Source organism: Tiliqua scincoides, chromosome 8 (assembly GCF_035046505.1).
Source record: "Tiliqua scincoides isolate rTilSci1 chromosome 8, rTilSci1.hap2, whole genome shotgun sequence".
Lineage (NCBI taxonomy): Eukaryota > Metazoa > Chordata > Lepidosauria > Squamata > Scincidae > Tiliqua > Tiliqua scincoides.
Window position 1 is genome coordinate 19,528,607 of NC_089828.1, and position 59,562 is coordinate 19,588,168.

A 59,562-nucleotide genomic window follows, 5' to 3' on the forward strand; every position below is an offset into this window, starting at 1 on the left:
TGCAGAGGAGAGGAGTGGTGGGCTAGAGTGACAGAGACGCCTGCTATCCTAACCAATCATGTACCCATCCTGGTTGCATTGCTACATGCCATTATTGGACTCGGAGCTTGGCATCAGAGTAAACAAAGATGGTGGACACCAAGGAAAGAGATGGTAAGCACAGCTTAGCATGGCTGCCAGAGTCCTCAAGGCTGTAGCCATGGTAAGCAGCCACAAGATGGTGGTAGCAGCTTAGAGAATTTCTTGGTGGCCAAACCAGTGACCACCATCTTTTTTTTACCAGGACCTTCAGTGGATCTGTTAGAGATAATTGGGCAAAACACAGAGATAGCAGAAGCACAAACCGGCAACTGCAGTGTGCGGTGCTCAGAGCACAGGGAAAGACGCCAAAAAAAGGAAGCAAGACCCAAGGAAGTACCAACACCAGAGTCTATTTACAGGCAGTATTTACAAGTAGAAGGCAGTTCCAGAAATCAGCAAGCAGAGGCACTCCAGCAAACAGTCCAAATAGTCAGCAAATCAGGTATCAGTCCAGCAGAGATTCATGCAGCAACTCACTCCTACAACTCACACAGTGGAGTGTGCTTGTTGGACATTTATACTCCTGTCAGCCAATGGGAAAGGCCATGACCTCATCGCTGAGGAATGTCATTGCATCATCCTGGGTGGGGATTGCAACAGCTTTTCCCATCTCTCCTTGTTCTGTGCAATGACTCAGCACTTTGCCCTGATTGGTCCTTGCCCCATTGTCTGACAGGTATGCTTACATTTGCTTAAACACAGCAGCAGTCTGGTAGGCCTGCCTTTTCCAGCCACCAAATTGCCTTACTGTATGGGGCACATACTGTAACACCCCTCCCAATTTGTGACTGGATTAAGGTCACAATCTACATTACACATACAGAGGTGCATTACATTGATTTTTGTATGGTCACATGTTCCATAGAGATCATACTCAGCTTGTGTATCATTGAATAATGTTTTGTGGTACTCAAGGGCTTAGTAAAAATGTCTGCCTCCATCTCATGGGATGGGCAGTATTTGAGGCTGACCAGTCCTCTTTCGACTATGTCCCTTACATTGGCATAGCATATTGCCACATGTTTGGTCCTTGTCTTTACTCTTTCAGACAGGGCCATGGCTATGCATGCTTGGCTGTCATCATAGACCACTATTGGTTGGTCATTAGCCTGCCCTAGATCCTCGGTTAGTTGCTTATACCACTCTATGTCTTTGCATAGCTCTGAAAATGCCCCAAACTCAGCTTCAGAGCTAGACAGTGCTACAAACGTTTGCCTGATACATTTCCACGCCACAAGTACTCCTGCTAACTTAACAGTATATCCTGTGGTGGATTTTCTAGTGGGGATGTCGGCTCTCCAATCCGCATCACAGTGCTGTTAGAACTGGTGAACCTGATGGGTTGAGGGCAAGGCCATAATTTAGGGTCGCCTTCAGATATCACATAACCTTCTTCACTGCTTCCCAGTGGGCTTGGCGCAGCTGCGCCACCTGCCTGCTCAATATACCCACTGCATTTGCAATATCTGGCCTAGACCAAACAGCCAGGTACTGAAGGCTTCCTATGGCAGACTCATAAATGCTTTTGTTGCATTCAGGGTTTGTCTCATATTCTGCCTTCTGGAATTCCACCACCATTGGGGTCTTAGCGGTTTTACACTCCAACATGCCAAACTTCTCTAGCAGTTTCAGTATCTTGGGCCTCTGATGCCACAGATAGCCTCCTTGCTGTGTTCTTTCAATACACACACCCAAATAGTTTTGCACTGGCCCCAGATCTTTAAGCTCAAAGCTTTTGCTTATCTTGCTTATCTCCCGCATAACACTCCCCTCCTTCTCCCCGCAACACAAGTTTTCAAGTTTTATTATTATTTACTGGTTATAAACTGAGAGTCCACTGGATTAAAATGTAAGTTTAATGTTTATGGTAAGTAAATATATTTAAAAATATAAGTGCTGCTTAAATGTTGTGGCTCTCAAACATCTGAAGTTTATCATACGTATCAAGTTTATCATACTCTTAAGTAAGTTTGGTCTCCCCTGGCCTATGAGAAATCTTGGACCCATAGTTGGATGGAGTGGCAGCAGACTGGGAGAGGCAGATGAGGACTTTGCAGAGGGTCTTTCCTATTGCCAGGTGGCCACATTGCTTAGGTATTCATCACCGATGCTCTCCCGCAAATAGGGCACTGTTGTGAACAAAAAAAAGTTCATAAGCACTTTCCTTCAAGTAAGTACAGGGGTCCAGCAATGGGGAGTGGAGAAGGGGAGCTGCTTAACTGGGAGGGGGGCATTTGCCCTACGTGTCTGCTCTGAATGCAAGATGTGAGGGCACCATGATGCAGGTCTTGTGTGCTTCCTGAAGCATCTGGTGGGCCACTGTGAGATACAGGAGGCTGGATTAGATGGGTTATTGACCTGATCCAACTTGGCTCTTCTTATGACATCTCTGATGCTACTGGCACCATTTGCATTGTCGCCCGTTCTACCCCTTGGTTCATTTCAGGATGCTTTATGCATTACTTTGAGCTCCGTTATTTCACTGCATGAAGATGTCCTGAACTACATCTTTCATTTGAAGGAAGCTGGAAGGCAGGTTAATTCTTGTATTAGAGTGACATCTACAGCCTACAATGAGATATCCCCACTAGTAATGCCTTCCATCTGTGCAAACATGCAAGGCAGGATGGTGTTGCTCTTGCAGCCAAAGCTTGAAATAGAAAAAGCTGGGTAGAATAAGAGATATGTCTGGTTTTAAAGGAATTTAAGAGATGGCTGTTGGATTTGAACCCTGTAGGTGAGTTTCCTGAAGGCATTTTATTGAGCAGGGCTCATTTTTTCCCAGGGCCTATCTGAGCTGCAGATTCAGTCTAACCACCCATAGCTTCATCGCTTCTGGTGGCTGAGGACTACCTGAATGTACAACTTAGAAAGGCAAAAAATAAAAGAGGAGCAAAGGAAAAACATGCAAGGGATAGAAAACAATTCCATGTCACTTTTGAAAATATTTTATTGTCATTGTTTTATTGTTCCTCCGATGGTAAAAAGGAACTGATTTTACACTGGGCAGGCAAAATCTAGCTATTTTTGGACTGCTTCCTGCCCTCCACCCTTGCAGTCAATCAACTGGAGCAGGGTGTCAACCTCGTTTCAAACAGCAAGCTAAATAGCCATCATGGTGCAATAGCCTACTATTCTGTTTAGAGTAGTCTTGAGGTTAAACCAGCTGCTGATCAGGACAATACATTTTTTTTTTAAGATCCCAGAAACAAAACCTGCATTTCAACCTTCTACAGCAGCCACTGCCACTGCATTTGGCAGCTGTCCAGGACCCATGAAAAAGATCAGCAGCATCACTTAAAGGCACTTGCGGTGCTAAGGAGGAAGCAAGCCCAGCAGCTGGCAATTGCACAGTACAGTTCAATGCAATGCTACAAACCTGACTTAGATAGTAGTAACACATTGCATTTTCATGGTCCTTTCTCCATGTGTAGTATCCTTGATACTTTTACAACAACCCGGTAAACAACCCGGTAAAAGGTTCACCACTATTATTATTCCCCATTTTGAACTGCAGCTGAGATGCTTGCTGAAGGTCACATTGTAAGATCAGGGCAGGAAGGGGTTGCAGCTCAATGGCTGAGAACAGGGGTTTTCAAACTGGGGCGTTGCAACGCCCCAGCCGGAGGGCCCTGGCCTCTGCCCCCTTAAGGGGCGGGGGCAGTGAGGAGGCAGGGAGGAGGCAGTGACGCAATCCCCAGGATCGCGCCGCTCAGGGGGCTGCAGGGGCTTGGCTGTATTTACCAGAGCCTGCTGCAGCTTTCCAGGGATGCAGGAAGCCCTTCCCAACCTTCCGCAGGGCTCCCCAAAGCTTCAAAAGTGAAAGTGGAGCAATCGTGCTCCACTTCTGGTTTAGCAGAGGCAGGGCGCGATTGTTCCGCTTTCACTTTCAAAGCTTCAGGGAGTCCTGCAGAAGGTTGCGCAGGGTTCCCCGCACCCCCAGGAGGCTGCAGGAGGCTCTGGTAAATACAGCCAAGCCCCTGCAGCTCCCTGAGCCTTCCCCCTGCCCCCCGCTGCCTCCCCCACCTCAAGGGCTTAGAGAAGGTTTTTAAACTCCCAGAGAGTTTGAAAACTGCTGGCTGAGAAGATGCTTTATGTGCCAACGCCAGGGAGGGGTGAGAAATACCCATCTGAAACACTGGTGAGCAGCTGCCAGCAACTGTTGGCAATATTGAGCTAGGTGGATCAATGGTCTGATCCAGTGGCATCGCTAATGGGGTGCAGGGAGTGCAGGCTGCACCAGGTTACGCACATGGAGGGGGTGACACCAGTACTGGCCAAAATTTTTAAAATCTTGGTACTTTTGAATCATATGATCATGTTATATATCAATGTGTAATTTTATGCAGAATGCAATGAAACAAATGGTGTAGAAGTATCTCTATTCTCTCAAAAGTTAAAGCCCAAAAAATCAGCAGGGGTGGGGCGACGGTACATCACCACACCCACTGCCCAGGGCATTGCCCCACCTACTGCATGGGAGGAAGTCTATCATAGAGGTGACCTCCTGCCCCGGTTGACACAAACTCCAGTGACACCAGTGGTCCAACCAGAGGCAGCTTCCTCTGTAACAAGTAGCAGAGATGCAATTCAAGCCAGGAGCCTCCTGATTGAGAGCCGACAGCCCAACCCTATCCAATTTTCCAGGGATAGTGCAGTTGTGCCAGTGGGGTGTGCACTGCCTCTTGTGGTGGAGGGGCAGTCACTGGGGCCTTCTACAGGTATGGGAACATGTGTTCCCTTACCACAGGGCTGCTTTGTGGCTACACTGGAGCTGAAAAGTTGGATAGGATTGGGCCCCGAGTCTCTTACATCACAATCCTACCTTTGTGTACCCAGATATACATCCCATTGTGTTCAATGGGGCTTACTCCCAGGAAAATGTGTACAGGATTGAAGCCTCAGCCCCTACTCCAATACCCAGCAGTCAGTGTGCAGAGACAACATGCTGGAAAAGACCCTCTCTGCAAAGCAGAGAAGCAGGAAGACAACCGCAAAGATGTCAAGAGAAGCAGCCACTTGGCCAGCAAGGCCATGAGCAGAAGTGGTAGAACAAAAGTGTTTCAGGCAATGCTTTGGAAAAGGATCCCCCTTCCTTTTGCTGCAGACAGAAGTTCAGCCTGTGGGGGCAACTACCGGAGGAGGCAGAGATTCACTGAAAGAAAACAGATGGTAGTGAGAATTCTCACCCAGCTGGCCGCAAGAGGGTGCTGTTGAACCAAGAATGTGGTGGGGGGGGAGGAAGAGTCCTATTTAATTGGGTTAATAGTTTCATCAGATCCAGCATCCTGGTGGCCCTTCACATGCTTTATGGAAACCCACAAGGCTTTGGTGCATATTTTTGTGCCACCCTGACAGCATGTGAGTGTTGATGGGTAGGATATACACTTAATAAGCCAATGCAATAAAACTGGTCTCACTCCCAGTGCTGGTCCCACAGTAACTCTTACCCATTAACTGGCAAAGTGGCAGCTTTGCCCAGTGGTAATTATCAGTGTGTGTGTGTGTGGGGGGGGGAAATAGCATTTGACATTCCATCTTCGGCATTGGGAGATCTTGGGCCAACATTGGGCACCGAGTCTGTGCCCCTCGAGATCCATTTGTGAGTACCTCATGCTTGCTGTGGAACTAGCTAGAGACGGGCCAGCTGGTTCAGATGATTCACCTCTAGATCAGTGGTTCTCACACATTTAGCACTGGGACTCACTTTTAAGAATGAGAATCTGTCAGGACCCACCGGAAGTGATGTCATGACCGGAAGTGATGTCATCAAGCAGGATAATTTTTAACAGTCCTAGGCTGCAATCCTACCCACACTTACCCAGGAGTAAGTCCCATTTACTGTCGTTATTAAAAGAATATACCTAGTAGCTTATTAAAAGTACAGGTCGGTAACATTTCCCCACATGCAGTCACATAACATGGTAGCATCAAGTCTAATATAGTAAAAATAAAATATTGAAATGAATGGGGACCCACCAGAAATTGGCTCACGACCCACCTAGTGGGTCCCAACCCACAGTTTGAGAAACCCTGCTCTAGATGATTTGAAAACGATCCGATCTCTCCCCAAAAGTTTGATTATTTCCCAAAGCCACTTTGAGGCTTGGTAAATGCCTTTGCCAGCAATCTCAACCTTCAAACACCTTCCCCTGCCAGCCCTCCATCCCCCAATACTTTATTTGCTCCTGTGATAGTTGGGGGGGGGGGCTCCCTTCTTCCTTCATTGCTGCTCTGGATTTCACATGGTACTATTAAAGTAAGCCACACACAGCTTTTTCTTCCTTCCCTCCAAACAGGACGAAAAGGCCAATGGTGATTATACTCTTTGCAAGATGGGAATTGTTTCTTTTTCCTGTTTGGAGACAGAGTCAAAAAAGGGTGGGGGGGACTCTGGCAGCGCAGTTTTAATCTTGCTTTGCTGAGTCCAGAGCAATGGGGGGGTGGGAGAAAGGAGCCTTCTCTTCACTGCTGGGGTGAGTAAATGGTGCATTGAGGGATGGGAAAGCCAGTGAGAAGACACCTCTAAGACTAATCCCATTATTTTAGTCCAATGACATGTCAAACTTGGTCGCCATTGACAAGACACTTTTTGCACACACCATAGTGTCGTCATCCGTGTCCTCGGAACTGCTGATCACAATGCTGGCATTCTCTGCAAGAAGATGAAAGGCAGTCAATATCACAAACTTCTATGGGAACAGAGGGTCCTGCCTATTTTACAGGCCTGTTCAACTGTCTTGCAGACAGAAGGAGTCTGATAAGAGCAGGCCCACCCAGCACACTCGCTGATATGCAGGTATCGCCCATGCTTTGCATCTGTTTATTCTGCTTTTAAAATAGACAGTGGATGATGCAATCTGTATTTATATAATACTAGGCTAATCTATACTGAACAAGGCTGAAGACAAACCCTATTGATACTGCAGTCTTCTCCCATTTACCAGTGTTGATTGTTCAAGACTGGGCTGGGATCATAAGCAGCCCTGCCCATATCTGCACCTTTAGTACAAGTTCTCCAAGCCAGGCTCCCTGGCGCAGTTGCTGGCACTAGTGGATGAAGCCTAAGTCAGAGGGCCCATGACTTTGGACCCATGTGCCTATCATTGCACAACACCCAAATGGATCCTTACAGCTGTGCATGATGCATACCCGGACAAATATGCCCTGATGCTAATTGATCTCTGTCCCTGAAATACAAGAGGATGTTATTCTCATATGCAAGACATTCCATTGTACGTTATCTACTGGCAAACAAGGAACATTCATGGCCATGCATTTCTACAACAGCACCTAATGGCTCTGCAGTAGTGAATCAGTATGCACATCCCTGGGTGTGCTAATGCAGCCATGAAGCAATGGTGGGGGGGGGGGAGAAGAGTGCGCAATGATAAGCACATGGAACCGATGTGAATTCATCTCAAGGAGCTTTGTCAAGCCATGAATTTCCTGTCCCTCCTGCAACCTCATGGAATCTCTTCTAGATTTCCCAGCTTTCTTAGCAACCTCCTAATCTAAATTAGTCCCCCGTTAACATATCCTGACACACAACTCAAAAATGTTTGTTGATACATCTTCAGACAGTAAGAGTCTGAGAATGTGTATGCGCCACTAGGGAGCATGACCCCACAGGCCCTTTGTAGAACACAGAATATTTGCAAAGGCAAACCAACCCCAGTTATGCAACCGGAATTTAGCTTTGATGAATGTGTGCAGGTTACAGTTGCAACTGGTAACTGCAACTATGGAGACAAAAAGAACACTACCCTACAGGGCATACAGTTTCCTCCTTCTTGTGCCAACTGGGATGAGAAACGAAACTTAAATATTTGTTTTTCCTTTCTTCTGCTCTGAAGCTGGCAGACTTTAACAGGCAACTGAAGCCAGCTGCAAGCAAATTGAGAGTATTGTTGAAATGCAGAACTTCAGCAAGAGTGCTGGGATTTGAATCTGTTCCCTGATGTCCTCTTAACAGGAAAAATTACATAGGTAGCTGCCGCATACTGAATCAGCCCGTTGGTCCATTTTAGATCAATATTGTTTCCACTGATTAGCAACACTGTCCGGGGTTCCACATGGGAGTCCTTCCCAGTCCTAACTGCAGATGGTAGGAACTGAACCAGGAACCTTCCACGTGTAAAACATGTGCTCTACCACTGATCTATGGCCACATCCCTAATGTGGAATATTCCACCATTCTAAATTCCCAAACAGATTAAAAACTAAAAATATGGATACACTCTTACAGATCATTTGTCAACACAAAAAATATATTTAAGTTGAATTGATTCTAAACTAGATGACCAACTTAGGGTCCAGTCCTAAAGGGCCATAGCGCTGGTGCTGTGTTCCAGCACTGGCACTGGGTGTTGTAAATATGCCATAAAGCACGTTTAGGACACTCTCAGAGTAGGGAGTGCTGGTACTAGGCACTGCCAGTCTGTGCTGGGCCCAGCACCAGATGGATGACATGGTGCGGCCGCCCAGAGATAAGTGGGACCGCCAGGCGGCAGTGCGGCCTTTTGGAGTGGGGGGAGCCATTCCAGGGTGGGGGGGTGGGATTAGCAGAGGCCTCCTCCGCCGAATCCTATCCAACATATGAGCACTGGGAGAGTTAGAACAAACAAAAGAAAATATTTCTTTACTCAGAGTGTGGTTGGTCTATGGAACTCCTTGCCACAGGATGTGGTGATGGCGTCTGGCCTGGACACCTTCAAAAGGGGATTGGACAAGTTTCTGGAGGAAAAATCCATTACGGGTTACAAGCCATGATGCGCATGTGCAACCCCCTGGTTTTAGAAATGGGCTATGTCAGAATGCCAGATGCAAGGGAGGGCACCAGGATGAGGTCTCTTGTTATCTGGTGTGCTCCCTGGGGCATTTGGTGGGCCGCTGTGAGATACAGGAAGCTGGACTAGATGTGCCTATGGCCTGATCCAGTGGGGCTGTTCTTATGTTCTTATGACATGGCGTTCTCAAGTCTGTGCCGACAAAATAGACAGCACAGACATGAAAAGTCCCATTGCAGGGCTTGAGGCTTCCCTTGAGGAGACCTCCGGCAGCTTCCCAGTGCCCGCAGGATACAGAAGTTGCCATTTTGGTACCGCTGTTCCTCCGAGTGCCGGGAAAGATAGGATTGGGTTGTAAATGTGTTTAATTGGTCAGCAGCCCTAATGCAACCATATCAAACTCACATGCGTCAGCACATGACTCATCAACATTTCTGGATTCAACATCCAAAATGAGAATATGCACAATATAATAATACGCAAAGCACAGAAAATGGCCTATAATGCAAGACCTGACAGCTCTGTCAGAACAAAGACCACTTCACTTGTTGCTTTAAAAACAAAAGAAGTAAATCAGGTTCTAGTGCTCATTGTTACAAAGCATCCTGCATAGGTTAGCACAGCCCCAATGCAAATGCTTGCCGCTTGCCACTGGTGAATATGTTTTTCTTGTATTCTGGCAATATCCCACCCTCTTTGATGGAGCTGGGAGGAGGGCAGAGGATCTCTCAGATGTCACACTGATTTTGAGGGGGGGGGGAAACACCTCTGAAAGCAGCAAACTGTTTTGCTTTTGCTTTCCGAGCCTTTTCAAAGTCAGTGAGGGTTTGAGGAATTCCCCTGTCCTTCCCTTGGCTAGAAAAACAAGGAAAATTTCCTAAATTTTTCACCGAGTTTGAAAATGGCTCGGTAAACAGTGAGACATTTGATTACTTTCAGAATCATTTCAAACTCAGACATACTAATCCTACTTTTCCTCCTTAAACTCTTAAATTTGGCTTGCAAAGGCTTGTAAAGTAATTACACATCTTGCTGTTTCTGGAGGCTCAGCGTGAGTCAGAGAGATTCCCCCAGCCTTCTCCAAACTCCAGAATGTCCCTCACGCATGCCGAGCCTCAGGGAGACCCATTTCCAATCCTCTTGCAAGTCAGTGAATCCCCTAACCTTCACTTGTACTGAAGCTCAGAAAGCAGCCAGACATCCAACGATCTTGCATGTTTCTCCAAGGCCCAGCACCTGGTCTGGAAGTTTCCCCTGTCCTTCTTCCAAGTCAGGCAAACAGCGAGTCTGACTCGCCTCCAGAGTGGGGTGAATGCGGGGGGGTGCACATGTGGGGGGTGGGCACCTGGACCTGATCAGTGGATAAGTGAATCCATGGATATGGGATCCACACATATCGGGGGCCCCTGTACAGTTATTTCAATGTGGTTAGTTTCACTGCATTCTGCATGATGTTCCACATCCAGTGATATATAACATGATGGTATTATTAAAAAATACCAAGATTTGCACAATGATGGCCAGTAGAAGTGTCACCCACTCTGAGAGCATCACCCAGTGTGGCCTGCATCATGCTGCAACATACAGTAGCTTTTAAGACCACATTTATTCCATTCCTACCTGATTCACAGATCTCCACGGGGGAATTCTCCAAGACCTCAACCGGGTTGACGGTTCCTCTGCGCTCACTCTCTGGGGTTGATTCATGAGGCTCAGACTGAGAATCTGTTGCTGCATCTTGGAGGTGACTGCTGGAGGGCTCCCCAGCATCACAGTCCTGGTCTTCAAACTTCATGATTTTTGCCGAGACCTGAACAGACTTTGCAGCCTGGCTTGACTGTCGTTTCACTGGAGAAATCATTGAAGAGACCTACAACGCAAGAACAAACTTTTGAAACAAACTGGGCAGGAGGTCTGGTCTAGAGGGTAGAGCCTCCATTTGCCTGAAGATAACATCCACAAGGTCGCCAGTTCGAGGCCACCCACCGTGCGACCTTGAAGCAGCTGGCAAGCTGAGCTGAGCTATTTCCATCTGTTCTGAGTGTGGGAGGATGGAGACCAGGATGGAGGCCAGATCAGAACGAAACATCTGAATTGCTGTGGCTCTTGAAAGACAGAGCTTTCTTTCAATTGTAAAAATCCCTCCGGGGATTTAAATTAGCCTGCCTATGTAAACCACCTTGAATAAAGTCTTGAATAAAGACCAAGAAAGGTGGTATATAAATACCTGTATTATTATTATTATTATTATTATTATTATTATTATTATTATTATTATTATTATATCACAGAGGGAGACTTACATCAATAAAGATTCTTATAGCAAAACAGAAGACCCTTCAGAAGCACCATAAGTCTGAATGTTTGACCCATGGGCATACCAGTAAAAGGACTGGAATTAGATCTGGACTCAAATAAAACTGATTAGAACACTGAACCAATGGCTTTGCTGTGGAGAGGTGACTGTCTATCCAACACATACACAGCCTTCCTTCAGGGATTGGGCTACGGGGGTAGGGAAAGACTTTCACAGATTGGCCTGTTGGCACTGTGCCACCTTCCCCTGCCCCTTCTCAGAGCAAGACTGTGCACAGCTGATTCGCTACTCCCTGTGTCTGTCAGGAAGCCACTTCTCTTTCCCTATCAGATCCAATTGCAAAGTTTAAACAAATAGTAGGGGGAAAAGGTTTTTTAAAAAAATTAAATAGACAGCATCAGACCAATGTTAGTGTGGATGAACATTCTGGGCATTTGGAAAACAAAACAAGGCGGTTCACGCAAAGTAGGGCACCCCACTTTCAATTCACTGGACTGTATGTGTGTTAGTTGAGAAGCCAAGTCTGGTACTGGGAGCAGAGCATTCCCACAGCCTGAAAGCCCACTGCTCCTCTTTCAAGGTGTGTCTCTGTCCTCACCCATAAAGTGTTTCAGTACATGAATTCTTCTATTAAGGAACTGAGAGCACAGAAGAAGCCAGAACAGATTGTGGAAGAAGAAACAACTGAAGGGCAGAAAAAATGAACCCCGAGATCACCTCAGATAGTAAATTGGCAGGGACGCCCAGAGACCACCTCTGCCCTCTTCCTTCTCCTACTCCCAACATTCAAAAAAGGAAGAGGGGAGTGGGGCAGAACAGAAGGAGAGCTGTGAGATACAGCACTGCTTGATGCTCTAGTCTAGTGGTTCTCACACTTTCAGCACTGGGACCCACTTCTTTAGAATAAGAACCTGTCAGGGCCCACCAGAAGTGATGTCATGACTAGAAGTGACATCATCAAGCAGGAAAAATTTTTCAACAATCCTAGGCTGCAATCCTGCCCACACTTACCCAGGAGTAAGTCCCATTTACCATAATTGTTAAAAGCATATACAGAGTAGCCTGTTCAATGTACAGCTCTGTCACACTTCCCCAAATGCAGTCACATACCATCAAGTCTAATATATTAAAAATAAAATATTGAAATGAATGGGGACCCACCTGAAATTAGCTCGTGACCCACCTAGTGGGTCCCGACCCACAGTTTGAGAAACACTGCTCTTGTCCAAGGGAGGCCCAAGGCCCAAGGGCTGAATCCGGCATCTACGCAGGTCCGTCCACCCGGTGAGCAGACCTTCTGGTTCTGCTTGGGCACCGTGCAATGTCCTCCCCATTCAGAAGACAGGGATGTTCTGGGCAGTTGTGTTTGCCTGTTGCACAGCATACTGGGATGCCAGGCAGACGACGCAACCGCCCAGAGCATCCCTGTCCTCCGAATGGGGAGGACAAAGCATGGTGCCCAAGCGAATGTGGTCTGGATGGGGATCACATTCCAGGCACACAATGCTCAAAAGTATGAGCAGCCCTGCTCTAGTCCACCACTCTCCTCTCCTTCACAGTTACTCTTTCACTTCATTCCTCTCTTCCTTTTTGAATGCTGGGAGTGGGAGAAAGAGGAGCAGCTGCCAAAGTGGCAGTTGGCACATCGCCAGGTAATGAAGGAAGTGGTGTGTAGCATGCCATGTCATGCACCAGGCTAGCCCTGCCACTAGCAGAGAACTTACAAATCCACGAGATATCCTTCCGATGCTGAGGTTGCGGGTGGGCCTTTGTATCTGCTTCCCCTGAACCCATGGCTGGTTTGTCTCATCTTGATGAACATCCTATGTGGCAAAAGCAATAAAAACAGAAATTATAACAGCTTTCATTCTAATTGACTCGCGATCTACTGTTCGACATTGCAGTTTTCATAGAATCACAGAGTTGGGAGGCCTCCACAAGGTCATCTAGTCCAATCCCCGCCCGTAGCAGGAAATTCTCCTAAAGCAGGGTGGTCTAACATAGAGCCACATGTGACCTGCAAGGACTTTTCTGGCAGCCCTTGATCAACCCTGCCACAGCCACTGCCTCCGCCTGCTTCTTGAGCCTCCTCCTCCTGCAGCAGCAGCTCAGAACCCAGAAGTAATTGGGGGTGACATCATCACGTCACTGCCAATTACTTCCATGTCTGTGTACTCAAGGGCGATTCCAGGGTCTTGCGGCCCCCTTACAAAAGGGTATTAAAAGTTGGCTGCCCTGTCCTAGGGCATCTCCAGCAGCAACCTGTTGCGTCTCAGCTTGATGATCTCTGGTGAAGGAGAATCCACACACCTCCCTCCTTCTGTGTTTTTTCATGTGTTTTTATTTTTTTAATTGGATTTTCATTTCCTGCCCTACGGAGGACTTCACATAACGGGCAGGGTGTCACCATATTAAATACATAAACCTCAATATAAAATAAATATTGGTCTTTTAGAAAATGCAAGACTACATGTAAACTAACTGAAGATGCAGTCACATGTTCATCCACTGTAGTAGAATTGGCATCCTATAGCAAGTTAGCCTCTTGCCAGGCAACACAGAGAAAGTCTCAGCTGTGCAAGGTAAGCTAAGATGGGAAAGCCCCACTGAAACCCACAGGAGCTGAGAGAAACCATGGTCTGTGGAACTCCTTGCCACAGGATGTGGTGCTGGCGTCTAGCCTAGACGCCTTTAAAAGGGGATTGGACGAGTTTCTGGAGGAAAAATCCATTATGGGGTACAAACCATGATGTGTATGCGCAACCTCCTGATTTTAGGAATGGGTTAAGTCAGAATGCCAGATGTAGGGGAGAGCACCAGGATGAGGTCTCTTGTTATCTGGTGTGCCCCTGGGGCATTTGGTGGGCCGCTGTGAGATACAGGAAGCTGGACTAGATGGGCCTATGGCCTGATCCAGTGGGGCTGTTCTTATGTTCTTATGTTCAGTATGTTTTGATTTTCTCTGTAAACCGCTTTGTGAACTTTTTGTTGAAAAGCGGTATATAAATACTGTTGTTGTTATGTTTTGCACGTCTTGTTTATTACAATGGGAGTCATGCAAGCGGATTTCCTCCCCGGTGCCACCACTCATGCATAGCTACTCTGATGTTCAGCTGAATCTTGATTCATACACACAACACCCCCAGCAACATCTGAGCGTCAATGTCTTCGGCAAGAGGTCCACACTCATGTTCCCTTCCCCAGCTTACTGAATTGACCACTGGAGCAGCCGTTCCAGCCACAGAAGCCACAGCAGCATCAACAGAAACAGCAGCATCTACAAGAAAGAAAGAATGAAACATTCAAACTTGTTTTGGTCTGTGCCTGAGGGGCTGATGGTAGTTTCCTCCTCCCTCCCTCCCTCCCTCCCCTTTAAGGAAAGAGTCATACCCTAGGGGTAGAGAATTCAAAAAGTCTCAGGGTCACTTCTAAGCAGGGCAGAGCAAAATTCCAGACTCTCCAGAAACTCTGGAGAGCTTCTGCCAGACACTGTAGACAATACTGAGCTAGATGAATCAATGGGCTGATTAAGTATAAAGCTATGTTCTTTTTATGTTCTTCCTATGTTCTTTTTGTCCTCATAGCAACCACGTCTGGTAGGTCAGGCTGAGAGATTATGATAGGCCCAAGATCATCCACCAAGCCCCCCCCCCCCAATCAAGTAGGTATCTGAACCTTCCTCCCCAGACTAAGCACTACACCACACTGTTTGTTCAATATCAAATGCCACATTTAAAATGGTGTAGTATAGAACAACCAATCTGTATGTTCTGAGAGGTGCCATTTAATAATAATGTACAGATTACAAAGTCCAAGACAGGGCACAGGGCACAAGCGCTAATGCACAAAATCTATGGCATTTTAGGGGCATACTGGTGCACTACTAACCCGCACCATCAATGGAATTTGTACATCAGGCAGAGAGCTGATCTTCATGAACTGCACAGTAGATGGCTATAACTGCTCAAATCCTGATTGTTTGTGCCTGCCCTACCTCAACAGCCGTAAGTCATGTGATTTCTCTTCAGACAGACACATTTTGGCAAGAGCAATTCACCAGCTATATTCCCTCGAAGGGAACTGCACTTAAGTGGAACACTGTTCACCACACAGGTGATCCCAAACAGGTAAAGACACAAGCTGAAATGCCTGAATAATCCCTCTCTGTTGACTTGCCAACAAGACAGCAGCCGCACCCTCTGGGAGAACGACCAAGGGATGTTTGGAAGCAGGCTCACCTCTTGATCCTCTTACTCTCCTACACAGAGCCTGGAGTTTCTCTTGAACCCCTGCGAAGTTCTCCATCTGGACCTGGACACCTATTGCTGGCAGTGTCAGCTTCTTGAGCTCTTCCAGGGACTCCTTGATGAAGGGATGCATGTCCATCACCTCTTGGTCTGAAGCAAAGAGATTCATCTTCTTCACCAATTGCTCGCTGGATGCCATTCTCTTGACCATGAGCTTCGCGCGCTTCAGTTTCTCCTCAAAATCCTGACGGTCTTGATGCAGCTGCTGGTCAACTTCCCCCAAGAGCTCCTCCCCTTTCTGGCGTATCAACTGGACCATCTCATCCACCCTCTGATGGATCAGTTCTCTGGTTTCGTTGCGCACCTCCTCCATTTTCTGAACTCGGTCATGGATAGTGCTGTAAGTCTTCTCACACTCTTTCCTCCTCTCCACCAGCTCTTCACTCATCTTCCCCAGTTCTTTTTTCCTGTTATCAATTTCCACATGGATATCACAGTAGAGTTTGGTGTGTTCATTGTCTAACAGTGCACAAGAGCAGCACATAGGTTTCTGGCACCCCCGACAATAGATGCTGTCAACACAAACACAACACAAAGAAGGAGACGGTGTCATCCAACATCTTGTAATCTTGACACATCAACACCAGTACTTGCATCACATCCCCAAAGAAGGAAAGAAAGAATGGGAAGGGAGACAGACAGAAGATATCTACTCTTAGATCTAGAAGGTCCGCCGGTCCTTCACCGCACACAGATACAACTCCTCAGTTTTTAGAAAAAGCCTACAAAGCTATAAAGAATAGCATTGCACAGGATAGAAGAGCATGTTTTTGTTTACCTAAGCCTTACTCATATGCCAATGGACTTTCTGTTCATTCATTAACTTGTAATGAAGCAGGAAATTGTATCAACATGTGAGTTGCCAGGGGCCTAAAACCAGGTGCACTCTGGCCTCAATGACAGGAGCCTTTACTCACTGCACCACTAAAACAGATCACAGGGAGGACTTATCAACCTGCACTTTATTACTCCACAGAACCCCCAGCCAGGGCAGGATGGGGAAATTCAGCCAGCCCAGAAATAATCAGGTGACCTGTGTAGCCCATAAGGTACCTCTTGGAGATGCTCTAGCTCTAGCCCTTCACTCTCTTCTTCGCCTCTCCTCCACATTTTCCCTTCTGCTCTGTTCCCCATTTCCTTTCAAATCTAGGGAGGAGAAAAGAAGAGGTGGAAATGGTGAGTTCCACCTTCCTCTCTGTCCCAAAACACTCCCCCCCCCTCCAGAACACCTGTGATAGAGGACCCAGTCCTCCACCCAAACATTAGGCCCTGAAGGGGTTTTCTTCCCCTGGCACTACTGTACCAACTCACAACAACCCAGGGGCTCACATGCCCAATTTAGTTCTTAGGTAAACCCAGCACTTAAGGAGCCAATCCTTAACTTAAGCATCAGGCTTACAGTTCTTAGCAGGAGTATTTCCGTCCTGGCTGTCCCAAGGGGGCACAACGCATCTCAAGATTAGCAAGGCACAGTTATTGTCAAATAAACCAAATTACAAAGTACCAAATCTTAGTAGGACTGCCACCACCCTGATTATGCCAGTGCCTCGGCTCAGGGACTCTGAGGGTTCACGGGCTTATATGAGACTCTGGGCTCCCTCTCTGCAGACTCTGGGCTCCCTCTCACTTAGGGAGTGAGAAAGAGAAAGCAAAGAGCTCCCAGGCTACCTGTCCGGCCAGGCACCCACGTTGGAAGTCAAAGCTGAATGAAGAAGAGCAGCAAGCGAGAGACACCCCCATCTCTGGGTCACTCAAGGGTCTTTCCCAGCCCTACCTAGAGATGCCAGGGATTGAACCTAGGGCCTTCTAGATGGAAAGCAGATGTTCTCCCAGTGGCATCGTTAAGGGGGTGCAGGGGGTGCGGGCCGCACCGGGTGACGCCCACAGGGGGGTGACACACACAGGGGGGTGACGCGCTAAAATCGTGGTTGTTCGGAGTAACCCCATCATATTATATACCATTGGATGCAGAATTTCGAGTGGAAGGCAATGCAAAAAACCAGAGTGAAATACCAGAGTGAAATATCTCCTTTCTATCAAAAGTTATGGCCAAAAAACTGGAGAACAAAAATGCATGGATCCCTATGGAAAGTGAAAGTGAGCTGTATCGCGCATTTACTCGCGAGTAGGTGAACTTGCATTAGTCCTTCGGAAAGGGCAGGCTGAGTGGAATCCAATGACACCAGAATGGTCCTGATCCAATGAATGCAGCCCCCAAAAACACCTGAGAAGAAAGTCCCTCCCTTCAAGCAGATGAATGTACTGAGCCCTATGGAAAGCGAAACTAAGCCTTATGGTCAGGTTTACTCGTGAGTAAGCAAATGTGCCTTGGCTGGTGTGGAAGATCAGGTGAAGTAGCATGCAAGGCTACCAGAATGGTCCAGATCCTGTGCACCTGCAGCTAAACAAGTGCTCCAGAAGGCAGCCTCCCTCCCCTCGACTAAAAAGGATCAAAACAGAGGCTTCAGCTGATAAGGTGAACCTTTTTGAGACTTGCAAAGCCAGGTGGATCCTGACAGTGATGTGGTTTAAACAGAAGTTCTTAAATTGAACTGGGCACTGAGCAGGGCTGAAAACCTTACCACTTTTGCAGCAGGCAGGCTACAGAGGAAATTCACTTGGTGGAACAGGGTTGGCTTCTGCTTATTTAATTATTTCTGTTACTTTAATTATTTATACTTATTTATTTTGATTTGCCTGATGATGTCACTTCCACCATGACATCACTTCTGGTGGGTCTTGGACAGATTGTCATTCTAAAAAATGGGTCACAGTGCTTAACGTTTGAGAACTGCTGCAATAAGATGTTAGTAAGTTGACACCCTGGGGGTGGGGGTGTGACATCACTAGTGACCAAAATCACTAAAATCATAATTTGGAAGAATAATACCATCATATATCAATCAATGCGTAATTTCATGCAGAATATGTTCTATGTTTGTTCTATCAACTGGTACAGCCAAAAAACCAGTGTGGGCGGAGTGATGGTACATTACCACGCCCACCACCTGGGGTGTTGCCCCACCCACTGCATGGGGGCTGATGTGCTGGCATCCCACACCGGGTGATGCAAACACTAGTGACGCCACTAGTTCTCCCACTGAGCTACGGCCCCTTCCTTCCACTCTGCATGGCATTACCTTGTAACTTGACCTTCGTTGTTATGGGTGGGATTGGAACAGTAGAGAGTGCTGGACTTCCTTGCCCCATCTAGGAACTCTCTGGCAGAATTATTCTTCAAATTAGCCAGTGCCTGGGCCTCATGGCTCTTCCTCTTAAAGAACCACTGGTGGGAATCGTAGCATTTCCTGCACAGAAATACGTCACACTCCGAACACCAAAACTCTGCTCCTTCTTTGCAGTGATCACATGCCAACTCAACATCATTGGTAATCTTTTCGTACGTATCCAGCTTTTCTTGTAGGTTTGAAAAGAGCACGTTGTCCTGGAAAAAGACTCCACTGGCATGCTGGAGGGACATCCCGCAGACTGGACAGTGGCCGATGGGCTTGTTCTCGTCCAGGCATTCGGCACAGATGGTGTGAAGGCAGGCCAGGAGCTTGGGGTTCTTGGCTTTTCTCTGGCATTTCTCGCACAACAGAAACTGGAATTCTGTCTCCATGCCCTGAGAAAAAGGAGAGCAAGGGAAAGGGCTTGGGTCAGGCATCAGTGTAAGCTTCTGACTGTGAAAGGAAGTCAAGGGACTGAATGGACATATCAACAGCACCATAGCCATCCAGCATCCAGGACTGTGTATGGAATCAGTGGCATATCTAATGGAGCTCTGGTTTAATTCTGGCTTCTTCCCAAGGCTCCATTCAAGGGTGCTCTAGGACAGTGGTTCCCAAACTGGTGGGTCATGACCCACCAGCCAGGGAAGCACTCCTCTCTGGCCCCTTAAGGGGTGGGACAGAGCAATGGCAGCAATGTGAAACCATAAGTGGTTTACAGTTGTTATTTTTACTCAATCAGAGGCTTGGGGAGCCCTGTGGAGGCATCTGCAGGGCTCCCTGCACATTCCAGAGGCCAGCACGGATTCCTGTAAGTAGGAAAAAAAACCCTTCTGACCCCTGTCGGCAGCACAATCCTGGAGACTGTATTGCTGCCATTGCCCCACCCCTGCAAACACTTAAGTGCTTCCCAATTCCTCCATAGGAGTTTGGGAACCACTGCTCTAGGAGAATTTCCTGCTACAGGCAGGGGTTGGACTAGATTACCATGACCTTGTGAGACCCTTCAAACTCTATGATTCTAAGCCAGCCCTTGTCCCCGGGGCTGAGGGACTGGTTTCTTACAACAGGCTAACACTTCTTACTAACTTCTGTTCCAGAATCTTCTGCTCAGCAAAAGCAGCGGTACTGTTTGGGTCAGCCAGATAGGGGCCTGGTCAAGGGCCCAAGCCCATCAGAGACTGCATTTGGCCAACTCCCAATTGCCTAATACCTGGTTTGTCGCAGCAAAGCAAATCAGCCCAAAGACTGATGCCACTGTTGCTCTCCTCATGCCCAATGTGGACAATGGGGGCATCCTCCAAAAACCTCTACATCACTTAAGAGTATGGCCTTAAGAGATGCTGCCATTGGCCAACACGATGGACAGGAGCTGCTGCATGGGGTCTCGTGCGTTTGAAACACGTGTAGCTGCTCCCTCCCCCTCCCCCCCTGAGTCAATCAGCTTTCTCCAATAGCCTCTACATAATTGCAAGGGTTTGGGAGGCAAAGCCTATTGATCCATGGAAGGGTGGGAGGAGAAGCTGCTACAGAAGTTTCTCTGCCCAGAGACACAGCCAGGATGAGGAGCTGCTTCCAGAACCCGTGCTGGCACTGACATGGCACTGGCATTGAACATAATGATTAAACTTGTCCTACAAAAGCCTTTTCACCTTAATATGGAGTTTTGTTCAAACCGAATACAGTACTGTAAAATTATCTGTCAAGTCTGGGCTTGTGCTATAGTACAAATCACTCCTGTAGTAAATCACTCCTGTAGGATTCCTCAGTACAGAAAGTGCCTTCCAACTATTTCAGTCATATATTTATGTTAAAACACTTTTTCCTCCCTAAGCCTAAAGCAGGGGTGTCCAAACATTTTGGCAGGAGGACCACATCATCTCTCTGACATTGTGTCAGGGGCTGGGGAAAAAAATAATTAATTTACCATTTAAAATTTGAATAAATTTACATAAATGAATTTATTAGAGGTGGAACTTATAAGAATGAACAAAGGTCTTGGAATAGCTCAAGGCCTATAAAAGGGCTTGCACAAAGCAAGGTCAGCCTTTCCTTCGCTACCACTGCTGCATCACAGACATGAAACAGCGAGTAGTGGAGGAAGCCCTTGTCCCACAGCTTAGCTGAGAGGTCGAACAGTTGTCCTCATGCTGAGAGTAATTGCGTCAGGCCAGCACGGGCTCCAGCAAGTCTAAGGAGGGCCAGAGGCTCCTTGGAGACTGGGGGCTCCCCGAGGGCCTGATTGGGAGCCTCCGAGGGCGGCAAGTGGCCCCTGGGCCGGGGTTTAGGCACCACTGGCCTAAAGTGACATTAATAAAGGGGGGGGCAAATGAGCCTCAAGGGAGAGGGATTTCCAGTCTAGAGGTTGCAACTGAACAGTCCCTGCTATATTACACATTTGCTGTAGGAAATTACCTTTTCTGTAGCTGTAGCTTACCACTGTAGCTTAACTGTAGCTCAGAGGTGGACAAACCCTGGCCCACGGGACATTTGCAGCCCTCAGGGACTCCCAATCTGACCCACAGGGAGCCCCCCCCCATCTCCAATGAGCCTCTGGCCCATCAGAGACTGTTGGAGCCTGTGCTGACCCACAACTGCCGGTTGCAACCGCCAGATGTGAGCTGCGGGCCAAGTTAGAGCAAGGCCTTTTATAGGCTCCATGTGTTTTCTGCTTTTCCCTGGGCATTATTTTAACCCCCCTCTCCCATTGCCTCTGAACAACTTATGCCTCCATGTGTTTCTGGCTTGGTCTGTATGTTTTGCTGTGCAAGAAGTATGTGGCAAACAGTTCACAGTTCTCATATGGTTCTACATGCCTGTATTACAGTTTTCATGTGTCTTAAAAATAAGTTCAGTAAAATTCATTCATTCATAGAAGTCTCTAATGTATTCATTTATGTAAATGTATACAAATTTGAAGTGCAAACTAATTTTTCCCCGGCCCTGGACACCATGTCAGAGAGAAGGTGTAGCCCTCCTGCCAAAATGTTTGCCCACCCCTGCTCTAGCTTATCACAGCAATCCTAATACGTAGCCTAGAAGGCAAAGTCAGTGCAAACATGAATACAAGGAAGTAAAGCCATTTTCCAATGGTGATTCTCAAGAAATGGGATGTAAACAGACTTGGCATACCTGCATGGCCTACACACCGCACTAGGTAGTTCAAGGGACCTAAGAAATGTTGATTGGGGTCAATTTATTGGGGGCAGTGGAAGCAAATTTTAATACGCAGTTAGAGTCAAGGGCATCCATGAGGCCAACTGAGGTTGCTGCCTCAAGCGGCAGATGGGGGGGCACCCTCTGTGTCTTTCCCCCTCACTGCTTGCATTTAAAAAGGGGAACCCAGCGAGGAAATATGAAGGAGGAAAGAGTGGTGGGCTAGAGTGGTTCTGATATTCTAGCTCACCACTCTCAACTTCTTCCTCTCTGTTCCCCTCTACAATTTAAGAAACAGGAATAACAGAAGCAGTTTCTGGTGCACCCCGGATAAGGAGAGCATGTGGCATGTATTTACTGAATACCAAGGCAGCTCACAAAGAAGAATAAAAGTACATATATAACAGCTAAGAAAATGAGAACAGTTTAAAACAATTAAACAACAACAGCAGCAGCAACAGAAAAACCAGACTGCTGTGAAACCACACAAAGCATCTATAAATTAAAAGCATACCAGAGCAAGATAGTTTAACTTCCTGGCAGAAGTCTATTGTGTTGGCAACCTTCAGTCTCGAAAGACTATGGTATCGCACTCTGAATGGTGGTTCTGGAACAGCGTCTAGTGTGGCTGAAAAGCCCAATTCGGGAGTGACAATCCCTTCCACACTGGGAGTAAGTGCAGTCTGTCCCTGGTCTGTCTCCCTGGCTATGGGCCTTCTTCTTTGCCTCTTTGCCTCAGACTGTTGGCCAAGTGTCTCTTCAAACTGGGAAAGGCCATGCTGCACAGCCTGCCTCCAAGCACAGCAGAAGTCTAACAGCAACAGGATCAGACTCTTGGGAGAGAGCTCCAGGGAGTTGCCGTTGGGTGCAGCCAGACACTGCCGGTTTGGGGGCTGCTTCAGGCACCAGGAAGTCTTGAGACCAATAGCTGACCAGGAAGTCTTGAGACATTAGCTGACCAGTCACGCAATGTATAGATTAAAACTTGCAAGTGGCTGCATTTGGCCGTGAAAAGCACTGAGTATTGTGGTCCTTAGCGTACCTTGAAGGTCCCCCCTCTTGCAACGACCTTTCCAAAACAAGGACTACCTGCTCCCAGTTCACTCCATTAATGCAAACTGCAGGGCTCTCCTTGCCTCCCATGCAACAAGCTTTCTTCACCACAGAGAAATCCTGGACTTTGGACAGTGGTTCCCAAACTGCGGAGCTGCAGAAACCAGCCAGGGGAGCCGCAGAATCCTCGCCAAAAACTAGCCACCCTATTCAATGTATAGGAATGTAGCCCTAATGAGGAGCTGCGGCCAATGGTCTAGTAGGTCCATGGAACAACCATTGATTTGTCCTCTTCCCCTTATTCCCAGATCTTCATAAAGCACGCAGCTCTGTGGCAAAAAAAAAAAAAAAAACACCTGTGTGCAGAAGAGGTACATGTGTAGACTCTGAGTGGCACGATCCAAAACCCTGTAAAGTCGCAGTATATATATAGGAGAAATAAGAAGAGCCCCACTGGATAAGGCCAAAGGGCCATCTAGTCCAGCTTCCTGTATCTTACAGCAGCCCACCAGATGCATCAGAGAGCACACAAAACAACAAGAGGCCTGCATCCTGGTGCCGCACCCTTGCCACACACATTCTGAGGTAGCCTACTTCTAACACCAGGAGGTTGCACATACCCATCACGGCTTGTAAGCTGTCACAGACTTTTCTTCTAGGAATCTATCCAGTCTCTTTTAAAAGGCATCTAAGACAGATGCCATCACCACATCCTGTGGCAATGAATTTCACAGACTAATGACACGCTGGGTAAAGAAATATTTTCTTTTGTCAGTCCTAACTCTCCCGACACTTGAGTGGATGTCCCCTGGTTTTGGTGTCATGTGAGAGGGAAAAGAACATCCCTCTATTCCAGGGTTTCTCAACATTTGACCTCGGCCGTACCACTTCACATGGTCCACCTATTCGAAGTACCTCTGGATGTACCTGGCAATGACATCATTGCCAGCTGCATTTGGGTTGGGAGGAAGAAGCCTGCTCTTGCTGTCCAGTGGCGGTTGTCCAGGGACGTACCACCAGATGCCACCACTGGTGGTGCCTGAACCACTGGTTGAGAAACACTGCTCTGTCTCATGCATGGGGATGGATAGGACTACTCCATGTCTTTAGGGGCATGCATACAATCCCACCTCCTCGTTCCCCACTCCCTCCAACGGCTCCCAGCAGGATCCAGGGCGATCCTGCAAACAAAACACGTGTTTGCACCCGTAACCCTATTCACACGTCCTAGCGCTCGCGAATCCCCGTGCATAGAACCCCAGGAGACACTGGCCTGAAGTTGATACAACTGAACGTTCTAAGAACGCGAAGATCAAGGAGGAGGGAAAGGTAGGAGAACCTGCATCGTGGGGTGAGTCCAGCCAGGGACCGGTCGTCCTTCTGGGAGGGATGCGGAGCGGAAGCAAACGGGGGCGCAGGTCAATCCGGAGTCGTTGCTGCTCTTAGAGTTCAGTTTCATTTTCTGCTCGGCGACGACGAAGAAGAGGAGGAGCGATCGTGGGGATGTTGGGAAAGGGCTTGAAGCGAGCGCTGCAGGGGGGTGGGAAGGAGGGCGGACCTTCGCTTGCTCGCAGTTGCAGGGCTGGAGTAGCTACGCCCCATCCGCCGGGCTTTGTTGACGCGAGAGCCGGGCTGCAATCCTAGCCACACTTTCCTGGGAGTAAGCTCCGTTGACTATAGTGGAACTTACTTCTGAGTAGACATATGTAGGGTTGGGTTCTCAGGCTGCAATCCTAGCCACACTTTCCTGGGAGTAAGCTCCATTGACTGTAATGGGGCTTGCTTCTGAGTAGACATGCATAGCATTGGGTTCTCAGACTACAATCCTAGCCACACTTTCCTGGGAATAAGCTCCATTGACTGTAATGGGACTTACATCTGAGTAGACATGTGTAGGATTGGGTTCTCAGGCTACAACCACACTTTCCTGGGAGTAAGCTGGCTCCGTTGATTATAATGGGACTTACTTCTGAGTAGACAAGCATAGGATTGGGCTGTCACATTGCAGACACTGTGCCTTCCTGTGTGCACAGGCTTGTAGTTCCAAGCTACAGTCCTCTTTAGAGTAAGGCCCCCTTACTAAAGAGTAAGTGGAAATGGAGAAGGTGTAGAAGAGAGTGACCAAAATGTTGACTGGGCTGGGGCACCTCCCTTGTGAGGACAGTCTACAGCATTTGGGACTTTTCAGTCTAGAAAAGGGGGGGCATGATTGAAATGTATAAAATTATGCAGGGGATGGATAGAGTGGATAGAGGGATGCTCTTTTCCCTCTCCTGTGGGATCTCAATAGAGATGAATACAGAATATGGGATCTCAAATAGAGATGAATAAGAGAGACGAGGGCTGGGCTTCGTGCAAGATCTCTTGCTCTTTTTCCAGAGCTCTTTATTTTTATCCCCTCTTCCCCCTCATTCCAGACACTCTCTTTGCCTAATCAAACAAGCTAATCCTCTCACACCACGTCTGCCTTTTGTTGATTGGGTTTGAGGCAAGGAGGCTGAATCACGGGTGGCGTGGTTTGCCAGCGCCTTCGTGACAGCGTCCCTACACTCTCCCACAACATCAGGACCAGGGGACAGCCACTAAAATTGAGTATCGGGAGAGTTAGGACAGACCAAAGAAAATATTTCTTTTCCCAACGTGTTGTTAGTCTGTGGAACTCCTTGCAACAGGATGTGGTGATGGCTTCTGGCCTAGATGCCTTGAAAAGGGATTGGACAAATTTCTGGAGGAAATGCCCATCACAGGTTACATGCCACGATGGGTATATGCAACCTCCTGGTTTTAGAAGTAGGCTGTCTCAGAATGCCAGGTGCAAGGGAGGGCACCAGAATGCAGGTCACTTGTGGTCTTGTGTGCTCCCTGAGGCATCTGGTGGGCCGCTGTGAGATACTGGAAGCTGGACAAGATTGCAAATGCTCTGTTAAAAAGCAGTGATCCTTTATGCACCAGAGTCCTCCTGATGCAAGAGGGAGCAGTATTTTACGTCCTTCGAAAAACAGGGACCAGCCTCCTTCCTTCTTCCTCTTCTTCCGTATCATTGTCAGTGACTGCACAGAACCAGGAAGGACAAAAGCACAGACTGTAGCTTGTATCAGAGAGTGAGAGCAAAAGAGTGTGTGTCTAACTTGGATGTAGGAAAACACAGAGCATTTGGACAGGGATTTTGTAAAAGCTTGGATGTTTTTATTATAACAATTTGGCACAGACATTAAGGTGGAAAGGGCTATTTAATCCCCAGGGAGAGGGAAATGAATTGCTTTAGTTGAGATGGGAGATACAGTTCACCCTGGAGGCTTGTCACTCATTGCCTGGGAATCTCTGATCAAAGACTTTGAGGCTTCTATAGGAACAGAAAATTATAAAGGTATGTTTCCCGAGGTGTGACAATTTGGCATTACAGAACCCTGATGGGGCTTAAATGCTGATTTTCCAGGGCCTTTTGATAATCAAAAGAGAGGAGAGGGTGGTTCTGATGTTCTTGATGCAAATGACAGCATGAAAGAGACCTCCAGGTGAGACACCTGCTCATAAGCTGCAGGTAAAGACCTTGATGTTTCTCTTTGCAGAGTAAAAGAGCTGCCAGGACAAAGCTTTTTTGATCTACTGCAGGAGGAAAAGAACCAGGATAAGACAAGAGAGCATTTCGTCTCAGAGGCTTGGCAGTTGACCCGAACATGTTCAGCCAGTCAGGGTACCAAGCCCTTCCACTGGGAGATTTTGACAGGTTTCCGCAATCCAGCAACTGGCTGAATGGATCTTCAAGGAGGTTGTTCTCACTGGGACGAAGCCAAGATCAAGAGGAGAGAGGAACAGGTAAGTGATGAGTTTAAGAACACAATTTGCATTTCTCTGCCAGTGTTCATGAAAGTGGAGTTTTTGGTGCAACCTGTAGGTATATATCCTCTACTCTCTAAGCCTCCATATGTGTCACTGAAATAAATGCCAAGTGAAATAAATGCATATTTTTGACCTCTTTACCACTCCCACATTTCCCTCTCCTGTTGTCTTTCGCTGTGCCAAGTTTTATTTAGATTGTAAGCTCCTTGGGGCAGAAGCTTGCATGATTTCTAAAACACCATGCACACTGAGGTGTTGGATAAAGAAACAGATTATTAATAACAATAGTGGACTATGAATTAGAAACAGCTGTTGAAAACTCTGTGTTTTAGGGTCTGCTATCATCCGTTTGATTGCTTTTCTTTGAAGCATAGTAAGCAATTCCTGAGATTAGCTAATTTGAGAATTATTATCTAGCACTAAGGCTTATTTCAGGTATAAGGAATTCTACCAGGATGGAGCTGTATGGCTCGGGGCCAGGATGGTGGGGAAGGGAGGAAAGAGAATCTGTCTTTACTTTGGGGGCTATGGAACAGCCATATGGCACTATAGAATAAATACTTAGCATCTATATAGTGCTTTGTGAGTGTGAAAGTACTTCACATGGAAAGACAAAATCAAAATAAAACAACCCTGTAAGGTAAATATTATTAGTCCCCATATTGTTGAGGGAAGGACTAACGCTGAGAGGGAGTGACTTGCCTAAGGCCACTGAGTAAGTCTGTGGCGGAAGTGAGATTTAGGAAAGTCCCAATTTACAGCTCCGCCTCTTATGGCATAATCCTATTCATGCGCTGTACTGGCGAAATGCCTGTTCCGCTGGCATAAGCTGTTGCAAGAACTCCATAAAGTACTTTGTGACCATGCAGAGAGCTGGCAAACCAGCCAGAAGGCCAAAACCTTCCCACGCACACTAGTGGTCATTGGGACAATCGCCAGACCTGGTTAATCTGGTGCAGGGACAGGGGGAAGGCAGGGAGGGGTGGAACGGGGAGGAGATGGAGTGGGGTGGGCAAATCAGGCCTTGAAGAGGGGTGGGATCAGCGGCACAAGCGTGTGCCGTATCCTAATCTCCTTTACAGGCCTGATCTGCTGATGTGGATCAACTTGAACTTGGGCCATGGTATTGGGGCAAGGGGACAAATGTCCCCTTTCCTTGAGGAGACTTCTAGCATTCAAAAGCCTTCTGCAGGATGCCTCGGAGCCTACACCAGCACCGCTGCATCAGCGCAGGGGAACTTAGGTAGGATTGGGGTGCCCAGCTTCTAAAGATGGATTGGGAACTACGTAGCAGGGCCGTTCGTGCCATGACGGCATGTGTAATGATGGGTTTGCTGTACCCACTTTATTCTCGCCCCCTCTTTCTGCAGATTCACCCCAAGGGTTTTTCTCCTGGATTTGCCATGGGATGGTCACAGCCTTGGTGTTCTTGCTGACCATCTTCAGTTTCCCCATTTCTGGCTGGTTCGTTTTGAAGGTAAGATCGGAATGAGGACTGACAGACCCAAATAAAATCTGAAGACTGCGTGGTTGGAGAGAGAGCATAAGGATGAAATTGAAAAAGGGTTTCACCACCCTTGCCTGTACCCTATCTAGGAATCTCCCTTCCTCGCTTTCTCACCATCCTCATCTTGCAATCATTGCAATAGTAGCTCAGCTTTTCCTGGAAGGGCCAAGCCACACCTGGCACAGGACTGCCACGTTAGATCTCTTGAGCTGGTATGGGTGACCCACATTTGATCAGAGAAGCAGGATGGAATTCTTCCTTCCTCCCCCTATTGTGACACCATTTTCCCTATTTAAATTCCTTTTTCTAGTGCTGCTATGAGCTGGGGGCGGGAAGGGGGCAATTACATTTTTATTTATGTAGTGATGTTGTTAATGGCAATTTATGCAGAATGAAAAGTCAGATCCCTGCCCTGAGGTCGTTACAATAGACATTGACACAAGGTAGACAATGGGGGGCACGATTAAAACAGGAAGAACACATGCAGTTGTTTCACTTACATCAGTGTTATTCAAACTGTGCGGCATGGCTCTTTAGGAAGGCTCCAGGAACTCACAGCTCAAAGGGGAGGCGTGGGATGTCCTCTCACAGTGATACAGTCACACCCTTGGGCAGAATAGGAGCCCATCTTCTGCCTATTGTCTTTGCTTTTTTTTAAAAGCAGAAGAAAAGGGAGTTGCTCAGCTGCCAGAGTGACTGCTGCTGCTGCCACCCCACCCTCTTCTCCCTCCACTCAGAGGCTGCCACCTTCTGTGTTTGCTGCATGTTGTTTCCAAAGCTCTTTGACTCCAACCCCCATCTGGCAAGTACCTGCTCAGTACTGCTCAGCTGCTCAGTACTGCTAAGTACTGCTCAGCTTGCAGTCCTTAACCCTTGCTGATCCTTGTCTGGTTGGTTCCTAGTTCCCAACCTGGGATCGCTTCTCATCAAAGTGAAATCTCTCTTTTCAACCCCCTCCCTCTTCCACTCACCCCTTTCGATCTCCAAACCTTCCCACTTTCTTCCCCCTCCCCAAATAAAACGCTTCCTATTTTCCCAGTCACCAGGAGTCTTAAAGTTGTTTCCATGCAGTTGGCAAAGGGGGGGGGGGAGAGAGAGAGAAGCACACAGTTTACTTGACCAGGAGCAGAAAAAGGGTACTGTTTTTAAAGTGATTTATTAATCTTGCTGTTTGACTGAAGAGGAAAGGCTGTATTTTTAAAGTGATGAATCTTGCTATTTGAAGGGAATACTTATCAGCCATTGATGTGATTGCCAGCCCAATCCTATCCATACTTTCCTGGGAGTAAGCCCCATTGATTCTAATGGGACTTACTTCTGAGTAGGCATGCATAGGCTTGAGCTGTGCATCTCCTAGTATAGGAGACAAATCTGCTTCCTAACCAAACGCTTATCAGCTCTGATATATTTTTGTGGTCTATTTTTGTTTTCCCCACCAGCTTCTGGAAAAATTTAATTTAATTAAATTAATAAAGGGTTCAATCATATCCAAGGAGAATGGGAGAAATGACTAGTTGGATTGGGGTCCACAAGGGTGTTTGTGTATAATGTTGGTCAGACTGGTTGTTCACAAAGTTCATTTGATAAAGCAATTCTATTGGTATGCTTACAAAGTTTTAAAAAATGAGTCCTCCTGGACCAGACAAAAGCTACCTACTCCAGCATCCTGTCTCCAACAGTGATCAGCAGCTGATCATTTAAAAGCATGTATATTGTTGTGTATTAATAATATATTTTTAAGATCTGCATTAAATTAATGATATGATTAATATAATTAATATTAATATAGTTAATATATATTTAATATTTAATATTATATTATAATAAATATAATATTATAATATTATATTGAATATATTGAATATAGTTAATATTTCTGGCCACTTCCTGTTTAACGATGTCACTTCCAGCCCTCAAGAACATGATGGGGAGTCATGGCCAACAGCCACGGGGGTCAAGGGAGCCACTGGCTGGAAAAGTTTGGGTACCACTGACTTACATGTATTTAGTCTTAGTAATAGTAGAGAGTGAGGGCTGCAGGAAATACAGGTGCTATACTTGTATTTTCCCTTCACTGGGGTCGTAGCAGATTTGGAAGCATGATTTACATCAGGGAAATAATTCCAGGGATACCATATCTTTCCCCCAGCACCACTGAAATTCACAGCTCCCTGAACCATTTTTAAAGCAAACATTAACACTAGATTTCAAGTGTGGTCTGGCCCAGAAGTGGAGGGATATGTAGAGGAAGGAAAGAATGCCTTCCTTTAATTTTTGCATACACCTTCTCACCACAGCTTGTTCTTTGTTTTCTCTCTTCCCAGATAGTTCCAATGTATGAGCGCATTATCGTGTTTCGCTTGGGGCGGATCCGGTCCCCGCAAGGACCAGGCATGGTTTTGCTGCTGCCTTTCATCGATCACTGGCAACAAGTGGACTTGAGGACCCGGGCCTTCAGTATCCCACCATGTAAGGTGAGCTGTTCGAGGCAAGCCATGTTTAGGCAAGCCACTCAGCCTCAGTCTTCCCCATCTGTAGTGTGGGGATATACACTCACCTTTCAGCATAGTTGTAAGGATACGTCAAACCAGGGGTGCCCAAACCCCGGCCCGGGGGCCACTTGCAGCCCTCGGGGGTTCCCAATGAGGCCCTCAGGGAGCCCCCAGTCTCCAATGAGTCTCTGGCCCTCATTGCTGGGGCCCGTGCTGGCCTGACGCAACTGCTCTCAGCATGAGGACAGTTGTTCAACCTCTCACCTGAGCTGTGGGACGAGGGCTCCCTCCACTACTTGCTGTTTCATGTCTGTGATGCAACAGTGGCAGCGAAGGAAAGACTGGCCTTGCTTTGAGCAAGGCCTTTTATAGGCCTTGAGCTACTGCAAGACCTTCATTTATTCATATGTTCCATTTTTAATAAATTCATTTTAAATGTAAATTAATTCTTTTTTCCCCCGGCCCCCGACAGTGTCAGAGAGATGAGGCAGCCCTCCTGCCAAAATGTTTGGACACCCCTGCGTCAAACTAATAACTGTGAAGTACTTTGCTCACTCAGAAAGTGCACAAATACTAATGCTAAATACTAAATAATTTTGGAAGGAGTTATGTTGTAAGAGGGCTCAGATCTTTCGCTACCCATAGCATGAGCGATATCTAAAATGTTTTTGGACTGTATGCTTTTTTGTTTTGTTCCAATCTATCCTCTGTTCTTTTTTAGTTTTTCATATCTGTGAGGTCTGTTTCCTTAACCTTGGTGAATATGAAGTTTATCCTGCATTAGATCATTCATCCATCCAGCCCAATGCTTTCTACTCTGACGGACAGAATTATATTATATTATATTATATTATATTATATTATATTATATTATATTATATTATATTATAGATAATATAACAGCTTTGTAAGATATATAAATTTTATGTCCATATTACAGATAGGGAAGACTGAGACTGAGGAAGAGTGGCTTATCTAAGACCACCCAGTAACTAGACTAGTCATTATTCTCAGCTCAGTCTTTTAGCCATTGTGTTACATCAACTTGGAAAAAAAGAAGAAAAGGGCACATTTTGGTTAAGAACATAAGAACATAAGAACAGCCCCACTGGATCAGGCCATAGGCCCATCTAGTCCAGCTTCCTGTATCTCACAGCGGCCCACCAAATGCCCCAGGGAGCACACCAGATAACAAGAGACCTCATCCTGGTGCTCTCCCCTTACATCTGGCATTCTGACTTAACCCATTTCTAAAATCAGGAGGTTGCGCATACACATCATGGCTTGTACCCCATAATGGATTTTTCCTCCAGAAACTCGTCCAATCCCCTTTTAAAGGCGTCTAGGCTAGACGCCAGCACCACATCCTGTGGCAAGGAGTTCCACAGACCGACCACGCGCTGAGTAAAGAAATATTTTCTTTTGTCTGTCCTAACCCGCCCAACACTCAATTTTAGTGGATGTCCCCTGGTTCTGGTATTATGTGAGAGTGTAAAGAGCATCTCCCTATCCACTCTGTCCATCCCCTGCATAATTTTGTATGTCTCAATCATGTCCCCCCTCAAGCGTCTCTTTTCTAGGCTGAAGAGGCCCAAACGCCGTAGCCTTTCCTCATAAGGAAGGTGCCCCAGCCCCGTAATCATCTTAGTCGCTCTCTTTTGCACCTTTTCCATTTCCACTATGTCTTTTTTGAGATGCGGCGACCAGAACTGGACACAATACTCCAGGTGTGGCCTTACCATCGATTTGTACAACGGCATTATAATACTAACCGTTTTGTTCTCAATACCCTTCCTAATGATCCCAAGCATAGAATTGGCCTTCTTCACTGCCGCCGCACATTGGGTCGACACTTTCATCGACCTGTCCACCACCACCCCAAGATCTCTCTCCTGATCTGTCACAGACAGCTCAGACCCCATCAGCCTATATCTAAAGTTTTGATTTTTTGCCCCAATGTGCATGACTTTACACTTACTGACATTGAAGCGCATCTGCCATTTTGCTGCCCATTCTGCCAGTCTGGAGAGATCCTTCTGGAGCTCCTCACAATCACTTCTGGTCTTTACCACTCGGAAAAGTTTGGTGTCGTCTGCAAACTTAGCCACTTCACTGCTCAACCCTGTCTCCAGGTCAGTTATGAAGAGGTTGAAAAGCACCGGTCCCAGGACAGATCCTTGGGGCACACCGCTTTTCACCTCTCTCCATTGTGAAAATTGCCCATTGACACCCACTCTCTGCTTCCTGGCCTCCAACCAGTTCTCAATCCACGAGAGGACCTGTCCTCTAATTCCCTGACTGTGGAGTTTTTTCAGTAGCCTTTGGTGAGGGACCGTGTCAAACGCCTTCTGAAAGTCCAGATATATAATGTCCGCGGGTTCTCCCGCATCCACATGCCTGTTGACCTTTTCAAAGAATTCTATAAGGTTTGTGAGGCAAGACTTACCCTTACAGAAGCCATGCTGACTCTCCCTCAGCAAGGCCTGTTCGTCTATGTGTTTTGAGATCCTATCTTTGATGAGGCATTCCACCATCTTACCCGGTATAGATGTTAGGCTGACCGGCCTATAGTTTCCCGGGTCCCCCCTCTTTCCCTTTTTAAAAATAGGCGTGACATTTGCTATCCTCCAATCTTCTGGTACCGTGGCCGTTTTGAGGGACAAGTTGCATACCTTAGTCAAGAGATCTGCAACTTCATTCTTCAATTCCTTAATAACCCTTGGGTGGATGCCATCAGGGCCCGGTGACTTATTGATCTTTAATTTATCAATGAGGTCTGAAACATCTTCTCTTTTAACCTCTATCTGACTTAACTCCTCGGTTAGGAGGGGCCGTTCGGGCAGCGGTATCTGCCCGAGGTCTTCTGCCGTGAAGACAGATGCAAAGAACTCATTTAATTTCTCTGCCATCTCTAAGTCTCCTTTTATCTCCCCTTTCCCTCCCTCACCATCCAGAGGGCCAACCGCTTCTCTGGCGGGTTTCCTGCTTCTAACATATTTGAAGAAGCTTTTATTATTCCCCTTAATGTTGCTGGCCATGCGTTCCTCATAGTCTCGCTTGGCCTCCCCTATCACCTTCTTACATTTCTTTTGCCACAGTTTATGTTCCTTTTTATTCTCTTCATTAGGGCAAGACTTCCATTTACGGAAGGAAGCTTCCTTGCCCTTCACAGCCTCTCTAACTTGGCTGGTTAGCCATGCGGGCACTCTCCTGGATTTAGTGGAACCCTTCTTTCTTTGCGGTATACACCTCTGCTGGGCCTCTATTACTGTTGTTTTAAGCAGCCTCCATGCACTCTGGAGAGACTGGACTCTTTTTACCCTCCCTTTCAACCTCCTTCTAACCAGCCTCCTCATTTGAGGGAAGTCCGCCCGTCGGAAGTCAAGGGTTTTTGTTAGAGATTTGCCTGGTATTCTTCCCCCAACGTGCACGTCAAAACGGATCGCAGCATGATCACTGTTCCCCAATGGCTCAGTAACGTTTACATCTCTAACCAGGTCCTGCATACCGCACAAAATTAAATCCAGAGTCACCTGTCCTCTGGTGGGCTCTGTGACTAGCTGATCTAAGCCACAGTCATTTAGCACGTCAAGAAATCCGGTTTCCTTATCGTGACCAGAACACAAATTGACCCAGTCAATATGAGGATAATTGAAGTCCCCCATGATTACAACCCTGTCCTTCCTTGTCACCTCCCTGATCTGTTTCCTCATTTCAAGGTCCCCATCAGATTTCTGGTCTGGAGGACGATAGCACACCCCCAGTATTACAGGTTCTCTTGTATTTAGCAGGGGGAGAAAATTGTCTCTCTTTATCGCAGCATAGCATCTTTTTCAGTGTCTGTTTGCTGGTGTCTCATGTGTGTGTTGTGCAATCTTTGGAACAAAGAACCATTGTTTAGTTCATTCATTTTGCTATATAAATTGCTTTGTGAACTTTTTGTTGAGAAGCGGTGTATAATATTTTGTTGTTGACTTGAGGGGACCAGATGACTAGGACTGCCTTCTTCCATATGAACCTGCCCATAAGTTAAGATAATCAACTGGGGCCCTCTTCTGGGTGCCGCCATCTCAAAAATTTAGGACCTTCTTCCACTGTGCCCTTTATTGCCTGAAACACATGCTTGAGAAAGCCCTGTATGGGAGCAAATAGTCACAGCGTTGAGTGCTGTTGTCTTTACTCTCTGCAGCTGATGACCAAAGATGGAGTTTTGGTGTCTGTTGGGGCTGATGTCCAATTCCGCATTTGGGACCCGGTGCTTTCAGTCATGATGTTGAAAGATCTCAATGTGGCCACACGGATGACCGCTCAGAATGCGATGACCAAGATCTTGCTGAAGAAGTACCTGCGGGAGATCCATACAGAGAAGCTGCGGATTGGAGATCAACTATTGGTAGGGCCTCCATTTCTCTTAGGAGTCATTCCTCCATGGAATGAAGACAGAACAGGGCAGGGAGGGGGCAGAACAGGACGAGGATCAGGGTAGATCAGGGTTGAAGAGTGTCCAGTGAAAAAAACATAGACTATGACTTCACACAATGCCTGAAACCAGGGCGCTCCAAACTAGCCTGCAGGCCAGAGTTGGCATCCTCACTAACCCTTCCCTTGTGTGAACAGAGCTTACCATAGGTGAGCCTACTACTGTCATCTCTGATCTCCCCCAATGTTCATGCTACCCAACCACTTCTGCATTCTGCTGCCGCAGGGGACTCTGCACTTGCATTTCCTGGCAGACGCGGCTGGGTTGCACGAACATTGAGAAGAGATAGCAGGCTCCCCAGCAGAACAGTAAGCTCTGTTCACAGGTGGGAGGGGCTGTCTTCAGTGCACAGCAGTCTCCAGTTTGGAGACCACTGCCCCAGACCCATCACGACTAATGTCAGCTGATAGACCTCTCTCCATGGACTTGTGTTATCTTTGGTTTGTCTGAACACTCTGCCTTTTCTTATTTCTAGCTTGAAATCAATGACACGACCAAGTCTTGGGGCCTTGAGGTGGACAGGGTGGAACTGATATTAGAGGCAGTGCTGCAAACACCCCAAGGGGATACCAGAGGAGCCCAGAGTGCAATGCCTCCAATCCCTGGACTGGAAGGGCTGGATAGTGCCATTCAGCAGCTAGCTCTTCATTTCTTTGGCAAGACCCTGGCAGCATCAGCCACCAATCCGAACGGAGCCTTTGAGACAGGTGACAACATGTCGATAGCAAGAATCTGACCTCGCCTTAAGAAATCATAGCATAACTACGAGTAACAGCTGTCCCCAGTTGTTCGGAGCTGGCAACTGATAATGAGAGATAAACAGTTTGAAGTGCCTCTTCAAAGAGACTTTCAGGAAGTCCAAATCCCATGAAGTAATTGCACCTCACGACGGGCAGGTTTCAATAAACAGAATGTTCCATTGCCCACTTTTTCCCAGGAGTTTCTGAGTTCAGGAAAGCTGCCAGAATCTGACTGGTTATGTGCAATCAAGAGCTTTTGCCAAGATCAGTACTGATTCTAGCTTGCTGGGAGCTTTGGGGCAAAATCCTGCATTGGGAACTCCCAAAGAAAATAAGATAAGCCTGGCTGGCTCAGGCCAAAAGCCCACCTAGTCCAACTTCCTGTATCTCACAGTGGCTCACCAGGTGCCTCAGGGAGCACACAAGACCACAAGAGACCTGCATCCTGTTGCCACGCCCTTGCATCTAGCTTTCATAGGTAGTCTACTTCTAAAACTAGGAAGTTGTGTATACCCAACAGGGCTTTTCCTCCAGAAATCTGTCCAATCCCTTTTTAAAGGCATCTAGGCCAGGTGACATCACCAGAATCTGTGGCAAAATTTAGTCCATCATTCTGATTCCCACACTGGCCAACCAGATGCCTGTAGGAAGCCCACAAGCTCCATCCTCCCCATGGCTCTTCCCACCTGTCTCTTAATGGGGCACTGCCACTAGGACTGAGGGTTCAGGATTAGTCCAGCCGTGTAGGCCTTGTGTGGCATGGGCCCTGCAGCAAATGCCCACCCTAGCCATCCCCAGTGCCCCTCCTGAGTCTTCATAAGTCATTTGTTGGAGGGGGCACTTATCAACCTTCTGACCCCACACCCTGTTTTGATTGCTTATTTTTTTTCCCCCAGGTGAACATGTGGAGATACAGAATGAAGTGGATCAGCCAAGCCCAACCACTGAGGCTGTGGTCAGCAGCGAGAAAAATAAGTTGAATGTTGAGGAACTCTTTTTGGCAATGGAGATATTTCTGTCTGAATCCTTAGTTAACCAGGTCAGAGCTTCCTATCAGATCAACATTTTGCTGCCCAGCGGAGACCAAAGTACATATTTCCTTGATCTTTCTACAGGCAAGTCTGTTTGATTTGATTAACCTGTTAAAGTCAGCACAAATCATTGCAATTGGGTTGTTTTTTCTTTCCAAATAGGAATTGTCCTGAGTAGAAAATGATACTTGTCCACCATACCATCACTGCTGCATGGTTATCCTGCCCAGGCCTTTCAAGACTAGCTTCTGCCATAGGGTTGTGCTTGTGGCTCTATGTACAGATTCTAATCTTTGAGGGCTAGTAGTCCTTTAAGTAGTCTTTTAAGCAGAGACACCCAAAACAGTTGTAGTGTGTTTTGAATGTCCATAGAACAGCATTGTGACAACCATGCCTTTGGCCTAAGTGGGGGGGGGGGGGGAAGAGCAATATCAGTAATATCTGCAGCCAGGATTCCATGGAAGGTGAGCAGAGAGTAGGTCAAATCTCCATTTGCAAATACAGATGTGTGCCCCACCCGTATCCACAGTTCTCCATGCCCTCCCACACCCATTACCTTCCTTTTACTATAACAACAAGCACCATGTCTTTTCTTTGCAAAATGTTAGAAGATGAACATGACAAACAGGCAGCCTGAATTCTAGAGGAGGAATACAGCCAGAATGTTAACAGGAAGCAGGAAGGTTCCTGCTTCCTGTTAGCGTTCTCTAAATCTAACGTTTAGGCTGCCTGCTTGTTGTGTTCCTCTTCTGCAAAGGATTAGACATGAATGTTTGGCACCACAGTAAGCATAGGGTTCCTTTTTATTTTCAGTTTTGCTATCCACGGGGGCAGGAATGTGCCCCCACAGATAATAATTTAGCCTATTGTTGTAAGCAACATTATTCTCATCCATATGTTTCAAATCATGTTGTTGATTGACCTTCCAATCCTTCTTTCAACAGGCCATGGAAGAATAGGTCATGGTCTACCTGACCATAGCCCTGATGTGGTTTTGGAGATGGCAGAGAGTGACCTAGAGGCCTTAATCCTTGGCGAACTCCACCCACTTAGTGCTTATGTCTGCGGGAGGCTACGAGTACAAGGAGATCTGAATGTAGCCCTGAAGCTGGAAGAGCTCTTCAAGGTGATGAAGCAACGAAGATGAATGACTGTGGGCCAGTGGAGAATCCAAGGAATTGTTTCCAAATGGGCCGTTTACGAAAGCTGTTCCATGAGTAGCATGCATGGCACTTCACCTGTCCATAGACATGTCCATTGGGATAAACTTTGTATTCCAGATCGGGAGGTTGGATTGATTTCCTCCTTTCACATCACCAGGATCATGACAGCTGGTTTTTGACTCCAACCTGGGACTTCTTGGGTGACTCAATTGCTGAACAGACCGCATGGTGCTATAACAGGGCTGGGTTCATATGTTTGTGATGTATAATGGTTTATAGACACCCATTCAGATGCCTGAGGGCATGGTCTAAAAGCACAAAGACTGCAATCACCAGGGAAGCTAAACAAGCCTGGGTCTGGAAAGTGCCCAAATGGGAGGCCACCATGGAAGCCTATAGCTGTTATCTTGAGTTCCAGGATGGATGAGAAGCAGATCATGAACTTTAATGAAAGATGTATAAATGTTGGCATAGCAGCTGTGCACACATGCCAGTAACTTTTCCAGAGAATAAATGGAAAGGGGTGGAATCTCTATCTCGGTGGTTGTAGTTGTACCGGGTTGTATCCTGGGCTCTTATCACAGGACTAGCTGATGCCAATCATTCGAAATTGAATTCAGAGTCATGGAAAGGACTTCACTTCCCATTTGGGTGTTGAGAAAGACTATATTGACCATACTCAAGCCTAGGAACTGAAGGTCACTTATGATCAGGATCATTTATGCATAATAATGGGGATGGTAATTTTTAAAAGCAAATTCCACCCTCACCCAGGAAGAAACTCAGTTGGCAGAGCTGAGCTGCACAGATGTTTGGAGTTTTGAAACCAGCTGTTATAGACTGTAAGCTCCATGGGATCCTGTGTCAGTGTTTGCCTGTGTTATTGTTGCAACTTCGTAAGGAGTTTGAAATCATTTGGGGGGAGGGGATGACCAACCACTACTGTTTTCCTAAGCAGACATTTTCTTCATCTACCAGTTAAGTTCTCAAACTTAAATGGATACTGTAATGTCAAATTTACAGCATGTCTTAATAGTATTTATTTGGTGGGGCAAATCCAGCCATGTAACCCCACTGTATCGACACGTGGTAGGGCTCTAAACTAGATGGGATGACCACACCTCTGTTTGTTTCCATGAGGCCGTTCAAATTGCATGTAGCGTGGTGGGGAAAAATCCCATTTTTAGAGCAAAAGGCGTGGGATGGTGAATTCTTCTCCTAAGGTTTGCTGCCTACAGTCTGCCTCTTCCCCCAGGTTCTTCTCCTTCAGTTAAGTTCTGATATCAAAAGTGAACTTAGATGTGGGGGACCATGCTAGGGTGTGGGGATAGAGATTATGGGAGGGTAAGCAGAGAGCCCAGTAAGGGTTCAGATCCACATGCCCATTTTGCTATCAGAATTGGATCCAGGTTTAAAGACACGAACCTTTAAACTTTTGCCTTGTCACATTGGATTTAGCTCTTTGTTACAGCGGGTTGTATCTTTAATAACAGCCCAATTCTATGGGCCGTGTTGCCACCAGAACTAGCATTACAGCAGCAGAGCAAGCTTTCCAGCTGGCACAAAAAAAAATGTTTCAGAAGTGAATGAAGCACTGCCAGAGAGGCTGTAGAGGGCCGAGCATGTGATGCTGGGAGGAGGAAGGTCGCCCAACGAAGCTGTCAGTGAGGTGGGCCTAACAGGGCAGGGGGGGCAGTAGGAGGCATGTCAGAGGCGGAAGGGGGTGGCAGCCAGCGCGGAGGACTTGCGCCAGATGCTATCTCCTGCAGTCGACACATCCTCTTTGTCTCCTTGGACTTGTGCCTGCCAAAGAGCTGACCCAAGTCTGAGGTGGGGCTTATGGAGTGATAAGGAAAAATAATTTCCCCATCCCCTCCCAAACCTTCCAATCACACACACACACACACACCCACTACCACCATGGCTTGCACTACAACCTGTTTTAGCATGGCTGCATGTTATGGCAGAGAAAACCATAGGATTGGGCTCTAAGATGACTAAGGAATTTAGTCACGACTCATTGATTTCTTTAGTCATGACTGGCTAAACGTTGGAGACAACATATTGCCTTTAGGTAGAAACCTGTCAGAAAACAGTATCCTAAGGATGGCTTGTTCCTACATCTCCTCGCTTGTTCTCTCATTACTTCATAGCTCTGACAAATGTGTTGTCACCAGTGAGGAACAATTGTGTTTGACCTCACCTGGGCAGAGTGGAGGTAATACAGAAGTTCTGTGGCTGGTGACATTTCTAAGATGCCACATTCTTATGTATAATGCTACAGTCAACGTGCAATCAGTGTGATTGATTTTATGATGTTGCAGTATGTCATTTGCTATTGTACAGTGTGTGTGAGAAGTACTTAATATTTTTAAATAAATATTTAAGCTAACCTATTTGACTTCTGGGTAGGTGTACTGACCCTGAATGAGAAGAGGACGAACGGGAATGATTTATTTACCAATTGAGGCCCAGAGTCCGAGCCACACAAAAGTGATAGCAGGAGTTGTGTCACATTGGAGTGCAAAGGATAACTGCGGGCAGGATCCACACAAAATGAACACAAAAACCGATCCATAGAGGTGTAGCCCATTCCTAAGCTTGGAAGATGAATAGGCATCGCAAGGTTGCCCTTCAGGGATTAGAGCAAATGACTAGGGCAACATCAGTGCTACGCCTTTAGACATGATGTGGTTATTAGACTGGTGAACAGGGGCCATCTTTGGTAAACACACCATGCTGGTGGTTCCAGTTTAGGGGAGGCCCTAAGGATGACAGCACTGAGCACCCACAGTGAGTTCAAGGAAAGGCTGTCTGTGTGTGGGAAGGGCAGCTAAGCCTTTTGCTAAGAAGAATAACCACTGCTAACTGGCCAATGAGAGCATTCCCTAGAGCAGCAATTTTCAACCACTGTGCCATGGCACATTGGTGTGCCGTGAATGGCCTACAAATGTGCCGCAAGAGTTTGGGAGAGGGCCATTTATTGAGGATGTGAGACCCCACCGGCAATGTTGTGTGCCTTGTCAATTGTCAAAAACTGATGGTGTGCTTTGACAATTTCAGTACCTTCTCAGTGCACCATGAGATGAAAAAAGGTTGAAAATCACTGCCCTAGAGTAGCCATTTTCAACCACTAAGCCATGGCACATTGGTGTGCTGTGGATGGTCTAGCACTGAAAAAGTACAATTTTGGGAGGAGGGGATTTCAGTGATCTGTCCAGTCAGGTGGACTCTCTCACGGTCATGGCCAGTGCATGACCCAGCCAACTCTTGATGCTACCCCTATAATACAGGGACAGTTGGAATGATATAAAGTCCTGCACATACAGCAAGTCTTTCACAGTAAGGAGTACAACTTTAGAACCTGCTACCTGCAAGATGACCAGATGTAACTGCAAAAGAGGACCAGGCACCCCCAAAATATAGGACATCCAAGAAAAATGTAGGACATGATAAAAACTAAAAACACATGTATATTGTCCATGTGGTTAATTTAAACACTCTATTATTTTTAAATGTAAAACTATATTACATGTAGTTTATTACATATAGGGCACAATCCTAACCAACTTTCCAGCGCTGGCATAGCTGTACCAGTGGGGCATGTGCTGCATCCTGAAGTTGGGGGGCAGTCACGGAGGCTTCCCCAAGGTAAGGCAATGTTTGCTCCCTTACCTCGGTGCTGGATAGTTGGTTAGGACTGCACCCATAATTTATTAATTGCAAGAAGGCTATGCACTACCTTCAGGGGTGCACTCACAGGGAAAAGGAGGACATTTCAGTTCTTTTCCAGGACATTATTTTCAGCTAATAAATCAGGCCCCACATTCCTGCAAATATGGGAATGCTGGAAATAAAAATCACAACTCCAAAAAAACACATTGATGTGCAGCAGGTATCTGGAGCCAATCTTTGTTCTACAAAGAGGTAGAAGGCATGATTTCAGCTCCCTTGATGTTGTTGTCCCCTGTCCTTTTTTTCTTTAACAAGTGAGTTTTAAAATCACTGCTTTGCTGCTGATTGTGAGCAAACTCAACATCATAGGGTGCGACTTCCTGGAGAGACAGCAAATCATGCATTGATTGTATACCTAAATCACTGGGGGACTGTGTGAGATATTCCTGGAATTTCTCTTCCTACAGGAATGAGGAGGAATGATGAGAACCGAAACTCAGCCGGAGAAGGCGGAGCAAGAGATTGTAATTCTAGGAAAGAGCTTTAGGGGCAGTGGTGGGAGGGAGGAGTCATGCTCAGAAAGCGATGTGCCTGTAATTGACCTGAAAACGAAACTTCAACGATCTGGACAGGGGGCAGCGGGTGGCGGGACTTGAGAGCTGATGATGACCCAAACAATGTCAGGGCCAAGCATTCCACCATCGGAGACATGGCAGGTAAGGCCCAGAGTGGGTGGACTCAGGTATGTTTCAGCAAAAAAGGAAACTGTGTAGAACAGGCTTCAGGGAGAAACAGTTACAGACCCGGACAGCCCAGGGCTTCTTGGGAAGCTGTTTCCTGACTTTCTTGGCCTTTGGGCAGTGGAAAGTGGGGAGAATCAAAGGGTTAAGAGAGGGTTAAAGTGCAGAGGGAGGAGGAAGAGGAAGGCAGGCAGAGATGGGCGGTGCTACTTTCAGTGCCCTTGCCCAGATCAGATCAGAAACCAGGACTGTAGCCGGAGGAAGGCTACAGGGAGCTTCACAACTTCTGGCGTCAAATTAACTCCATCTGTGGTTGAAACAGTGGTTCCCAAACTATGGGTTGGGACCCACTGGTGGGTCGGGACCTGATTTTTGGTGGGTTGCCACAGGATGATGATCAGATAATGAATTGGCTTAAGCCCTGAGGCTATTGAAAAATCAGCTACTGGAGCTGCTGATTACCTTGCAAAGAGCTCAGCTTCTGCAGTTTTCAAGGCTGTGTTAAAAGTAGGGAGATAAATTTGAGGATCTCGCTTGTTGTTATTACTTAAATAAATAAATAAAATGTTACTTCTTTCTAGATCTCCTTTTTAAAAGTCTGATAAACCTAGGTGGGTCCTGATAACAGTGTCATTTAAAAAAAGTGGGTCCTGGTGCAAAAAAGTTTGGGAACCACTGGGTTAGAAAACAGCACCCAGACTTTTTAATGTACGACATGAGCACTTCCATTTAATGAACGAAACCTTTAGGAAAAATGCCTGTTGATGCAAAAACAAAAATGAGTAGCTATCTCTGGTATCCCATCCTGAAATGTGGTAGTGCTCCAGATTTCAGGCACTCGGACCTCTCACCCAGGCTTGGCCTGGCTCTGAGTAATAAGATCTCTATCACCCTCATTTTGTCACCCCTGAAAAATATCCCTCTTTATCTACAACTGTGAGCATGGCATAGTATTGAAATGAATTAGGGGTAACTAACAGCACAATCCTATGCATGTCTACTCAGACCTAAGCCCCATTGTGTTCAATGCTTTCTCCCATTAAAATGTGTGTAGGATTGCAGCCTTAAATATGCTCTTATCAACAGTTTTTAATACAGTGGTTCCCAAACTGTGGACTGGGATCCAGTGGTGGGTGGGGACCTGATTCTTGGTGGGTCACTGGTGGGTCATGGAAAGATCAGATAACTAATTGCCTCAAGTCCTGAGGCTGTTCAAAAATCAGATACTGTAGCTGCTAATTACCCTGCAAAGAGCTCAGCTCCTGCAGTTTGCAAAACATGTGTAAATATAGGGAAATAAATGTCTGAGGGTCTTTTTCTGGTTATTATTGTTTCTAAATAAATTTCTTTTTAGATCTTCTTTTTGAAAGGCTGGTAAACCTGGGTGGGTCCCAATAGAGTGTCATTTTTAAAAGTGGTGCTAAAAAGCTTGGGAGCCAGTGATTTAATGGGCCTGCTCCTTTAAGGAAAGGTTGTTGGCATCCTTCAGTCTCAGAAGACTATGGTGTCACGCTCTGAATGGTGGTTCTGGAACAGAGTGTCCTCTCCAGTGCTCGAAGCCTGGGTAAAGTAGGTATGGAGGATAGGCTGTTACCCATGCAGCAAATCCCCCTTCTCCAAGTCGCTGAAATAGTCCAACAGAAAGGGAGAGGCCAATACGGTTGGTTCCAGCAGCGTCGCAGGAGTTGCCAGAACGTGACTGTGTTCAGCCATGAACTGCCTCAGGGACTCTGGCTCCGGATTTTGCCTTGAGGTTGACTCCTGAAGCCTTTTCCATAACTGGATGTAGCCACAAGGCAGTGGAGGTTTGGGATCAGAGTTTTCCTTCTCTCAGATGAGCTGCCTTCCCAATCTGACGAGTCCCATCTACCCAGTGGCTGTTTAGTCGCCTCTTATGACAAGTACAGCCAAACTGAGGGCTGGGGATAAGAATAGGCCTTTAAGGAAAGTGATGGTTATAAAGTGGTAAAAGCTTCTGAACTTAAAAAGAACCAATTTTCAGTGAAACATGTCACATTCTGAGGCTGACAATTCATAGGCTGAAGGGATCTGGAATTTTCAGTTAGTGATTGGGAAAGAGCTGGTTTTTATGTTCTCATTTTGTCAAAGCCTCACTTGGTAATGTGGCAGCCTCCCAATCTAGCTCTGCCCAGACTTGTTGCCACCATACCATAACCAAGACAGAGTCTTCATCTTTTGGGAACTCTGCCCTTCCAAAGCAAAAAGTGTGTCATGGCACAGATTGATCCTGTTAGTTGTATCAGAAGAACTGTGGGTCTGAACAAACTTCAGTCAATCTTGTCTTTAGTTGCAGAAAAATGCATTTTTGAGAGAGAGATCGCAATCATGCATGAGAAGGAAAGATGGGTGAATCTGCATACATGTGGGAAAGCATCTGGGGATTTTAAGAGTAGGACAAGACTGGAGGGTTGCTTTCAAGCTCAGCCTTCTCCCTGGTCCTGCCCTGATTTGTTCACTCCCTTTTTATGGAGAATCTACACAACATCATCATCAGATCATTACAAGCCACTGGTTTTTTGTTGTTTTTTTTTTTAAATTACTGTGTGCATATAACAGTACTGTAACGAGCTCTATGTGGGGCTGCCGTTGAAGATCGTTCTGATGCTTCAGGTAGTGCAGAATGCGACAGCCTGGGTGGTTACCAGAGCTAGGCAGTTTGATTCAGTTGGATTGCTGCTTCAACGACTGTACTGGTTGTTTCCGGGCCCAATTCAAGATTCTAGTATTGAGTTTTAAAGCCCTTCACGGCTTGGGTCCAGGTTATCTGAGGGATCACCTTCTGCCATACATTCTGGCCCACCCTCTTAGGTAATTTGAGGGGGCTCTCCTACAAGTGCCGCCTTTATCCCAAGTCCAAGGGATGGCGATACAAGGGAGAGCCTTCACCACAATTATGGAATGCCCTTCCAGGGGAATTAAGAACCACCCCCTCCCATACGGCTTTTTGGAGAGGGCTTAAAACTTCTTCTTTTTTTGGTGAAATTTTTTTCAAAATTTCTTGATTGAAATAGCAAATTGTGGTGTTATATGTTTTTTTTATTCCAAGGACTCATTTTAATAAATTATAATTATAAATTATAATCACTTTGAAAATGTACTAGGTAGGTGGAATAGGTGATATAGTGTCAGCAGCTGCAGCTGCAGTATTATTTCAAAGTGGAAAAGTAATCTATTTTATTTTCTGGAAAATATCTTAAACACCTAAATGCAGTCTTTTGTGTGTTTTTATTCGGATATTTTAACACCCAAAAGGCGGTGTTTTGTGTTTTTATGTGTTTTTAACCCCCGCCCAAAAATACACCCCGACTGTAAATATATGTCCACAGGCACACATTGCAATGACAATTTATGTTGAAAAGACCTGAAGCAATGTTCCTTTTAAATCTTAAAATTAACAGAGGGTAATAGGTGAACATGAGGGCATGAAAAGCAACACAATTTTATTTATTGGGGGGGGGGGGGAAACAGTCTGCTTCCCTACACAAAGAATCAGAAAAAATACTTGATAAAACACTGCTATAATACTGCATGGGAGGAAGTTGTAGGCTTCATTCCGTAGCAACAGAACTAGTCTACAACCAGGAGTAGAGGAACAGGAACCACAAGCAATGACAGTCATGGTTTGTATTGCTATACTTTACCACACCCAAAGAAGTGAGCCAGTTTGCTCACATTTGCTACTACTGAGTTACAGCCCAATCCTATCCTCACTTTCCTGGGAGTAAGCCCCATTGACCCTAATGGAACTTACTTCTGAGTAGACATGCATAGGATTGGGCTGTGAGTCGCCTGTATTCATTTAGCTCTAGAACAGTGGTTCTCGCACATTTATCACTGGGACCCACTTTTTAGAATAAGAATCTATCAGGACCCACTGGAAGTGATGTCATGACCAAAAGGGACATCATCATGCAGTAAAATTCTTAACAATCCCAGGCTGCAATCCTACCCACACTTACCTAGGAGTAAGTCCAATTGACTCTCAGTGTAAAAGAATATACATAGTAGCTTGTTAAATGTACAGGTCTGTAACAGTCCCCAAATGCAGTCGCATACCATGGTTGCATCAAGTCTAATATATTAAAAATAAATTATTGAAGTGAATGGAGGCCCACCTGAAATTGGCTCGTGACCCACCTGGTGGGTCCCTACCCACAGTTTGAGAAACACTTCTCTAGAACTTAATGGTTCCTGGAACATAATGATCATAACTCAAATTCCATACACTTTTTCTGGTTTTTGGTCAGGAAATGGACGTCGAATTCCAGTTCCTTTTGTGTGATCGGTGCCAGAAGGAGGTTGAAAGACCCAAACTTGTGTCCTGCCTGCACAACCTCTGCACGGAATGCCTTGAAGAGAGCAAGCCCATTGGACTCTGTTCCATATGTGGGACCCCACACTCCCAAAATGCAGGCACTCCCAATTTGCTCTTTGAAAATCTTCAGGTCAAGCTGCGTATCTACCGGAAGGTCACTGAGGGCAACAACTTGGTATGTGACAGCTGTAAGGAGGAGGAGAGGGCAGAGTTCTGGTGTTCTGATTGTGAGGAGTTCCTTTGCCTCCCATGTTTTCAATGCCACCAGAGATTCTTGAAGAGGGAGAGTCATGAAGCCAAACCTCTAAAGGATCTCAGGGCAGAATCTAGCAAAGATTTCCTTGCAGGATTCAGGAAACTCAGCGCCATGACCTGCTCCAACCACAATAATCAACCTCTAAGGTAGGTCGTTCGTCAGCACAATTCTCAAGTGAAAGATCTATTTGGAAGGCAAAGAGCAGGTGGACCTGGAGTCACAGGTTTGCAAGCAAGAGTGGAGAGCTGTCCAATGTGGGGGGTGGGGGGACTAGCACTGGAGCCAGGGTCAAGGACTACAACTGCTGCAACAGCAAGCAAGGTGTTGAGAAGGTAGCTATGTCTGCAAGCAACTGGGCAGGATCAGTGTTGCACCCACTGGGCAGCAACTGAAGGTCCATATGTTAGGGCTTACAGCCTCATCGCTCCTGATATATGAGCTGAAGCCTTATAACATAGGAATCTGTCTTACATTGAGTCAGATCCTGTATCCATCTAGCTCAGTAATGTCAACACTGTTGGGCTGTTGCTCTCGTGGATTTCTGACTGGTATTTCCCAGTCCTACCTCGGGATGCCAGAGAACGAACCTGGAACATTTTGAAGACAAAGCATGTGCTCTACAACTAAGCTACAGCTCCTTCCTTAATCCTGAGAGCCTGGATCCTTGAAGCACTTGTCCACTCCCCCCCCCCCCCGCAGCCTCCCTGCCTCCATCACGCCCCCTCCCTGCCCCCATTTCACCCTCCGGCTGCCCCTTCCCAGCTCTGCAGGGGCTTTCCTGCTCCTGCAGACAGCTGGAGCTCCTGTGATGTGAGTGGGAAGGCTCCAGCCATCCCACGAGCATCCAGGCAGCACACTACTGAGTGGGGTGCTGGAAAATGCTTTCCAGCACTTTTTCAGCAGTGGAACACACACTCCCAGGCCAGCCAGAGCCCATAGGATTGGAGTGAACTACCCTGCAATACTCTGTATAAAGCAGCTGCATTTGCTCATATGAGAGATGGTCGAACCATCTTGAAAAGGGGGAGAAAATTAGTCATGGGTCTTGACTGTCTTTTGATTCACAGTCTCTACTGCACAGAATGCAAGCAGGCCATGTGCTGCATTTGCGTACTGCTGGACAGCAAACACTCGGGTCAGCACTGTGAGATCCAAAAAGAGATCCAATGCAGGAAAGATGAGCTGCAGGGCATGAACATGGAGTTGAAGAAGAAGAAGATCCATTACCTTGATACCTGGAGGAGCCTCCAGGATCTTGTGAAAAACAAGGAGAAGGTGAAGAATGAAACCAGAGAGCTGGTCCAGCAAAAGATAGATGCAGTGTTGCGGCTGGTGCAGGAAAAGGGGGAGAAACTCCTAGCAGCAGTAGATGAGCGGCACAGCCAAGACGTCCAGGTCATAACAGAGAAGCTACAGCACGTGAAGGGCACGGTGAGGCGAATGGGTTGCAGCGAACGACTGGTGGAGAAGATGCATCTCTATGCCTCCGACCAGGAGGTGATGGACATGCAACCCTTCATCAGGGAGTGCCTGGAGGAACTGAAAAGCAAGGAGCCACCAGCTATTAATTTGCAGGTGCAGACTGAGGACTACACCGAGGTCAAAACCCAAGTCCAGGCTTTGTTTGAGAGAATAACAGCAGAGAAAGGTAAGATGGTCTGAGAAGATTGTGGGGAAGGTGGGGTTGGGTGAGATGGCTTAGATGGGGAGGAGCCATCGCTCAGGAATCGAGTGCATGCCGATGCTGTGATGAACAGTGCGGTGATGAACCAATGGCTTGGGAAGTGGTCTTCTGCTGACTATTGGTCCATCTAGCTCAGTATTGTCTACTCAAATTGGCAGCTGTTCTCCTGAGCTTCAGACAGTGGTCCTACCTGGATATATATGGGAGCAAACCTGGGGTGTTTTGCCTCCAAGCAGATGCTCTACCACTGCTCTTTATTTATTAAAAATAAAAAAGAAAGAGTTCTATCTGCCCCATAGGGGCAATGGAGGCGATTTATAATTGATATTTAAAATTTGATTTTTATAAGGCAACTTCATTTGCCCACATAGTCGTGCACTACCGCAGAATCTAATTGAGATTTCAGAAGGTCAGGCAATTCAAATTCAAGACCCAAATCAGCCCTATTCAAATCAGTTAAGAAGGTAGGTTACTTGGTGATTTGGCAGCCCAATCCTATCCATAACCACCCCACCATTGTAGCAATGCCAGATTCCAGGGGGGGAGGGGCTTCAGCAGGGAAAGGGGATTTTAAATCCCTTTACCCATGCATATGCCTCCCAACCCACAGTCGGTCTCCTTGAACCTGTGACAGCGATTTTGCCGGTGCAAATCTGAGGAGAGAAAAAGTGGACGGGAGCCTGCTGCCGGAAGGAATAGGATCTGACACAGGCCTTCTGCAACAGGTTCTCCTCCCATGGCCTTCCACACACACACACACACACACCACAATGCTCTCCTCCCCACCCTGTTTTCCCCCTCCCCACATCTCCACATCTATTCCGCCTTCCTGTCACCTCTCCTGCCTCTCCCATCATCTTACCTGCTCTGGTGATCTGGGACCCCTTGGATGGTGGGGGGCTGGAAGGCGCAGGCCTTCCTGCCAGTACTTGCGGCAATGTGCTCACATGCTCTTTTGTGACAAGGGCTTACTGCTTTACGGCAGTCAGCGCGGTCAGAAGAGCTTTGCCAAGGGAAGCAATGGAAGGTGGTGAGGGAATGTTTGGGCCCTGGAACTCCTATATCTGTTACAGTTGCTCAAAAATGACACATGTGGATAAACTATTTTGCTGGTACATCATATTTTGTTGTTTCAAAAAAAATTTTTTTAACGGCCTGAACATGGTTTGAGCTTACCAACAAGAGCTACAGAACTGAACTAGTTGGTGCCTCTGTACCCCAAACTGGAAGAAACTTATTTGCTCTGGTGGCCCAATTGCTAATTCACTGTTTATCATTCTTTTTTAGAAGGGGTGCCACTTGTTCTTGAAGAAGCACCTCAGCAGGTAAGAGCTGGTCTGTATACTGCAAGCAGGGCCTAGGAGAGGGGGGTAAAGGGTGTAATTTGTACTCGGGCCCAGGGTCACAAAGAGGGCCCAGGAGTCAAAGGAGGGGGCCCAGAAATTTCCTGGGATCTTACTTTTTCCAATCTATTCAGACTTGTTGCCTTCATGGGGTGCTGGGGACACTAACACAAGCATGCAGCTGCAGTTACTGGTAAACCATATATGCTTAGGAGTGTGTTTGGTTTTCCATATTACTGTATCTATCTGCCGATGCCACATGGGTGGGTAGACCAGGGCTCAGAAGACTTTTCCAGCTGTCTCCACCCTCCCCCCATCCTGTTTTGCCCTTCCCTGCCCCCATTCTGCTTGCCCATCACCACCCTTCCCCGCTCTGTTTCACCCCTCTCCCTTTGCAAAGGGGCCCCAAATAAACTTTGTACCGCCTGATAAAATTCCTTTCAGAGGCCTTGACCGCAAGATCTTTGATCCTCACATGGAGAAACTTGCAGATTCAGGTGGGACAGTGACGGAGCCATCTTTCCTGTAAGGATGTCCCTTTCAATAGGCGTTGGGTGTTGCTGAGCTGGGTCCCAGTGTTTGTGTCCATTCTCTGTGTTGGTTGCTGGTTTCTTCGACAGTTGCCTTTTATTGTATTAATACAGTTTCACCTGGTTTTTATTGAAAATCATCAGATGCTTTGCATTCCTCCTGATGGAGGCATATAATTAAAAAAATGCATGTGTGTGATTTTCTTCTCAAGTAAATCAAAGAACCTTCAAGGGTTTGCTTTTTTTCCTCCTAGAACTGCTCAATAAACTTACCAGCAAAAAGAAATTATGTACAAGACGATAAGGCCATTCAGGTGGCTGCAAAAGTGATCAAAACTGAACCAGATGACAATGAAGGGACGACCAGCTGCAGCTGGTTCGAGCAACCAGGGACTAGCTCTGTATCAGTGGGAACAGGCCTTGCAACAGAAAGTGGCCTAGGAAAAATTGTCTTTGGAGGACTAGTGTTTTCGAGTACCAGCTCAGAAGCAGCTGAACCAGGTAGGGGAAACCACTGATCTTATATCAAGGTTCACATAAGACGAACTCAATTCATATAATTCTTTTTGCCCTTTTTATTTTATTTTATTTTTTATGAATGGCAAAATCAACCTAAACTAGTCTTTCATGTTCAAGTCAACACAAAGAAAGGACAGTACCTAATATAGTTCCATCTCTGAAACTAAGCAAGTCCAGACTTGTGTCACTGCCCAGGATAGAGGACACCTGAAAATTTTGTTGACATTGGTTTGTGCTTTTTATAGGCAAGAAAGGTAGCAGTTATCACAAATGACCACTAATGATATTATAGATAACCCTGGTTGAGAGATTGCATCAGCTTAACTAGAAGTTTTGAAAACTCTGTGAGAATGTGGCACGTTCTCATCAGTTGAAGCAATCCTGTGGCTAGATTGCTTGCTGGACAAACTCTGCTCATATCCAAAATGAGTCACAAACTCTCATATGACTCCATCCTTTGTGGATCTATCCTTGGAAATACAGTAGAATTTTGACAGTGCATGGTGAGAAGGCCACCAGATGTATACCAGACATGAAAATTTCAAAAAGTTTCCTGGGGCTTCAAAACTAACCACTTTATAGAAGCATAAGCTTTTGTGGATTATATAACATTTCATCAGATGCATGAAGTGGTACCCTGAGTTGGCAGGAAGGGGTATGTGGACGTACACACATGTATAGAGAAATAGCTATGGAGTTCAAGAAGTACAGACTGTGACTATTTATGAGTAGAGCTTCAATATACAGGCTGAGGCTGCTTATCCAACGATTTTGATCCACAGATCCAAAAATTTCTATAATATGTTTCTGTTCTTTCTTGTTTTCTCCCCCCCCATCTTTTTTGATATTATATTCTTTTTATGTAATTGTTTTGTTGTGTTCTGTATGTATCTGTGTTCTATTTTGTGTCTCAATGTATTTTTTTTTCTCACCTTTAGAAAAAAATGTTTAAAAAATAGAAACTATGGCTGCTAAGCCACAATGAAGCTAACAGAAAATGGGATGGAAATAGGTCATACATAACAGTATGTAAGGCTGCTATAATGCCTTTTCTCTTGCAGAGGACCCCAATTTGGGCAGCTGGTCAGAAGAGGAGAGCAGTGATGATGAACCTCTGGTGAGTGCAGAAAGAACTTGAGCCAAGCTTCACTGCATTCTGTGTCTCTAACTAGGACAAGTGTCAGCACTTCTGTGGCAGGTGCCAATGCAGAAAGTGCTTTACAGTTCTAATCTCAGGCACGCTTATGATACCGTACAACTTACAGCCCAATCCTATTCAGCGCTGGCACGGTGGAACTGTGTGATCCACGCCTTATCCAGCACTGACACTGAGCAGGCTGGAGATCTCTTTTTTTTTCTAGACTAAAGAGCCCCAAATGCTGCAGAAAAAGGTGCCACAAGGCTATCCTGGGGGGACAGCAGTTTTTTTGTCTGCTCTCCAAGAAAGTGATTGAATGGTTGCTGGGTTGTCTGAACATTTTGCCTCTTAGGTGCCACAGCACTTCTTATCTTCTTTTCAGGATGCCAGCTTGTTAGAGAGCAACCAGGAAGAAGCCGCAATGTATTTGATCAGAACCCCCACGATGCTCAACTTGAGCAAAAGCACCTTGGTGTTCTTCGACCTGAAGATTATACGTAAGACCCCAACAGCTACTTCCTGACATGACATCCAACGCCTGCTCATCAGAGTTCCTGGGAGGGTTTGGCATGAAGGCCAGGGAGCAGGAGAAAGGTTCCTCAGCCATTCTATCTCTGGGAACTTCCTGGCTCCTGAGGTTGCTTAACAAACCCCTTTATCTGCTCCCACCACTTCTCCTCCCTAGATCTGAAAAGGAACAGGGGACCAGACCAAAAAAGAAGGGTGAAAGAGAGGAGAGTGGTGGGCTAGAGAATCTCTGACTGTTTTCTGCTCCTCTTTCCTTCCGCTCTGGTCTCCTCTTCCTTTTGAATGGAGATGGGAGGGGTAGGGAGCAGTGGGCCGAGATACACAGCCCCCATCAGACCACTGTTTGAGACCCCACTGCCTGAAGTAGCCAAATCAGTTGAAAGATCTGCAAGGTGATTTGTCATATTGCCACCGCCCATCTCATTGTCCTCCTCCTACACCACACCATGACTTGCTCTCTTCCTCCCAGGACACCTCCTAGGCCTCCACTCTCATCCACACCTCCTTTCATTTGACACCCCTTCACCTCAGACCTCAGCTGATCTTAGGCCAGCCTTGTCTTCTATATGCTAATGAAATGATCTGTAAACTACATGTGCCCTTAAGGAAAGCAGCAGATATCACCCATGTTCATAGTGATGGTTCTGATTGACCCATCTCAAAATGAATATCATAGAACTGGGAAAAATACAGAAAAGAGCAACTAAACAAGGTTGAAGCACCTTTTCTATGAGGAGAGGTAAACACTAGAGAATTTTAAACTTAGAAAAAAGGGTGACAGGGCAAGTGGGGAGGTAGGAACATTATAGAGGTTTACAAAACTATGCATGATATAAGGCAGGGATGCTCAAATCCCGGCCCGGGGGCCACTTGTGGCCCTTGGTGGCTCCGAATCAGGCCCTCAAGGAGCCCCCAGTCTCCAATGAGCCTCTGGCCCTCCAGAGACTTGCTGGAGCCCATGCCAGCCCAACGCAACTCTTCTCAGCAAGAGGACAACTGTTTGACCTCTCACCTGAGCTGTGGGACGAAGGCTCCCTCCACTACTTGCTGTTTCACGTCTGTGATGCAGCAGTGGCAGCAAAGGAAAGGCTGGCCTTGCTTTGTGCAAGGCCTTTTATAGGCCTTAAGCTACTGCAAGACCTTCATTCATTCATATAAGTTCCATCTCTAATAAGTTCATTTATGTAAATTTATTCAAATTTTAAATGTAAATTAATTCTTTCCCCCCCCCCCCCCGGCCCCTGACACAGTGTCAGAGACATGATGTGGCCCTCCTGCCAAAATGTTTGGACACCCCTGATGTAAGGAATGCTGATGGACCTTTTCCCCCACTAGAATATGGGATATCCAATGAAATTAAGCCATTTCTGCCCAATGTTTCATATACACAGCAAGGATCAAATGTGTACACCTGTTGGCTGGGCTGAAATGGGTTAATTGATACTAGATTCAGGACAAAGGAAAACAAGTGTGTCACCAAATACGCAGTTAATCAATGGCACTCACATAGATCAAGATGTGTTGATGGTCATCAGCCTAGAAGACTAAAAGGAGATTAGACACATTTATGGAGGGCAAGCCTGTTACTGGCTATTAGTCGGGTTGGCTAAATTGAACCTCCATGCTCAGTGGCAATAGGCTGCTAAATCCTGGTGGAGGGGGGGGGTTGCAGTGGAAGAGGGCTGTGACCTTTGTGCCCAGGTTGTGAGCTTCCTGAAAGCATCCAGTTAACCACTGTGGAAAACAGGAGACTAAGGGCCCAATCCTATTCAACTTTCCAGCTCTGGTGTGCACACAGTGCAGCCCCATGGTGAGGGAACACATGTTCCCATACCTTGAGAAGGCCCCAGTGACTGCCTCTCCAGCACAGGATGCAGCACACACCCCACTGGCACTGTACCAGCAGTGGAAAATTGGATAGGATTGGGCCTTAATGCACCTTTGGTGTGATCCAGCTGGTCTCTTGTTTATTCTTGACTACAAAGTACATTTGTGATTTATGCGTTATCATCAGCCTGGACAAACCCAAACTCTCTCCCTCTCTTCTTGCAGCTGGGAAGATCCTTCAACTGGTGGCTGTAGCAGACAACTCAAACCGCTTTTCAGTGAAGTTTCGATTGACAGACAGAGGAGAGGCAAAAACTAGTCTTGATGAGATTGGACTGGGCACCTTCCTCTACTATCTCCAGTCCCTCCCTATGCCCGTTCTAGTGGGTTACAACCTCTGGTCTATGAACATCCCAGACCTGGTCACTGCCCTGGAAGCCATCAAGAAGGAGGAAAGTTTTAAAGCATCCATCCTTGGTTTCCTAGATGCCTTGCCCCTCATTAAACAAAAAATCCCTTATGCTTCCAGCTATACACTGAAGGAGTTAGACCACACATATTTTTGGGGGCAGCTAGATGATACACAAGCTGAAGCTTGTGCCAACTCCCTGAGGGACCTGTGGACAGTCTTAGATGTTAACCCAGTGATGGAGAATAACCCCGTTATTGCCTATTCCAGCCTGCAATGTTATACCTCTCTTCAACCACTAGTGAAGGAGAAATTCCTCTCCAGAGCCTCGGCAGAGACCTTGGCTGTGCACAACCTCAGCTTCTCCACGCTGCAGTCAGCATACCAGAATGATCCGGAAAGAGGACTGCAAAGATTGCGCAGATGCTTGAACTCAAAACTGGAGAACACAGAAAAAAAAATCAAAAGTCTGAATAAGCTTCGAGGCTACTTCCAGTCTCTCCCATCCACAGCTTGGCATAAGTTACCTGCAACATCAAGCTGAGCCCTGCTCCTGCGTTCCAGCTGCTACCCTCAATCTGGTAAACACTGGGGGGGGGCAGAGCAGAGAGAGGAGACATGGCCTGCAAAGCACTTACTGCACAATCCTAAATATTTTTACTCTGAAGTAAATCCTGCTGTGCTCAGTGGTACTTGCTGTAAGATAGGCATTTCAAGATTTTGCAGCTTTGTTCACCAAGAACTGCTTCCCCCACAGATGCTTCACCTTTAGGTCATTGAGCAGGATTGGAATGACAAAAAGACTTTGGGTGCAGCAGTTTAAGAGGGATATTGATAGATTGGAGCAGATGGAGAGGGAAGAGACTAGGATGGTGAGGGGCCTGGGCAACATGTCCAGTTGATGGAGTTGGGCATGCTTGGTCTGGAAAAGAGACAGTTAAGAAGTGTCATAATTATCTATAAATATGTGAAGGGCTGTCATGGCAAAAAATGGAGTGGATTTGTTCTCTGTTGCTTTGGAGGGTAGGATCCAGGCAAATGGGTTTAAATTGCAAGAGAGATTTCAATTGAATGGTAAGAAGACCTTCCTGAGGTCTTTAAGCAGAGGCTGAATAAATAATAATAATAATAATAATAATAATAATAATAATAATAATAATAATAATAATAATAATAATAATAAATAATACAGGTATTTCTATACCACCTTTCTTGGTCCTCAGATTTCTCCTTATACTTTATTCAAGGCAGTTTACATAGGCAGGCAATTTAAATCCCCGTAGGGATTTTTACAATTTGAAAGAAGGTTTCTGTCTTTCAAGAAACCACAACATTCAGATGTTTCTTTCTTGATCTGGTTGCACATTCTGGCCTCCATCCTCCCACACGCAGAGCAGATGGAATAGCTCAGCTTGTCAGCTGCTTCAAGGTCGCACAGTGCTGGTGGCCTCAAACTGGCGACCTTCGGATGTTATCCAGGCAAATGGAGGCTCAACCCTCAGTCTAGACCAGACCTCCTGCCCATCTATAGGGGATGTTCTAAATGCCAGCAGCCTGTGTTGACAGGGGGCTGGACTCCGTGATCTGGTAGGTCCCTTCCAGCCCTATGATTCCAAGGCTGTTAAAGCATCTCATATTTTAGATCCAAAGGTTTGCAATTTTGCTGTACATCAAATTTTGGATCCAAATGGAAAACATTTTCAAACGAGTCTTGAAACATGAAATGTTAGCACCTGTGCCACAGGAAAGTGTGTTTTTGCCAGGGGAGGGAGTCCCAACTGCACAAAGAAAGCCAGGGTGGAAGCAAGGCTTGAAGCCAGTCAGAGGATAAGGGAAAACTTAGGCCAAACTGACCTTTAGTATAGCTCAGGAGTGTCCAAAGTTTTTGGCAGGAGGGCCACATCTTCTCTCTGACACTGTGTCGGGGGCCGGGGAAAAAAAAAGAATTAATTTACATTTTAAATTTGCTTAAGTTTGCATAAATGAATATATTAAAGATGAACTTATATGAATGAATGAAGGTTTTGCAATAGCTCAAGGCCTTGCACAAAGCAAGGCTGGCCTTTCCTTTGCTGCTTCTGCTGCATCACAGACACGAAACAGCAAGCAGTGGAGGGAGCCCTCATCCCACAGCTCACGCAAGAGGTCAAACAGTCGCTCTCACGCTGAGAGCAGTTGCATTGGGCCAATGTGGGCTCCAACAAATCTCTGGAGAGCCAGAGGCTCATTGGAGATGGGAGCTCCCTGAGGGCTGCATTGAGAAGCCTCGAGGGCTACAAGTGGCCCCAGGGCTGGGGTTTGGGCACCCCTGGTATAGGTTACCTGAAACGCCCATAGCAGAGACAAAAGTGAAAGGGAGTAGGCTGTCCCCAAACTGTTTCAGCAGCTTTCTAATCACTTAGGCACTGCCAGAAACAGGCAAAGAGCACCCATCACCTCACCTGTTCAACCACATGCACATCATGCCCAATTGTGCCATCCTGACAGCCTGGTTCTGGAGCTGGACTTAGACCTGGAAGATCAAAGTTCAAATCCCCGCTCAGCCATGAAGCTTCCTGGGTGACCTTGTGCCAGTCACTGTCTCTCGTCCTCACAGGGTTGTTGCGAGGACAAAAAGAGGACAGGTACAGTGTACACCACCCTGAACTCCTTGGAGGAAGGACAGGATAAAAAATGCAAAATATAGATACATTTCCTACATTTCCAATGCCTGTAACAAAAAATCACTTTCATTTTCATTGGCTGTATCGTGCCAGTGACTCACATGTATGAATATGCCAGTCTAGATTAATCACCAGACACAGAACTTTGGTTTTCCCCTCCACTCCACCCGGGGCCAATTATTTCTCAGTGGTCCCAACACATTTGCCTGAATCATGAGATAATGAGATAACAAGTGGGGAGATGCAGGGATAAGTTGTCCCTCCAGATACATCTCCTTTCTTGCAGGTTTCTACAAGCTCAGTCAGTCTGAAATAAGTGGAATTTTATTTCCTCCTCCCCTCCCTTTTGCCCCCCCCCCACTTGGGGGTATCCTATCTTGCGCTGGATAGGATACCTGTTCTTGCGCAATCCTATCTTGCACTGGAACAGGCAGGCCAGAAGGTATCCAGCACAAGATAGGGGCCCAAAGTGGCTTAGCAAGAGGTAAGGAGAAACTCTTCCCCTTACCCCTGGTTAAGCCGCTGCAGCCCAATGGGTCTTCTCGGAGTTGTTTATGCCACCTCGGCATAAATCCAAGGAGAGCAGAGCAGCTTGCAGTCACTTTGCACTGCTCGGGAACAGGGGCTAGGATCCGGCACATCTGCTGGGTCCCAGCCCAACCTCCCACTCCCTGCCTATCTGTCCGCCCCCAGGACTGCCCTCTCCCATTTCAGAATGCCTCCTCCTTGCCTCCTCCCTGCCCACCCAGACCCTTGCGTCAGCCAAGTTTGGCCAAAGCAAGCCTCCCTGCCTGAATCGGCACGGAGGCTGGATTCAGCCTTTGCAGGCTGGTGTGCATCCCTGCGCCAACCCAGCATGATTGACCCCACTGTATATAACCTATGAGTGGGGAACCAGGATTTGGGGGGGGGGTTCAACTGTGTTCCCCAATTTCTCTCTCTTGGACATCAGGTGGGCACCATGGTGTGATGACTGACTCAATGCCAAGTTCTCTGTTTATTGGTCAGTTGGGGAAGATGTTGGGCAACAAGAAAAATATGCTCTGGTGAATAACTACTGCATCTGGAGGGCAGCAGCCTTTTCAGGATGCTATGGCCACACAAAAGCTTGTAGTGTGTCAGAAAGCTCCAGAAAGGTTGAAAAATAGGGGAAATGATTTTCACAACACCTCAGATTTATTTATGATTGGGTACGATTGGTTAGTTTGTAGGAACCAGCTGCCATATTCCATCCCTTGAATATTCTGTATCCAGAGTCTCCTGCCACTGATGCTCATAAAATTAAGGGTATAATCCTATACACACTTACCTGGCAGTCAATTCCATTCAACCCACTCTCACATAACACCAGAACCAGGGGACATCCACTAAAATTGAGTGTTGGGAGAGTTAGAACAGACAAAAGAAAATATTTCTTTACTCAGCGTGTGGTTGGTCTGTGGAACTCCTTGCCACAGGATGTGGTGATGGCGTCTGGCCTGGATGCCTTTAAAAGGGGATTGGACAAGTTTCTGGAGGAAAAATCCATTACGGGGGTACAAGCCATGATGTGCATGTACAACCTCCTGATTTTAGAAATAGGCTATGTCAGAATGCCAGATGCAAGGGAGGGAAACAGGATGCAGGTCTCTTGTTATCTGGTGTGCTCCCTGGGGCATTTGGTGGGCCACTGTGAGATACAGGAAGCTGGACTAGATGGGCCTATGGCCTGATCCAGTGGGGCTGTTC

At 46.6% G+C, this 59,562-nt stretch overlaps 3 protein-coding genes across 6 annotated transcripts; 2 read left to right on the forward strand and 1 right to left on the reverse strand.

The window, feature by feature from the left end:
* Nucleotides 1-427: 427 nt before the first annotated feature.
* LOC136659373 (protein PML-like) lies at nucleotides 428-24,401 on the reverse strand. Of its 4 annotated transcripts, none has more exons than XM_066636511.1 (8): nucleotides 24,273-24,401; nucleotides 18,635-19,119; nucleotides 15,426-16,006; nucleotides 14,397-14,464; nucleotides 12,912-13,010; nucleotides 10,491-10,740; nucleotides 6,684-6,736; nucleotides 428-2,210 (listed from the first exon to the last, which is right to left on the reverse strand). In XM_066636511.1, exons 1-8 carry the CDS (start codon nucleotides 24,390-24,392, stop codon nucleotides 2,172-2,174), a joined length of 1,695 nt encoding a protein of 564 aa, XP_066492608.1. In that variant the 5' UTR covers nucleotides 24,393-24,401; the 3' UTR covers nucleotides 428-2,171. The 4 variants fall into 4 exon arrangements, with proteins under 4 accessions (XP_066492608.1, XP_066492609.1, XP_066492610.1 ...); XM_066636513.1 differs by lacking the exon at nucleotides 428-2,210 and adding an exon at nucleotides 4,109-5,236; XM_066636512.1 differs by lacking the exon at nucleotides 6,684-6,736.
* Nucleotides 24,402-26,010: 1,609 nt separating this feature from the next.
* STOML1 (stomatin like 1) lies at nucleotides 26,011-40,578 on the forward strand. The gene is made up of 8 exons (XM_066635420.1): nucleotides 26,011-26,300; nucleotides 26,503-26,749; nucleotides 28,144-28,250; nucleotides 30,605-30,754; nucleotides 34,962-35,165; nucleotides 35,728-35,959; nucleotides 36,889-37,107; nucleotides 37,968-40,578. Exons 2-8 carry the CDS (start codon nucleotides 26,611-26,613, stop codon nucleotides 38,168-38,170), a joined length of 1,254 nt encoding a protein of 417 aa, XP_066491517.1. The 5' UTR covers nucleotides 26,011-26,300; nucleotides 26,503-26,610; the 3' UTR covers nucleotides 38,171-40,578.
* Nucleotides 40,579-42,453: 1,875 nt separating this feature from the next.
* Nucleotides 42,454-56,268, forward strand: LOC136658938 (protein PML-like). The gene is made up of 8 exons (XM_066635914.1): nucleotides 42,454-42,577; nucleotides 46,870-47,339; nucleotides 48,261-48,841; nucleotides 50,165-50,202; nucleotides 51,005-51,251; nucleotides 52,331-52,386; nucleotides 52,790-52,904; nucleotides 54,988-56,268. The coding sequence occupies exons 1-8, from the start codon at nucleotides 42,524-42,526 to the stop codon at nucleotides 55,713-55,715; spliced, it is 2,289 nt and encodes a 762-aa protein (XP_066492011.1). The 5' UTR covers nucleotides 42,454-42,523; the 3' UTR covers nucleotides 55,716-56,268.
* The last annotated feature ends 3,294 nt before the right edge of the window (nucleotides 56,269-59,562 follow it).

Bases quoted from the DNA above. Each gene is read 5' to 3' on its own strand.
- STOML1 (XM_066635420.1), top strand. From the start codon at position 26,611: ATGTTCAGCCAGTCAGGGTACCAAGCCCTTCCACTGGGAGATTTTGAC. The intron at 30,755-34,961 runs GTGAGCTGTTCG...TACTCTCTGCAG, and splicing joins TCAGTATCCCACCATGTAAG to CTGATGACCAAAGATGGAGT. The intron at 35,166-35,727 runs GTAGGGCCTCCA...TCTTATTTCTAG, and splicing joins GGATTGGAGATCAACTATTG to CTTGAAATCAATGACACGAC.
- LOC136659373 (XM_066636510.1), bottom strand. From the start codon at position 24,392: ATGAAACTGAACTCTAAGAGCAGCAACGACTCCGGATTGACCTGCGCC. The intron at 13,011-14,396 runs GTAAGCTGGGGA...TTTGCCACATAG, and splicing joins CTGCTCCAGTGGTCAATTCA to GATGTTCATCAAGATGAGAC. The intron at 10,741-12,911 runs GTAAGTTCTCTG...CTTGCGTTGTAG, and splicing joins GAAGGATATCTCGTGGATTT to GTCTCTTCAATGATTTCTCC.
- LOC136658938 (XM_066635914.1), top strand. From the start codon at position 42,524: ATGATGACCCAAACAATGTCAGGGCCAAGCATTCCACCATCGGAGACA. The intron at 48,842-50,164 runs GTAAGATGGTCT...ATTCTTTTTTAG, and splicing joins GAGAATAACAGCAGAGAAAG to AAGGGGTGCCACTTGTTCTT. The intron at 52,387-52,789 runs GTGAGTGCAGAA...TCTTCTTTTCAG, and splicing joins GCAGTGATGATGAACCTCTG to GATGCCAGCTTGTTAGAGAG.